A 72,089-nucleotide genomic window follows, 5' to 3' on the forward strand; every position below is an offset into this window, starting at 1 on the left:
GCTTAATAACACATGGATTCCGTGTAATATATTTTGAACTCACCTATAACGAGAACAGCGTTGCACTCCGTGGGAGCAATGAAGTTGTGCTTTGGCCTGCAGGATGGCTGGCAGGTCGGGAGTCAGTCTGGTGGCTGAGATGTGAAGGATGTCATAGAGATGGTTGTCGGTCATTTTGGTTCTCTGCTTTTGTTCAGCATCATCAGAGAAAATGTTTCCTCACATATGTATGTCAAGCCGTACAGACTGATCATTCGTTTAGCGTGGCGTCTCGTAAGGGGAAACTTGGTTTCTTCCAAGCTCTGGTAGAAGTCAGGCAAGGAGATAAGCTGATGTTGATTTTTCGGAGATACATCACACTGCATTAAGTTCTAATTGCAGACTCTCTTTCACTTATTCTGCGTATGTCAAGAAGGGAGTCGCGAACAGCTTGATTTCTTTCTCAATGACAGAAAAATCTTGGCAGTGCTGGGAGATTTATGTCATGACAGATGTGATCACAGACACATATTTCCACTTTTTATGAGAGAAATCAGCCTTTGGAAAAGCAGATTTGATTTCAGAGAGTGAAGGGAAGTGCACAACATTAAAGGTACATAACTGTGTCTCAAAGAGTCGGAGCTTCACACAGAATGCTTTCATGTGCGTGTAACGCAGTGATACAAGTTGGTCAACTTTGCCTTGTAGGCTCTTATTCAGAGTGTTACGGTGGCTGCCAACCATAGAGGGTCACTCAGCTGGTGAAGAGGTCGGTCTGTCTCTTTCAAAAACTGGTTGATATCTGATCTCAGAGAACAAGGCCCTGTTTACACATACACGGTTATATTGACAGAGACATTTCCCTTCGTTTGTGCCCTTCGTATACATGCAAACGGAGAATTCGCCTCTGAAAACGATGCATTCCAAAAACTCCAGCCACAGTGGAGATTTTGGAAAACGTCGGTAGCACGTTTGCGTGTAAACTGAGAAAAACAGAGAAAAACTGAGTTTTAGGTAGCCAACGTCACATACGCCAGAACTTGCACCTGCGCCAAAAGTGCTATCTATGTTTACATTTTCGTTTCGCTATGGTAATCATGGATGCATTCAGAGTAGCAGTCACATTTATGTTGGTGCAAACCCTTTTTGTATGTTTGCATTTGCAAATACAGCTGCTCTATTATATCGAGGAGCAGAGACGAATGAGCGCTCGGAGGTCAGCAATTTTGCAACAACTTCTCAGATACAGTGCATTTTAACAGCCTCACCTGCTGTATCCTTGCGCACACCATAGAGACCATAGAAGTTTCATGTGTGGGCAATGTTCCAGTATATTTTTAGAATTAGCTGCAGGCCAATTAAAAATGTGCTATATGCAATAAAAAGCTGATATACAGCCCCAACATTACATACATTTTTACATGTACATAGACCTTAATGTAGATGTTGATGTGTGGGAAACTGCTCGAAACACCTTTGGCTGCTGTTGGGACCGGGAAGGAGTCTCACGTTTTTCCCTTGTATGTTTAGGTTTATGAGATTTCCTCTGATGGAAAAGGAAGGTTTGTCTGTGAGACGAAGTCCAAGTGAAAATGAAAACAGAAGGCAGCTTCACCTCCAAATCTGTTGACATGCCAAATGATAATGTGATGGAGTGAGAGCGACCAGAGCAAGTGGGATAGAGAGAGAGGGGCTGATCAGATCGGGTGGGAATAGGGAATAGATATGCAAGGTAACTCAATTAAGAGAGGCAATTTCCACCCTCCCCTCTTTCCCTGAAAGAACTAGAGCAAGTGAAGCCACTTAAAATGGATTCAGAGGACAAATGGAACATTTAAAGAGAGGACACAGAAATACAGCAGAACCTACAAGAAACCAGCTTTTTGAATGTCAAAGATTGAAATAGGATCAAGAATTGTTGTAGAATGAAAAACCTATAACACTTGAGATCACATCTATGGGGGCATTTATAATGACTACACTCATAAACACACATGAATGCACTGATGAATCATATCAACAGTCATGAAACATTACAGATGTAAATCACAAAGTGTTTTATGTGTGGGTCCATGCAGTACCATAAGTTAAATTGCATGGTGTTAAATAAAGTGGAGAACATATTGATAATAATGCACACCTCATCGTAATACTTAATACATAATACATAATACATTGTTGGTGGTAAGTAAAGTGGAATGCATTTTCATGCATTTAAAAGAATGCATGAAAATACACAAATCATCCTGAGGCATTTCTTGTCTTCATTAGTCACTCATTTTGTATTTTTACTTCTTCTCACTCACACATACACACTCATCCCGTCCATCTCTTCTCCTTTCTCCGCATTTTCTCCTCTGACAAAAAACAACTGCAGCAAATGTAAATCTCAGCTACCACGTATGAATGAATTTCTCCAGCTTGCCTCACAGATGGAGCCTTTAAGAAGGTCATTCTATTTATGTTCCAGTCCAATCCAGCCATGAGTCACACAAATCATTACTTAAATTCATTCGGAATTATTGCAGTATGCCTGTCTGCTCAAACTGGAGTATATACAGTACCTGAGGTTTCAAAAGGAATTTCAAACAATTTAAATGGACAACCACATTGTGCAATCACATACCTGTACAAAGAAAAAAATAATAGCTTCAGTATATTGTAATGCACAGCGATGAGCTGTTAGACAGCTGAAGACAGTCTATAAACAGTGTGTTCCACCTCAAAGCACCTTTTTTCAAATTCAGTATCTTTACAATATTGGCATTTTCACAGCCATGCATTTAGAATAACAAAAATGAACCCAAATACAGCACAAAGACTCAGGAAGTCATTTTCAAAAACTTAAAGCATTCTTATGATGAATAAAGGCACAAGGAGGTCTGGGAGAGACAGCCAGGTGAAGAGATGATGGTTTGCTGGGCAGAGTGCAGTCCTTGGGTTCAGGATGAGTAGAATGAACTGGTGGCTGGCTGGCAGGGAGAGAAGAGAGAATGGTGGCTGAGAATAGGCAGGTAGGTAGAATATTGAGGTGAGCAGGTTGGCAGATGGAGATCTGGAACACAGGAAAACACAACATTAGCACAAGGGAATAATCACAAGGAACAAGAAAGAACAGTAGCGTTTAAGGTCTGGCTGAAGTGTGGTTACCACTGTGAGTAAATGAATGATCTGACATTGGAAAGCCAATGTAGATATAACGGCGCAGTTGATGAGATGATTACTTGGAGGTGTGACTCTGCAGGAGTAAAGAAAACCGCGATCACACCCACGAGTGCAAACAAACACAGAAACGGACACACATGGAAGACACAGAGGCAAAAGAGCAGGAGAAAAAACAGAGACATAAAGGAAAAACACTCAAGTGGTTGCATGGGCCAAGTAGGATTCAGGTAGCTTTCCTGGTAATTTATATTAGTTATCATTGTACACAAATTAACTGTTGGGACCTGGGAACATGGTGACATCGCTAAAAAGAAGTGTGTCGTGTCAACAAATATGAGAGATACACATTATGACAACGTCATAGAAACTTGTTTGGTGAGTTCCCTGGATAATTAACTTGTAAATGTTCTTGATTTTCCTTGTACTTGTGTATTTCATTAATATCTTATTTTTATTGTTAAATATAAATAAATAATTTGTGTATTTACTTTTCTCAGTTATCTACTCCATATTTGATTATGTTTATTTGCGCAACAATATAATATGTATTTAGCTGAAAAATATCTATCTGCTTGTCAATATTGTTTGAGTATTATTGTTGACAAACACACAGTCAGATTATTTGACAATTTCAGACATGCCAAAAGTTTATCCAAAATATCTATAGCACTTTGTTTGGAGGTCAAACAGAAAAAGAGCAAAGATGAAACATCACCAATAATCCATTATTGTACAAGAATCCTGCATGAACACAGCAGCAGTAAGTGGTCGGTAAGGAAACTGTAAAAGAAGTAGGGGTCGTAGGGATGTAACGATACCAAAGAGTCACCATACGATAATACTTTGATATTGCCACAATATGATATTTATTGTGATATTTAAAAAGAAAAAAAAAGAAAGAAAGAAAATGACAGTAAATTTATTAATAAATTAGTGTATGCACATTTTGTGTCACGGCGGGAGGAAGGAAGGCCAGGACCCAGGAGCAGAGGAGTAAAGAACCAAGGTTTATTAACAAATGATATAACAAAAAATCACCTGAACCAGGCACAACGCTAATCAGCGAGTAAAACAGAAAATCACTGTGAAAACGGGAAAAAGAGACAAAAATCAAAAGAGCAAAAGTAGCAAAATAATCTAACAAAAAATCACCGGAACTGCCGGGAGACCGTCAAAACAATGAACTAAAGGCGACTGCAAAAAGGCTACAGTGACAATCACAGGCACACAGGAGGAGCGAGATGAGAGACGAGCGATCACACAGGAGAGCTTGTGCAGCATGGAACCAAGAGAATAGTCCGGCACAGGAGTGGCGCATAAGGTGGCTTAAGTAGCTGTGTTAATGGCTGATGAGATGCAGGTGTGGATCCTGAGTCTGCTCCGATGAGATCGGTCCGCCTCTCTCCCGCTCCCTCCTGCTGCGTGAAAAATGAGAGAACAGAATGCAGTATCAGACATAGGGAGAGCAAAACTGACCCGAGACCACAGCCGTCACATTTTGTTTTCATGTTAAAGTTGTTTTTAACTTAAAGAGCTTCTGCTTTCCTTCTTTTATAAGATAAAATAAAAGTTGACAGCCATGACCTAAGCATGTGCAAAAAATGTGCATGAATTGTCTATGGCAATGAGTGACTGAACCATGTACAATTTCAAAACAAAAACAATGCAACAGTCAGTAGTAGTCCTTATATGAAATAACTGAAAGAGCTGTTCCGTTGGGTGACCACATCCATGATCAGTTTATGTACTGGCAGGTTTAACAGTCTCTGTTTGGTCAGCTCAGCAGAACTGTAGTGAAAAAGGCTACATGCCTCACTCGACCAAGCAGATGGTTGGCGCGGCATATGTGTACAAACCAGCTGATGAAGCAAGGTTTGAAATGTGTCCAAAACACTTTATGTGTTGTGACAGTCCAACCACTCTCACCGCTACATCCATATTTGTTGCACTGTCTTTAACGACAGCAACACCGTGATTGTTGTTATTCTTCATGTCGTGCTCCCACTCCAAAACAGCTAATTTCAAAACTTCAGCTATGTTGAGTCCAGCGTGTGCTCTGTGTCACTTTAGCTTTTGTCTCATGGTACACAGCTGCTATCAGTGTGCAAATAAAGTGTGGCCTTGATGGAATTGTACACGTTGGCTCCAGCGTGTTCACTAACCTTCGAAATCCATTGCCGTCGACCACAGAAAACGCCCTCTTTGGCGGTATATTCACGAATCCATCTTGTTAATTCTTCAGCTCTGGGACTGTTATGGAGAAGGCTTTCAGGCTCCTTTGGCCTGGCTGAAGCTTTGTTGTTGTGATTTGAGCTTTTCTTGGTGGTGTCATGACCTGGCTCAAAACCATGACAAAAACGAGACGTACGGTTTTAAAGTAAAAACGAAATGATTTTATTACTAACAATGTAAACTTAGATAATGGGCAACATAATCAAACACTAACTGAATTAACAAATAAATTAAACCAAAACATATTGCGCCGAGGGTTCGAGGCTGCAATGGTGCAGCCACACCAGGTAGGTCACCCAGCAGAGCAGAGCAGGGCAGAGCAGAGCAGAGAGAGAGAGTGTGAGAAATAATGCCAGCTCTTATACACCTGTGGACTGGCCAGGTCCACCCAGGTGTGGCAAGCCCCACCTATGACCTGCAGGGGAAGACAAGACAACACAAAAGGGAACACAGAACACAACAGCAGGCCCTAGAGGCAGGAGGTCGTCACACCCCCCTCCATAAAAAGCCGGGTTCCTAACCCAGAACCTCAAACAATTTAGCGCTAACTTAAATGTAATATAAATTTTTCAATTCAATCAAATGCATCCTTTATTTTTTTTTTTATTTTAAATTTCATATTTATCATTACACTAAACTATTTACAAACTTACCCAAACAGTCACTTTTTACCATATGAACAAAACACTACCTGTGCCTATTATTAAGCCTCCTTCCTTCACCTGCATCACCCTCCCGCCCACCTCAGCAACCTGGTACCTGGGAGCAATTTAAGAGGGGTAAGGGGAGAAAAACAAGTGGAACAAGGAAACGACAACAACATAGGAAAACACTTGGCTTACTCTACGGGCGCTCTGGACAATGCGTCTGCCACCACATTGTCAGACCCTTTTATGTGTCGAATATCAAGCCAGTGGGACTGAAGGAATAGTGACCATCTCACTAATCTTTGATTGGGACACTGTAACGAGTTTAAGAAAACAAGGGGGTTATGATCGGTGAAGACCACTACAGGTACGACACCAGATCCAAGATACACATCAAAGTGTTTAAGTGCCCACACTAATGCCAATGCTTCTTTCTCAATGGTAGAGTAATTAAGTTGGTATGAGTTAAACTTTTTAGAAAAGAAGCTCACTGGTTTTTCAATACCAAACTCATCACTCTGCAACAGCACCGCCCCCGCCCCCACGTGACTGGCATCTACTTGGAGAGCGAAGGGACGATCAAACCTAGGAGCAGAGAGAACAGGTACATTACACAACAAGGATTTAACTTTGTCAACTGCCTGCTGGCAAGCAGGACTCCACACGAAAGTCGCGTTTGCCTTAAGCAAATCCGGTAAGGGTGCGACTACATCAGAGAAGTTTCTGCAAAAGCTCCTGTAATAACCAACAAGACCTAGGAAACGCATGAGCTCTTTCTTGGTTGTAGGGACAGGAAAACACGCCACTGCCTTCACTTTCTCCTCAATGGGACGGACAGTACCCTGCCCCACCACACGACCGAGATACGTCACCGTTGCTTTGGCGAACTCACACTTCGCAAGATTAACGGTCAGACGCGCTTCAGCCAGACGGGCAAACAATGCACGTATGCGCTCAACATGGGAAACCCACGTGTCAGAAAAGACAACCACATCGTCTAAATAGACGGTACACCCCTCCAAGTCCCCCAGAACTTTTGTCATAAGTCTCTGGAATGTGGCAGGGGCATTACGCAACCCGAAAGGCATGACGTTGTAAGAATACAAACCAGTCGGAGTAATAAACGCGTATAACTCACGCGCACGCTTGGACAAAGGGACCTGCCAATAACCTTTTAGGAGGTCGAACTTGCTGACATATTTGGCGTGGCCCACTTGGTCGACGCAATCCTCCATACGAGGAAGCGGGAAAGAATCTGGTTTTGTTACAGCATTTAGCTTTCGAAAGTCGGTACAAAATCTGGGAGTGTTATCAGACTTAGGCACTAAAAGACAAGGGGAAGCCCAACTGGAGGAGGAAGGTTCGGCGATGTCATTGTCAAGCATGTATTTTATTTCAGCATCCAGATATTTACGTTTTTCAGGGTTCACCCGGTAAAATCTCTGCCTAATTGGCTGGGCATCTCCAACATCAATATCGTGCTCTATTAAATGCGTGGGAGTGTCACTGAACAAACAAGGAAAAGATTTTATGACATTACATAAATCTGCCTGTTTGGACTCGGCTAAGTGACCTAAGAGAACCTGCAGGTTACTCAGGGACTCCGAATTTTTAAGGCGGCCTTGAAGAATGGCGGGATCAACACAAGGTAAACTATCCTCTACCTCAGTGGACACTGGCTGTGGAGAATAAACTGTGGACACTCTCCCCACCGAACAAGCAGAGTGCGGAGATCCTGAGGCACTCTCACCGTCGGTGTCATCTGAAACACGAGCATAATAAGGTTTTAACAAGTTGACATGACACAGCTGCTTTTTCTTTCTACGCTCTGGAGTAGAAATCATATAGTTGTGGTCAGAGACTACTTTTGTCACTTCATATGGACCAGAATACTTAGCCTGAAAGGGAGAAGTCACAATAGGTAATAACACTAAGACTTGATCCCCCACACTAAATATGTGGCGCTCAGCATGCCGGTCGTACAGTTTTTTCATTTTAGTCTGAGCAAGTGTCAGGTTTTTCTTTGCCAACTCTCCGGCAGCAAACAGTCTATGGCGGAAACCATTCACATAATCAATAAGATTTGTAGGTGGTTCGGCATCCTTCCACTGATCACTCAGAACATTCAAAGGACCAGGCACAGTGTGACCAAACATTTGGGCTGAAACGCATGCTCTCCTGTGTCACATCTCTGGCTGCCAGCATTAACCAGGGTAACCCCTCCTCCCAATCCCTGTCCATCTGCACACAGTAGGAGCGCAGCAATGATTTTAAGGACTGGTGGAAACGTTCCAAAGCACCCTGACTTTGGGCATGGTACGCAGAGGCTTTGTTATGCTTGATGTGAAGCTGTTTCAACACCTGAGAGAAGAGTTTGGAGGTAAAATTTGAGCCTTGGTCAGACTGGATTACCTTTGGAATGCCGAAAATAGAAATAAACTGAAACAGCGCGCGCACAACAGAGCGCGCAGTAATCGTGCGTAATGGGTACACCGCAGGAAAACGGACGAGCCCCCATTTTGTCATGACCTGGCTCAAAACCATGACAAAAACGAGACGTACGGTTTTAAAGTAAAAACGAAATGATTTTATTACTAACAATGTAAACTTAGATAATGGGCAACATAATCAAACACTAACTGAATTAACAAATAAACTAAACCAAAACATAATGCGCCGAGGGTTCGAGGCTGCAATGGTGCAGCCACACCAGGTAGGTCACCCAGCAGAGCAGAGCAGGGCAGAGCAGAGCAGAGAGAGAGAGTGTGAGAAATAATGCCAGCTCTTATACACCTGTGGACTGGCCAGGTCCACCCAGGTGTGGCAAGCCCCACCTACGACCTGCAGGGGAAGACAAGACAACACAAAAGGGAACACAGAACACAACAGCAGGCCCTAGAGGCAGGAGGTCGTCACAGTGGTGATGTGCCAAATAGCTTCTAATGTTTGATGTGTTTCCCGTGGTTGACTGTTGTCCGGCAGTATTTGCAAGTTGTTTTGTGTTTCTTAGTTTCCTTTTCACCATTGTCAGTTCTTGAAACGAGAAAACTGAAATGTTGCCACACATCAGCTCTAAAATTCCATGGAGCATCCTCAATCTCTTTCGTTATTGTTCATCCATAATTTTCTCATTGGGTTTATTTTAAGCAGAGCTTGGCTTGCAAGCAAAGGATGAGGGGAGTCTGTCTTCTGGGCTATTATGATTGCACCCTCTGCTGTTCAAACAGAAACAATACAATTTTCAACAAGTAGAGACAGTAAATAACCATATAAGGTTACAGTAGATAGCGTCATAGTCCCATGATGGCATTGAACCATATTTTTATCACTATATCGCAAGATTCGATATATTGTTACATCCCCTATCATTGCAGGAGGACCCAAGACCTCTAACTGACCTTTTGTTCTTGCATTCCTTCAGGAGAGCTGGAGTGTTAAAACATCCCAGCTACAAATAGTTACTTATCATTTGAACTGCTTACAGGAAGGTGCTAATGTAGGGAGACAAGATGTCTGGCCCTGAAGCTTCCCCCCCCCCCATTCCTTCAGGAGGACTGAAGGAGAAAGACGCTCGACTACAAAGGGTTACCTATCACTTAAACTGTTGCCAGAAAGATGCTAATGTTTTCTTTACAGCTCCACACCAGATGAAAGCGTGAAAACCATCTGAATGGACAATTAACTGGTCTCAAGAGGCCCCCAGACTCAGATAACAACGACAAGTTGTAAATCGAACATTCCCGTAGCAAACTGTTTTGTGTATCTGTGTGCTTTCTTTTGGACCACACCAGGATAATGCAAACAGTGTGTTTGATTCAACTTTGGATGTTCCTACAGCACTAAACTCACAATTTGTATGGTATTAATGTTTTTCCTGTGTTTCTAGTTTGTGAAATGACAAAACTATGATCTTAACTCTCATAAGCACATTTGTCTGCCATCTAGAGACTAGTAGTGGTGAGGTTTTAGATACTTGACATGAGACAATTATAATTAGTAGTGCTTAATTCGGCAAATATAATCTGCCTTTCCTTGTTTCTTTGTTCTATTAGTTAGTTACACTATTAGTTATCATATATGTTAGTTAGTTAGTATTGAAGAATGTTGTCATTAATCAACCAAATGTGTCTAATGCATGTATATCAGTATCAACATACATGTTGTGAACAATGTTGATGCGCGATTGAAAATTGGTCATTTAAACTATGTGATTGACCATAGTGAGAGGCAGATGAGTCCATCACACGCAATCATTAGTTAATGTTTTTCCTCTATAGGATGAAACCACAGCATTACCCCGTAAATGATTGTCACAGACAGGCCTCTGCCTTCTCTCAGTCAGTTAGTTATTTTTTTTTCCTCTTCAGTTGCTTTGCACTTTGCTTTTTACTTTGTTTACTTCACGTGTAGTTGTTTTACTTGTCTCTTCAGGTAAATGTTTTTCTCTAGTTCTTTTTGCAATCTTCATATAACTTCAATTTTGCTTGACACACTAAGCCACATAACTTTTTCAAAGTTAAAGCCGAATAGATATTTTCGACCGGTCATCGAAAGTATTCTCAACTTTATTATTAACCGAGAAGTTTTGCCACACGGTCATCAACCTCTTTGGACTGAAGTCCTGCAGCCAGCCTCAACCCATCTGTCTGGGTCAAATAGCCATCGAAAGAGCTACTCCTCATCTGTTACCGACGTCGAAGGCCCCGGCCCAGAGGCATCTCTGTCCAACACTGGTTCTCCACCAAGGTTCGACTGCTACCCCCGTTGGACCGCAGCGCAGATTGGAGCTGACGGTCTGGGCCCCCCTCCCTTTGTGGCAGTTCGGGACAGGCCGTCATCGGAGAGCCACTGGCACAGAAGTACGCATTTTCCATGCTGCTTTGAATCAAGAGCTGGTGTCATAGGCTATAACAATATCAACTTACTCGACTCGTTTAGTCATTCATGCAAGAAATTAACACTACATTGAGAGTGAATCAATAAAATCCTTCTGAGCTGACGAAGGTTAGTGCCCCTTGTTATATTAACTAGTGCAAACATTAAACCCAAATCTTTAACGACCTGATTCCCCTACATCATTAAGTCACTATGTAGCATTTGGCACTGGAAGTCTGAGGTGTACAAGGTGAAGAGAAAAGGAGACATAACAGTCCCCTGTGGCACTCCTGTACTACTTTCCACAGCCTCAGACAGAACATTGCCCAGTCGAACAAACTGTGGTCTATCTGTCAGGTAGTCAGAAATTCAGAAGATTGCGGGCGTGTCGACTCCTATCACTCGTAGCTTCTCGGGGGAATGCAGGGCCACTCCTGGCTGTGATCTAAACCTGTTGAAGAAGTGGTTTAGCTTATTGGCACTCTCAAGGCTGCCGGCTGCTGGTCTGTCTCTTGCCTTGAGCCCAGTGATCTCCTTCATTCCTGTCCACACATCCTTCACTCTGTTCTGCTGGAGTTTAGCCTCCAGCTTCCTCCTGTAGGCATCTCTGCTCTGCCTCAGCTTTTCCCTCAGCTCATGTTGAACCGTCCTCAGTTCTTTTTTGTCCCCTGACCTGACTGAAAGCTTGTTTCTTCCTGTTTAGCAGACTTTTCAGTTCACTGGTGATCCAGGGCTCGTTGTTGGGAAAGCAGGCTGTTGTGTATTCAATCATATATTTTTGATGTGATTTGTTGTGATCCTACTGTTCGTATGTTTAAGCATCCAAAGTTGCACAGCTGAGAAAGTTTGTTTATACACCTTTTAATGTTTTATTCAAAATATGTTCTCAGGACCTGATGATTCAGGGTTTATCTGCTAAAACATGGATCTCCAACCTGTAAATCAAGAGCTGCCAGTAGTGCTGTAATTGTTTTTGAGTAGCTCACCAGGCATTATTTCACTAGAGCTGGTAGCTCTCAGAGAGAACAGTTGTAACCCTCTGTTTAATTCAATTTAATATTCAATTCAATATTCCTTTATTTGTCCCGTGAGGGGAAATTCCAGATTACAGCAGCATCAGTGGAGATTAATAGATAATATTAATAAATTAATAAAAGTGCATGCAAATTAGAAACAAAATCAGTAAGAGTGAGAATTTTAAATAAAAATAAAAAGAAAGAAAGTGTAAAAAATTGTAAGAAATTGTAGATAGTATTTACAGACTGTTATGTACATGTTTTATTGGACAGCTTATTGCCCAGACTAGTGCACAGATTACTTTGAGCAGTTTTTATTGTATAGTCTGACAGCTGCAGGGAGGAATGACCTGCGATACCGCTCTTTCACACACTTTGGATGTAGCATCCTGTCACTGATGGAGCTCCTCAGTGCAGTGAGTGTGTGTTGGAGGGGGTGGGAGTCATTGTCTGTCATGGAGGACAGCTTGGCTGTCACTTATAAGATGTCACCATCTCAATGTCCCTTCCCTGGATGTTCACTGGTGATGGTGAAGAGTGCAGGCGCCAACGAAAGTCCACAACCAGCTCCTTGGTTTAACCCGTGTTAATCAGGAGGTGATTCTGCTGGCACCAGTCCACAAAATCCTGGATGAGTCCTCTGTATGACCTGTTGTCCCCATCTGTGATGAGGCCGACCATGGAGTCATCAAAGAACTTCTGCAGGTGGGTGACAGGTGGGAAAAGTCCGCTGTATAGAGGGTGAAGAGGAACGGTGCCAGCACCGTTCCCTGGGTGGCCTCCACGCTGCAGAGGACAGTCCCTGACACACAGTCCCGTGTCCTCACATACTGTGGGCGGTTGGAAAAGTAGTCCACTATCCAGCATGTGAGGTGTTGGTCCACTCCTGAAAGTTCCAGCTTGTTTCTCGGGATGGCTGGCCTGATGAGGTTAAAAGCACTGCTAAGGTCCAGGAAAAGGACCCAAAGAGAGCTCCCAGGCGATTTCAGGTGAGATAGAGCTCGATGGAGGAGGAAGATGAGGGCATCGTCCACTCCGATGCCAGGCTGATACGCGAACTGCAGCGGGTCCATGGACGAGCTCACCAGGGGGCGCAGGTGGGCAAGGACCAGCCGCTCCATGGCCTTCATGAGGTGGGATGTTAGGGCCACCGGCCTGTAGCAGCTAGGGTCCTTGGGATGTGGGGTCTTTGGCACAGGTACCAAGCAGGACGTCTTCCAGAGGTGTGGCACCTTCCCAGTCTCAGGCTCTGATCAGAGCAGGATCTGAGGAGCCTGGGACTGAGGCCATCCGGTCCTGCAGCCTTCCTGGTCTTTAACCTCCTGAGCTGATTCCTCACCTGGAGAGGTGTGAGGGACAAGTTGGAGCAGGGGGGCTGAGTGTCTTGTGAAGTGGATGGGGGGCTGTGGGGGGAGGGGGTGTCAGTTGGGCACTCGGGCAGAGTGCTGGCAGATCAAAAGAGGTCTGCTGCAGTGCTGGTGCAGCTGGGGGAGAGGCAGATGTTTCTTCAAAGGTGTTCAGCTCATCTGCTCACTTTGGATCCCCACCAGGAGCCAAGCTGGGAGTTTGGCTCCTGGTGACCTGAGATGTATTTCAGGCCTCTCCAGACTCCCCTGGAGTTGTTCTCCTGCAGCGGTTCCTCCATTCTCTTTCCGTATCTGTCCTTCCCCTCCCTGATATCCCTTCTTAGCTCCTCTGAACAGTTTTCAGCTCCTCTTTGTTTCCTGACTTGAAGGCCCTCTTCAACTCCTTTAAGAGAGCCTTAATGTCAGGATTGATCCAGGGTTTGTTGTTTGAATGACGTCGTACAGTCCTGGTGGGTACAGTGTTCTCCACGCAGAAGTTTATGTAGTCCGTGATGCTGTCTGTCAGACTGTCAATGTCCTCCTCATGAGAGTCACTGAATATATCCCACGCTGTTGTATCGAAGCAGTCCTTCAGAGCCTCTTCAGCCTCATCAGACCACCTCTTCACTGTGTGGGACACAGCTGGTTGCCTGTTAACAAGGGACTAGTATACAGGCAGGAGATGAACCAGGTTGTGATCAGCTCTTCCCAGAGGGGGAAGGGGTGATGATTGGTATACCTCCTTGGTGTTGGCATAGAATAAGTCCAGTGTTTTACTGTCTTTGGTGGCACATGTGACATACTGGATGAATTTGGGCAGAGTGGAGGACAGAGAGGCATGATTAAAATCCCAGAGATCAGTAAGAGGGCCTGTGGTTTCTGAGTCTGCAGCCTGCTGATCACGGAGTTGATGACGTCACAGGCTGCATTGGCGTTCGCAGAGGGAGGAATATACACAGCCACCACTATCACATGCAAGAACTCCCGCGGCAGATAGTACGGCCTCAAGCTAACAGCCAACAGTTCAATGTCTGGGCAGCAGTGCTGCTCTTTGATAGTGATGTGCCTGGAGTTATATCATCTATCATTCACAAACACTGCCAGCCCTCCTCCTTTGACCTGATGTCCCCCTTAACTCGCGGGGGACATCAGGTCGCTCCTCCGGCTGCACAGCTGTGTTACGCAGGGCCAGCAGCTGATCCCTACTGTAAACAATGGGGGCCATTGTCTCACAGACCCAGAGATGTGGAGAAAGTTGCACGAGTTCTAAAAAGTGATGAAAAGTTGCACGAGTTGTAAAAAGTATAATTTAGTTTAAGTAGTTCAAATAGTTTAAATATTAGGAATTATAACTTCAAGAAAGTTTTAAGGCAAGGCTTTATGTACCTTGTGTCGTGGACGAGGTAGTAATTAGGACTCAGATGCAGACTCAGATGTGGAGTGACTGGTTAAGGATTTATTGTGCACGGTGCACTTGCAGACACTTGAGTGAATGTTATGATTGTGAGTTCACAGAGTGGTGAAGACGGCACAGGATCAGGAGGAGATGATTGGATCCTGAGGACGTAGTGGAATGCAGAGTGGCAATCAAGAGTCTCCGTAGGGCGAGATGACACGTGGTGGTGAGGCACAGGTAAGAAACACAGATGGTGGTGTGGGCTAGAGGCAAGTGGCTGAGCGGGGTCCAGCGGCAAGGTGGCGGGGATGCTGTTGTGGGGAGCAGGACGCTGGTAGCAGGAACAGGTGGACCCTCTGCGGGGGGGGGGGAGTATTTTCTTAAGTTTACTAGAGAACAAGTAGGGGGCCGACTATACCACTGAGAGGCGGAAATAATCTGGCAATGAGCCCTGTTCGCCTTCTTTATCCTGTCCAGGATTGAGATGGGAGCCAGCTGTGTCAGTGCCAGCTCCCAAAACTCTGCCCAACCTCAGTCGAAAGAGGACAAAATGAAAAACAAGCCTCACACAACTATAAAGGAAACTAAAAGACACATATATCGCACCAATCATAACACCTCGACTTAAATGTCATAATTTTAAGCTGAAACTTCTTTGAAATAAAGCAGAAAAATAATGTTATTTTGTTATTTTCATAACGGTGGCGCAGCAGGTAGTGCGTGTGCCTCGCAGCAAGAAGGTCACCTGTTCGATCCCCAGGTCGGGCAGGGGCCTTTCTGTGTGAAGTTTGCATGTTCTTCCTTGTGCAAGCGTGGGTTCTCTCCGGGCACTCCGGCTTCCTCCCACAGACCAAAGACATGTTCCTCAGGTTAACTGGTGACTCTAAATTGTCCTTAGGTGTGAGTGTGAGTGGTTGTCTGTCTGTATATGTGGCCCTGCAATCGACTGGTTCAGGGTGTACCCCGCCTCCCGCCCGTTGACAGCTGGGATAGGCTCCAGCCCCCCGCAACCCCAAAAGGGATAGGCGGGTATAGAAGATGAATGAATGTTATTTTCATTTCCTGTTTATTAAAATGTTCAACCGTAACAAATTAAAAACAAAAATAAAAATTGTACACATTTTGAAGATATTAACTGGACAAAGAAATTAATGTTACAAGTAATTTTGAATCAAATCAACTTGGAATTAAATGCAATGAACTTCAAATGTTAATTGTAATAATTAAAACAAAAACAATTGATATTGCAAACTATTTTAATTTAAATCAACTTGGAATTTAGTGTGTTGTACTTAAAATAGTAATTCTAACCCCTTGAAACATTTATGTTAAATGCACTCAAGTTTTCATCACACATTACTTGCATTTTTAGGGCAACCAGTTTCCTCAAATTTTTTAAAGCAAATTCAACTTATCCGGTCGTAGAGTGTACACTCTGTCAGGCTGTTGATGTCCTCCCCATGTGGCTCACACAACACATCCCAGTCTGTTGTCTCAAAGCAGTCCTGCAGCGACTCATTAGCCTCCTGAGTCCACCTCACTTTTCTCGTGGATGCAGGCTGCCTGTGGACAAGAGGGACATACTGAGGTGTTAACAACACCAGGTATGATAGCATTTAAAAGAATGTCTTTGTTGTTTCATAGGTAGGGTTTAATTTATACCCAATCAATGCACCATTATAATCAGCAGAGGTTTAAGAGCATTTCATTTGAATACTTCATATTAACATAGCATTAGCTATTATTAGCCTTCTCAATTGTAGTTAAGTTTTGTTAACAATATTTATTTATCCTAAACTCAGTATTTTCAAGGGACGCAACTTTTTTTATTTGCTGTGGTGAGCATTTTACTTTGACCGAGCCCTGTAAAGTATGCCAGCAATCATTTTCAGATACTATTTGGAGATCAACTGCAAATAAACAAATGGACTTATTTGGAAAAATCAGTCAGTATTCTTTGAAGTTTGTTCTTTCATTTGTTAGAGGTATTTCTTCATCAAAGGTCGTATGACATAGATGTGTTTGGGTTTAGTATGCTTCTCCATGCACCTCTCTTAGACTTGATAGAAGCTGAGCATTAGAACTATGGTATTATGACATACTTCCATAGTTTCCTTGGTAGTCTGTAAAAGCTGAAGCAGGAAGTGGGTTTGCTTAAAACCTGTTTGACAAAATAATCCAAACTCAGTGTTAATTTACCCACTTTTTTTTCCAGAGCTTTGTACTTGATTTCATTGCTTTTAAGTTTGCTTAATTTACTCTTTTTCTGATGAAGATCATGATATGCATTGAAACCTCCAGAAAAAGATGGACCTTGGATTAGATTGATTATTTTGTCAAATTACGCAAACCATCGTTCTAAACTTCCATTGCAGTTTATAGATCCACTGTCTGCTTCAACTTTGACCTGCTGTACTCACTGGAAATCTGGTTTAACTGCTGCTTTGTTTGAAACCTGTCTGATCATCTGTCTGCTTGTGTTTCCTGCCCCATCACATCACTGTGGTATTGTTACTGTGTTCTCATATCTCAGCAATTAACTTTGTGAGTACAATTTTATTACTGCTAATAGAATTTTCGTATTTTTGTCTCTGTTCAGTCTGTCAAAGCCCACGCTCTTTGTGCAAGCTCATAAATTGGTTAAATCCTCTTGTGCCTAAAAAAATATATTAAGGCTCACATGCACTGCCAAGGATGGATTACCATCCAGGCTGAGTGTGTGGCAATTAATTTACTATTAAAAGATAAATATATAAATAAATTCAAAACAACTAGTAAAACTACTAAATAAAATCAATGACATGAACAAGTTTAAGGCTTAACCTTCACAATGCAGCATAATCGAGATGAAAAGAACACTTATTAATTCCAGGTGTAATTCCAGATGATGTCTCCAATTACAGATCACATGCTAATGCCATGTGGATATGGGTTCTAAATGTGTGAACTGAACTGCTCACATCACACATTGTGTCTGAGAAGATCTTGTCTGCAGTTTAAACTCTCTGAAAATCATTAAGTTAAAGTGTATGATGTGAGGCAGGCTGGTTCCGCCACTCTGATTCTGCTGACGTCCATCTGCATCCATGTTGCTCCTTCTCCATCTTTCTACTCTTCTCTCCCCATCTGTCCACTACTGTCTGTCTGCCTCTCTTCCACTTGCCTCTGTCTGTCTTCTCAGCCCTCTCTCTCTCTCTCTCTCTCTCTCTCTCTCTCTTTCTCTCTCTCTCTCTTTCTTTGTTGCTGTGTGGAGGCTAGTGTTGGCTTCACACTGTCTGCTTCTTGCCAGCTGACTGATTGAAGCTCCCGCTGCTTGAATGATGCCACCATGACAGCGGCATTCCGGTCATTGTGTGTGTATCTGTGTGTGTGCCGAAATGCATGGAGGTTTTTGCAAAGTTAGCACGTATGTGGCTGGAGCAGCAGATGAGTCTTTGACAGTGACTACTGTTTTCATTGAAAAACAGACTCTGTGTTGGTTTTAATAAAAAATTAAAACACATGGATGAGGTGTCACATGCAGTCTGTGAGATGAAATTGAGAGCGGGACTACGTGAGCGAAGGTTACAGATGAAATCTGGGGAAGTAGACAATCTTTTACAGCTTTCACATTGCTGTCAGTCTGTGGCACTGTGTTTCAGCTCACAGCATCAGTTCAATAAAGACATGTTCCACCTCTTTTAAAAGCTTTCACTGTATTTGTTTACCTGTATCAATTCATGGAGTGTCATGGAGTGTGATAGGTGGGGTGGAGTGCTGGCCCTGGTATCTGTTTAAACTTTCAGACTTTGAAGATGAGCATGAGGCCACACTCCATTTTGTTTTCTAGGGTGGAGTTCAGCCTGGATACCAAGTCAGTCAAGTCTTAAGTCAGAAACAGTTCTAAAGTCATCAACTGCTGTTTAAGACTTTGAACTTGTTCTTGACTTGAGACCCAAATCAACAGCAGCAAATCAACAGACAATAAGTCCCAACTCAAGAACAAGTCCAAAGTCACAAGCAACATGTCGCAAACCAACAGCAACAAGTCCCAAGTCAAGACCCACAAGTCTCATGAAAAGTTTGAAGCCAAGATCAAGTTAAGTTACAAACTTTGTCTTCAGTCCCAAACAAGTCATTATGACCCTGCCAATTTTCATACAATCAAAAAATGTACCAGTTAGTATCGTAGTTTGACAGAAATAATGCTTGCTTTAAAGTTTATGTTATTTTCAAATATTTTTAAAGACATTTAAAAAATTGAAAAGCAAAATGTTCATTTTAAATTCCACTTTTTTTCCTCTACAGTCTCCATTGTATGTTATCACCCCCTCTTAAGAAAATCTTAAAAAAAAAAAAACAAAAAAAAAAAAACAATGCATGTTGTTGACAGCTTGTTGTTGACCACAGCCGAGTCTTTGAGTCGTTGCATCCAAATGTGATAATCTGTTGTTCACCCTGGAGATCAACTGCAAATAAACAAATGCATCACCTTCTCAGTCTGCCGGTCTGCATTCACAAACACACCTTTAATTCCTGTCCTGTGTGGGCAATGTGATGTGTGCATGGGTGCAATTGGGTTAGGGGTCAGGTGAGGGGGTTATGCAATTTTAAGTCAAAAGACTGAAGTCCAATAGCAGTCTTGAATTACTGGTAAAGGCACATTAATGTTGTCAAGCCAAGTCTGTAGTCATCAATTTATGATTCAAGTCTGACTTGAGCACACAACTCTGACTTACAGATACTGCCCCTATAGTGTCAGAATCCTGTCATATTCAAAAGCTGCTTCCTCTTTCTGACAAGGACCTAGTCAAAACTCAGATTTTTACAAGCTCTGTACAGTGTGTAGGACAGAGGAATGGCAGTTTCCAGTTTGTATATTTGCTATAGAAGTACTGAAATGCTTCTGTTAGACTGTGCTGTTCTTTGCAGCAAAATTTTGTCTTCTCGAACATCTGAATTTACTTTAAGTGTGACAGCACAAGAGTGACTCCACTTGTGTGCTAATAGTGTGTTTGTTATAGCTAACAGAATGAGAGACAGTGCTTGGTTTCAGATTAGATGATGCTCTGTGGTCCCTGTATCTTCATAACATTTGATGGTTACATGCTGTTTCTCTTGCTCTAATTATTTTATGGGTGGGATTGCTTGAGGGCACCCTTTTTAGATGCTAGACTTTTTTCCCCTAGTTGCACATCACAATGTGTGGGAAAGTTTTTATGTATGAGACAGCCATTACATTTACCAACCAAAAGACAGTAATTACTGGTCTGTATGCTGTATTTTTAGCCCTACAAATGACTCAGTAATAAAATGTTACGACCATATCAGGATAAGAGGGCTGTTTGCTGCTCTTTCTGTGTGTCTGTGTGTGTATGTTTGAGAGTGTCAAAGAGATGTGCATGGGGAGTGGTGAGAGAACTATAACCATATTTGTCTTGCATTTGTGTAATCATATTGAGTTATTGTTCATCACTGTGAATATCGTTTCTGTATCAGTGCTCACCCTGGATTACCATGTGCATTTGCACATGCAGAAAGCCCTTATATCCCCTCCCCTCTCCAGGCTCAGTTTGGCTATCTGAGTAGACAGAGATGCATGTCTGACTGCACCAGTGGCTTGATGGGACTTGATTTAAAAAATCTCTTCTTTCATCCAATTCATGTTTCTCCTCCAGTGGCCTGTTCTGTGTAGATCTGACAGTCTGCACACAAGATGAATCATGCACTTATGCCACTGTGTGTGTGTGTGTGTGTGTGTGTGTGTGTGTGTGTGTGTGTGTGTGTAATTGTGGACATTCTGGACTCTAACACAGCAGACACAGTCAGGGTTGAGAGTGAGACCACACTGTACCGGGTGCAGCACTCTGCACAGTGTAGTACTATAGTGTTTCACTAGGGGGAGCACTCGATCTGACTTGAGCAGCTCTCCTCCACTGTGCTGAACTCACTAACACTCACTCAGTGTTGATCTGACATGCACAGATTGGCTATGACCAAGGTTAAGTCTAAGTTCACAGAAGTGAGATGAGGAGACAATTTATCGAGAAAAATTAACAAGAACGAGAAAATTAAATGAAAGTGAAGAATAAAACTCTTCTGCACACAGTCTAGCTGACTGCTGGCATGATGTTTTGGTCTACCAACCTTCATCAGGCATATGACCAAGCATCACAACAATCAACAATTCAACATGGTTCCTAGAGAAATCATCCAGACAACCACAAAATTTAGATCAACCTGTGAATTAAAAACCTTGTGAGAAAAAAAAACAAAAAACAAAAAACGCTGTAATTGTCATATGGAAGTGGCCATGGTTTTGTGTAAACTGCCAACCTCTATATTGTATCATTTTCTATCTTCCAAAGCTGTCTACACAATAAACGTAATTTAAACAGCAAGTCTGTCAAAGCTAGGAATGTTTCTGAAGATACATTATTTTTACTAAGCTGTTATTCAGGTTTCAATTTCATATTTTGTTAAGCTCTAAAAATATCACCAGGTAAGAGAAACTTGTACTTTAAAAATATTTATCCTTTTTATGACTTGAGACTCTGAGGTTAATAGGCAAAACATCATTTTAATCTAAGACATTAGGGATTAAATACCTAAGACCTAATACCTTTCCTTTAAGTCTACCTTAATACAACACTCAAATGACATACTTGGGTTGAAGGAGTTGTCGGTGTGTGTGATCATTCTTCCTGTTCATGAGCTGTTTCTAAAATGACTACAGTGTAAGAGATAGGAGACAAAATCTAAAGTTCGCGTTTTGAGCAAAAATGAGATGTTCAGCTCAATATAATACAAGACTTAAGCAGTTTGAGTTCGACAAAATACTGCTTATCTTCATCCTCATAGTCATCTGTCGGTTTATTGTCAGTGTTTTGCCCCAGCAACAGCCACCAGGTTGTTTCCATTCACCACAGTTCAGTGAGGAAACCCTGTCAAAAAGAAAGTCATTTGAATGTATCACCAAGTTAAACTTTTTAGCACTAAATATCTAACTCAGACTGATAAGGCCTCATATTATCTTCATCTGAATGGCGTTTGTGGATTTAGTCCACCATGTCTTCACAGACTGTATGTGCAGGAGGAATGATTACACACACCAGCAAGTCTTTCACCCTGCCTATGGCATGTAAGTATGTTTCCTGTTACATTTGGGAAAGATTTTACTGAAACTGTCTCCTTTCAGACTCTGTCCCCTAAATTTACAAGTGCATATTTCTGGCTATTTTTGACTTTGTTGCAGTATGTATATACTATATTGTAGAACAGACATACATATGACATTTTGTTTCATATGTATAGTGCATATATGGATCTTATTTGATCTCACCTTGTTTTATTTTGTGAATGTGCATTCCGCTGGTCACAGACCATGAAGCCATCATTCAGGGATCAATTGAGGACACCACAGGAAGAATACATTAGGACTGAAACAACTAATAGATTAAAATCAATTATAGAAAGTTGGCATGGAATTTCATCATCGATTAGTTGGGTCTGTTATGATGCACAGTGTGCGCTGTGGCATCTAGTAAGTTAAATAAATATTAGTTAAATTCCCCTTTTATTCTCAGTGCATGGCTGCATTCCCAATGTCCATTTATTTGACATTGACATTTTTTTTTTATTGTAGTGGACTTCTCTGTACGTGTTTTGCCAAGCTGTTTAAAAGAATGTTGTGCAAAGACAAGGAATACTTTTTTTAATACTGCAAACAATAAAAATAAAAAGTAATAATTTACAGATTAAACAATTATCAAAATTGTTATTAGTTCCAGCCCTACAATATATGTCATTAAAGACCAGGATGTCAGGGTCTAAAACAGAGGACATCGGGACTGTGTTTGAAGGCAACATGGTGTTGCAAGATTTGGATAACTGCATTTTATTTGCCACTATAATTTTTGTTTGAACCTAAACTACCATTGTGAACTCAAAGTACTCAAAGTACACTTTGAAAGTAATTGTCAAGGAATTAGGAAGTAACAAACTCTCATGTATCCAGTGTGCTGATAGCAATATGTAATGTGGAGGCAGACAGGATGTAGTTTTTTATTTTTGCCATCTTAGATTATGAACATTAGTGCTCCCTCCATTACACTGATCATGGACTCATTGTTTTAGGCATTCTAAAGGCTTTTGACAGGCACTTTAGTTCATCTCACATGGACTCTCTGTTATATGTTAGCTCCCTCCTGCTTTTTAAATTTAGTTTGTTGTGGATATTGTGTAGCGTTCCTCTTAGCTTCTACCTTTGTTGAATGTTAATTTTACTGTCCTGATATTGTCCTGCTTGAGTTTTTTTATTAAGCACTCTTACAGAGACATTTAGCAGTCCAGTGACATGCATGATAAAATGATTTGAAGTAAACCAGAACTTGTATTTGCACTACAACATACTGAAACATATTCGTATTCGACAGTATGTATGCAGTATGTACAGTTTAAACTTTGAACAGCACTGTTACGACAGTGTTTACAATTTATTATTGTGCAAAAAATGTCTTTTTGCCATTGCAATTTTTGCTTTGAAAAAAGCATAGTTGCAAATGTTCCAGATGCTGTCCACATGCCAAAGTATGCAGGGAAGTTTTTTTTCTCTCCTGAAGAGGACAGTCCTGATTTACTGCATCCAGCCATCCTCCAGCTTTACCTTTGCCTCCTGTCATTCCAACCATCCACACATAATAGTCCCTGTCTTGTAAAAGCCAGAAACTGCTAAATATCATTTTACTTGCATTTACACCGCTAGGGGTCGTATGAGGTCCGCAGATCTGTCGCTCTCCCTGCCTCTCTTGTCATGCTGCTGTGTGGCTGGAGGAGAGTTAATAACGTTATTACTACTGGGTGTAATTATAATGCACATCCTTAAGAGCACCACATGAATGGCGAAAGATTCCCTGCATACATATCACAACATTTGCATGCATTAACCCGGTTCGCCCAGCCTGTCCTTAGGCTCACACAGACCCTGCCACCACGTCAACAAGTCCCCCACTCGGTCTAATCACACATGGGTTCGTGAGATGACACGCTGGACATCACGGTAAGGTGGGGAGTGTGATCACGATTTGGCAGCTGAGGGATTAAAGTCACAAATGTCCAACCGTGTCGTTCCCTGGACCGCTTTTCTTTTGCGTCAGATGTACCAAAGTGAGTCCAGGCCGACCTTCGGGGAGGTAGAGAGAGAGGCGAGCGGTGAGTGAGACATGGGCAGAGCGGACGTTGATGGGCAACCCCGCCAACCAATCAGAAGAGAGCTCTCAACGTGATTTACTGCCGCGGGGGCTGCGAGGGGGAGGCGCGATGCAGGGAAAAAAGCAAATAGCTGAGTGAACAGCGTCAGTAGAGAGCGGAGTGGAGGTGACCGCAGTGAGGGAGCTGGGTGCCAAGAAGAGACACAGAGCCAGAAAAACAAAGAGGACAAGTCTGAAATTTATTGCCTCGTTAGGCATCATCACAGAAGAGAACATGTATGTCTTCTTTTACCTTCTATGGATTATGAGTTCTTTTTACCCAGTTCCCTTCCAGACTGGTTTCTTCACTCCAGCAGCAGTGCGCTTCATTGGAATGTGTGCTGTAGCGTCTCCGGGACGCGTCTGAAAAACAAGACAGAGGAGCGAGAATAGAGACCAAAAAAAAAAAGAAAAAAAAAAGAAGCCTCTACAGTCAGTAAAACTCCCTTAAAAATTCAACATGTATGTCTTTTAGTTGCGCAGGTTTCTCCCGACACCTCATACATTTTTGTTTACATTTTGAGACTTTTACGCATTTGGGAGAGTTTTGCCTCCCGACTCATATTCGTGATGGGAATTGAGATTTTGGACCATTAACAGAGGATAATACGCGTTACTTTTTTTTTCTTTTTTCTTTTTTCTTTTTTTAACCGAAGTGCACTTTTTTCCGGCGATGATTGTGCTTTTGATTGTCCTGTGCTTCACGGATAGAGTGCTCTCTCAGATACGCTACTCTGTGCCGGAGGAAGCGAATCATGGCACCTTGGTGGGGAATATTGCTGAGGACCTGGGGCTGGACCTTACCAAACTGGCCTCCCGCCGCTTCCAGGTGGTGCCCAGTTCTCGGACACCATACCTGGAGGTGAACCTGGAGAATGGCGTCCTTTTCGTCAATGAAAAAATCGATCGGGAGCAGATTTGCAAACAGAGTGCCAGCTGCCAGCTCAACATGGAGGTGTTCTTGGAGAACCCGCTGGAGCTGTTTCGGGTAGAAATCGAGGTGGTGGACATTAATGACAACCCTCCCAGCTTCCCGGAGACAGACATCACAGTGGAGATCTCAGAGAGCGCCACTCCGGGCACCCGTTTCCCCCTGGAGAGCGCATTCGACCCGGACGTGGGCTCTAACGCTTTACGCACGTATGATATCACCACTAACAACTACTTTTATCTGGACGTGCAGACCCAAACGGACGGAAACAAGTTCGCAGAGCTGGTGCTGGAAAAGCCGCTGGACCGGGAGCAGCAGGCGGCGCACAGGTATGTGCTGACCGCGGTGGACGGCGGTCAGCCTCCCCGGACTGGCACCGCGCTGCTCGTGGTCAAAGTACTGGATTCTAATGATAACGTACCGGTGTTTGACCAGCCCGTCTACACGGTGATCCTCTCGGAGAACGCACCGGTAGGCACGCTGGTCATACAGCTGAACGCCACCGACATGGACGACGGTTTAAACGGGGAGATAGTTTATTCTTTCAGCAACCACATCTCCAATCGCGTAAAGGATCTCTTCAGCATAGACCCGCGCACCGGCCGCATCGAAGTGCGCGGAGAGGTGGATTTCGAAGAGAGCAGTCTTTACCAGATCTTCGTCCAGGCCAAGGATTTGGGGCCAAACGCCGTGCCAGCGCACTGCAAAGTGCTTGTCAAAGTGACCGACATGAACGACAATGCACCGGAGATCACCTTCAGCACTGTCACCGAGTCGGTGAGCGAAAAGGCGGCTCCCGGTACTGTCATCGCGCTGCTGAGTGTAACGGACAGGGACGCAGAGGAGAACGGACAGATCCACGTGGAAATTCTCGGCGACGTTCCGTTCAAATTAAAATCCTCCTTTAGGAATTATTTCACCATAGTGACCGACGGGCCGTTGAACCGGGAGCAGGCGGACTCCTACTCTGTGACGGTGGTCGCGAGGGATAAAGGAGCGCCCTCTCTTGCCACCAGTAAGTCCATTCGAGTCCATGTGTCAGATGAGAACGACAACGCGCCCACATTTACGCAGCCCATATATGATGTGTATGTGACAGAGAATAACGTGCCAGGCGCGTACATTCATGCTGTGACCGCTCTGGACCCGGACATAGGTCAGAATGCGCTCATTAGTTACTCCATATTAGAGTGTGACATCCAGGGTATGTCAGTCAAAACTTATGTGTCCATCAACGAGGAGACAGGCTATCTGTATGCACTCAGGTCCTTTGATTATGAGCAGCTGAAGGATTTCACATTCATGGTCCAGGCGAGAGACGCAGGCACCCCAGAGCTTTCCTCCAACGCCACAGTCAAAGTCATAATCGTGGATCAGAATGACAATCCCCCCCTGGTGCTGGCCCCCCTGGGGAAGAATGGCACAGCCAAGGAACCCCTTCCTCGCTCAGCTGAGCCGGGCTACCTTGTGACCCGCATTGTGGCTATGGACGCGGATGACGGCGAGAATGCACGCCTATCCTACAGCATTCAGAGGGGGAACGAGAATGGCATGTTTAGGATGGACTGGAGGACAGGTGAGCTCCGGACAGCGAGGCGGGTGTCAGCTAAGCGAGACCCCCACCAGCTGTACGACCTGCTCATTGAGGTGAGAGACCATGGCCAGCCGCCGCTGTCTTCCAGCGCCAGTGTTCTTGTGATGCTGGTGGACAGTGTGACTGAAGGCCGTGGCAGCGGGGACCGGGGAGGCACTGCCAAGGCCAAAGACGGCACCCTGGACCTCACCCTCATCCTCATCATCGCTCTGGGTTCTGTCTCCTTCATCTTCCTCCTGGTCATGATTGTACTGGCTGTGCGCTGCCAGAAGGACAAAAAGCTCAACATTTACACCTGTCTGACCAGTGACTGCTGCCTGGGCTGCAATACCTGCTGTTCACGGCAGGGCCGGGCCCGCAAGAAAAAGCTCAGCAAGTCCGACATCATGCTGGTGCAAAGCACTGGTAACGTCAGTGGGGCCGGTACGGCTCAAGTCCCCGTGGAGGAATCAGGGAGCTTCGGCTCCCTCCACCAAAACCAGAACTATTGCTACCAGGTATGTCTGACTCCAGAGTCTGCCAAAACCGACCTCATGTTCCTAAAGCCGTGTAGTCCGTCTAGGAGCACAGACACCGATCACAACCCGTGCGGGGCCATAGTGACAGGGTACACAGACCAGCAGCCTGACATCATATCAAATGGCAGCATTTTAACAAACGAGGTAAGAGTCCCTCTCATACCTGCAGTTTAACCCCCCATTGTATTGAGAGTCCATTAGCATGTCTACAACCCGATTCATAGAAAGGACCTCCCATCAGACAAAAGAAGCCTGCCTGTTTGATAAAATTGAAATACATCTCTTCATGACGGATACCAAATATGTTTTATACCATCTCCCTTTTTTTCACTGCAGTTCAGTGGCATGTCATGTCTACAAGTGATGTTAATGACTGCTAACACACACAATATGCCACAACATCATCTGATTAATTTCCAGGAAAGGCATTAAAACAAACAGAATGATTAGACTCCCAGTTGCTGACATGTTGTCTTTTCTGAAGCAGAGAAGTGTGTAACAACGTAAGTGTGGTGCCTCAGAGGCTGCTGGTTGCTGTGGGTGCACCTTGTGTGTTTGCGTTTGTGACCCAGTCCCTGGGAGTATTCACATTGAGCCAAATATGTGAGACATATGTAGTGGTTGAACATAGCTCATGCTAGCTAATATCAACATGGAACTGTGTGGGTTGGATTCTGGCTTGAGGGGGGTGATTCTTTTTCCTGTTTTTCTATGCTAATAATGTTACACAAGGTGCTTGAGCGACACACTGAAAACTGACCCTTCTCTCTTTCAGATGAAACATCAGCGAGCTGAACTCAGCTACCTGGTTGACAGGCCACGGCGTGTCAACAGGTAAATAAGGAAATAAATTGTCGCTGCAGGCTTTCTGCTGCATGCTCTGTGTCATCCACCTGTCATAAAACTGTTTATTGCTTCTACTTCATTCATTGATAACACTCATTAATGCGATGATGCTCTAGATGATGAGATGGGATCAGAAAGATTAGAAAGGCACTGCAATAATCACAACTGCTGTTAGATGAAAACATCAAAATGCTAAATGAGGCTTTGATTTAATGTTCTCTTTAATTTCAGTTCGGCATTCCAGGAGGCAGACCTGGTCAGCTCCAAAGACAGCGGTCACGGAGACAGCGAGCAGGGAGACAGCGACCACGACGCCACCAACCGAGGCCATTCCTCTGGTTAGTACTGGCTTTGCTGCAACTGTACATGAACCGACTCTTTTTCACTATGAGTTTATTTGGTTTTTAAAGTTGCATATTTAGAGCAAAATCGATCGCTCTCTGGTTTCCGTAAGACTGGAATAGGCATTGCTGATTAGTATGTGGTTACTGTGTGACGTGGCTCCAGGAGCAGATTGTTGGCCGTCTCTACGGTGCTGAAATCTGGACTCTACTTACTCAGTTCCAGCCTCCACATTGTGTAGGTTGGAAAAATTAAAACTCATTTTAATAACATCACACACGGCCAGAGTCAGCATCACCTGATGCATTCAGTGTGTCCGACAACCAGCTCTGATTTTTCTCTCGTGACATGTTATTTCCTGTCATCCCTGAAAAAAAAATTGAGAAAAAGAAAATAAAAAGCTTGGGATGGCTGGTAACACAATCCTCTCCATAAGAGCTACCTCCAACTGCTCACGCTTGATGTGAGTGTGGCTCTTACTATTTGTTTCAGTCTTTTCTGACACATGATGATTTCGTATCGGCAGGCAGAATGCAAACCCTGGCGCTGTTTTTTGTAAATATGTGGCAGTGTTAATGATGAGCCCGCTCCCTGTGAGCTCGTCACTTGGTGCTGGAGACCACTTGATGAGACGTGATGGGCTTTTTGATGAGGCCTCACTCATGCTAGGAAGTGGACCAAATAGATTGTGGCCGTAGCAGACAAAACAGGCGATTCATTCGTTCATTAAATTAATTAAATCTCAGACTGCACTCCCTGCCTACTTTTTTTTTTCTCCCCTCCTCCCTGACCACATTCTTCCATGCTCGTCCCTTTTTTTTTCTTTTTTAATATTCCTTTCATAACGGATCCCATCAGAGCTCATACAATAGGGCCCCACTGACTTATGAATGCTGGTTTTATGTCTTCATTCAGTGGCAAGATTTTCTTTGGTGCGGGCTCTCTGTGGACAGAGCCTGTCATCATGTCTGGTCAGCCACAGCAGGGCCCCCTCGCCGTGCTAAATGGATCTTGCCTGCCACTTCCACTGTCACTCCACTAAGCCTAGATGGGTTACACAGATCTCAGTAAACAGAAACACACAGAGCTGAACACCCCTCCCTGCCTCCACAGCCCCTGTTTTAGCTCTAATAAGCTCAGTGGTAGACCTTCACAACTACCTCAGCTTTTTCTTCCTCACCACAGTTGAACGTTTTAACCCCTTATAAGGACTGAGTCAGCTGGCTGCTTTATATGGAGTTGTCCGATTTCAAGTACCTTAGTATTTCATGTGAACGCTGCCAGCCAGAGCTCATATCCTATTAGCAATAGTCACAATCTTTTATACAAGTAGGGCTGAGTATGATTTGAAATTTATATCTAAGTGATGTCAACACCAAATGGATAATTTTTTTGGTCCTTTACTTTGAGGAACATAAACTCTTCGCCATTTAACAAAGTAAAGCTGACAAATGTTAGGTGTTGTCTAAACATAAACAGCTGTACAAGAACTAAATAAAATTAATCTGGTAAAAGAAAACCATATAGAACCTGGCCAATGGCTGCATAGCAGGTCCCATGTCCCTCAACTTGATTTGGTTACAAGTCGATTAAATGTAAATTTCTACAAGAAATTGCACCTTGTGAGCATAATATCAATTAATATAAAAATATTAAGGTATTAACTATATGTCTGTATCGGAGACAATGATAATGTTAGCTAATGATGCTTGAGTTGTCCTTAAATCCTTTTCTATTTCAAGCTATATTAATCAAGTTGCCACCTACTAGTTGCCATAGTCAGGCTTTTGCTCAAGCCAGCTGCCCATGGAAATCAAACCTTGAAACAAGATTCTGACTCTGTGATTCCAGCTTCCCATATTGACAGTTCTTGATACTCGGCATTGCAAAGATGTTTTTATTTCCAATCAGGACAGAGCCAACTAGGTGCTTTATGTGCAATTTCGAGTGTGTTGGCAGTTCCATCCCTGCCTGTTAATGTTGTATGTCCAGTTGTGATGCAGTGGCAGGCCCAGCAGAACTTCACTGCTGACTTTTAGTAACCTTGGCGTAGCAAATTGGATACAGTTGCTTTGTTGCAGAGTTATCGGCCAGCTTAGTGCCTTTAAACAGATTATTTGCTGTGCATTAAGTCTTTGTTTGATTAGGATAATTGATAGCGTGGCTTAGTGTCTCGCAATTCTGCTCTCACAATGCTGATAGAAGAACACAGGCGTGAGTGCTAATTGAGTTTGTCAGCAGCGAGCACACTCAAAACGTGTCAGTGTTTCATAAATGCTAATGTTAAATAAACATGTTTCCATGTCATCCATCACAGTGGCGTGTTAGCCTTTTCTCTTGGCTTTGACAGGGGTCTTCATTTCTGCTGCTGGCTGTGTTGTTGTGCCAACATTTTCTGCTGCTTCAGGCTGTGTGCTCGGTTGTTCCCTCATCAAAACCACTCAATTTTTCCTCAAGGAAGCACAGTCAAATAGAGTCCATACATCACCGTTACAGGGTAAAATCTATCTATCTATCTATCTATCTAGCTATCTATCTATATATATATATATCTATATATATATAATATATATATATATATAGATATATATAGATATATATAGATATATATATATGCCATGTGTATTACCATGCCACAATGTCTTTTTTTACATCAATTCATACCTAGTTGGAATAAAATTTGGGCCTAATATAGGAAGCAAACACCTTATTTTCAGTGCAGGGTCTTTGGTGGAGAGAGAGAGAGAGAGAGAGAGAGAGAGTGGGACAGAGAGAGGAGGATTTGCAATAAAGGTCAAAAGCAGGATTCAAATGAACAAATACTGCGCATTATGTGACATTATACACTACTGTATGGAGATATGTGTGTAGTGATAGCAGAGATTATGTGAAGGCACCATAATTTCAGTGTAACTGCATGTTTTAGTTATGTTAAAAAAGATGAGAAATACATAAATATTATATTTAGCATTAATGCTACGCTTTTATTTTTATCACACCTACCAATATTACCAGTACTACTATTTAACATATAGTAGTAAAATGTTCAGAATGTACTACCTCCTCCTCCGTTTTACATAACTTAACAGTGTCTCAGGTCTGCATTGCTACTGTACAAAATACTGTTAAAAATAATGTTAAAGACAATGACAAATATGCCTCACAAAGTGCCACAGCCCAAATTATATACGCATCCCATATAAGCAACATTTTAGTAATTTTAATGCCAGTCGAAGTGGAATTGATTTTAACCTTCATCTGTAACTGAGCACCATGTTTTATAAAAACCTTCATATGTTTCATACAATATATAACATCTCAGTATCGTCAAACAATTATAGTGGAATAAGAAGTGCAATCTGAAATGTAGTGGAATAAAAGCATAACTGGCATATAATTGATGTATTAGAGTAAAGTAGTTCCAAAATGCACCTGCTTTAAGTATAGTACTTCATTAAGTGAAAGAAAAAGAAGCTGTTCTTCACATAACAGGAACTGCAACCAGCTTAATTTACTTGAAAAATTATTTCAGTGATTGATCAGCTCTGAAAACTGTCAGTTTATTTTGTGATTATCAAAACATTGACTAAAATTGACTAATTTCAACTCAACATATGGGCATCCTTTTTGTAAAAACTTTTGAGTGTCAAACTCTTGACCTTTGAAATAGTAATTTGACAAAACAAATCCTAACTCAAGGTCCACCTATAAGCTTTTCTGGCGCTTTCTATATAGCCAATGTCACGCACTTGGAGAAGATTGAGTCGAGGCACTTATCCACTTTTCTTTCCTCCCCTCCACCCGCTACCCCAACTCCACTCCCACTTCTATGATGAATTCCTTCTTAGGCCTGCAGTTCACGTTATCACCGTGGTAACAGCTCGCTGATCAGTAATTCATTTTTCAGACCTCTGCATACCAATTACCAAATGAAGGTTATTATCGAGACTTTATGTTTGCCCTGTGCGAGCGCTGTGCAGAATGATAAAATGAGATGAAGCGTCAGTAGTAACGAGGGTCAGCGCTCTTCAAGATCGCATTACCCTCCCCTCCCTCTGTCTACTTGTTGGCCTCTCTGCGTGTTTTTGGCTAAGTACGAGACATGTTGACACAGTTCTTTTTCATCCCATGTTGAAATGGAGAGCAGATACTGTACTCTGCAGCCGGTCGAAGCTGACTGTTTGCTCTGAGAAAATTGTTGGTGAACTATGTAGTGGAGCGATAAGGGCATTACCCACAACCTTTGTTCACATTTTAAGCACAGTTCAGACTGTGTGTGTGTGTGTGTGTGTGTGTGTGTGTGTGTGTGTGTGTGTGGCAAAGGGCTCAGTTGTAGAGCTGAAGTGTTTTTGTCCTCAGGATTTGATGGACTGTCTAATGTGCCAGGGGAACATCTAATTTTGCCAAAATGTCAAAAAATATCAAGATGTCTTGATCCAGCTTCGTGGCTTAAATTACTCTCCCCATCCCTCTGTCTTTCTTCCTCGCTCTCTGTGTATGTGTGCAAGAGTCTTATCTCTCTGACAGAGTCTAAATGCCACATTTCCCATTCCCATTTTAAGTATTAACACAGCATCCATTTTGTAATGGAAGCAGAGCTCTGTGTCCTCCTTCCATGTTTTTTTGCTGCCCACAATGCAGCGCTCCATGCATGTCCAGGTACACTGATACAGTACTGTATGTCAGCGAGCAGTATGCATTCTAGTTGCTCCTCCATCAAGCAGTACAGTATGTTGTTTCTTCCTGTGTAAGAGGCCATATTAAAATGTAATGTGATGGTGTATTTATGGCATGTTGGTTAATATTTAATAACCCTCTCGTTAGGAGACTGGGCACTTTTCCAAGCTGCTAGTGACGGCAAGCCAAATTAATCCGCTTTGTAACAAAGCAAATTCCCCCTTTGCTGACTGCTGCAGACACACACCAAAATGCGCGCACACACACACACACACACACACACACACACACACACACACACACACTGTGCTTACTGGGATGGCAGCAGTCTTAGCCTAATCAGTCTGTATTCAGAGGGATTAGCAGCAGATAGCCCTAGCTGGACAGTTCAGATTGTAGCCCCAAACAGCAACTCAGACACACATACATAACAAGGGGATTTAGGTTTCAAAATACAAGCAAACACAAGATCTAGGCCCAACTGCAAAAAACATATGGGGCAATGAAAACACAATTTAGCTTAAGGCTTACACTCAGCCTAAAAAGCTGCGCTGAACAGCAAACGTTCCTACTAACGCTGTTCCGCTTTGCTCTCTGACAAAAGGTGATTTCCTCACTGAGAATTCCAGCCATTAAAACCCTTCACAAATAATTACTGCACATGAAAGAGAACAAGCTCAGACTGGTTTTCAGTTGTACCTGCAACCAGCCTTTAATGGAGGACATTAGGTTTTGTAAAGGAAGTTAGACTAAGGGCCCGGGACAGGGTCAGTATGGGTAATCCAATACCACCGAGTTTGTGGGTGGGTTTATCTAATGCCCAGGCTAAAGGGAGCATGGGTAGTTCACTGGCAATAACTTTATAGACTGCACCCACACACAAACTCCGCTAAGTCATATACATTTTTTCCAGATGCATGATGGTGCAAATACAAAGCCATTGCAAACATCCAGTGATCTGCGATACTTTGCATCTGATTGAAGATATATTTGAAAGCACTGGCAATCTGTCTGTCCGTCTTGGGACCAAGGCCTTAACCGCCGTCAGGTCATGCCTTTAGTATTTTATCCACTGGGAATTTTAACATTCTACAATTAAAAACGTGAAAGGGAATTTAGATGTACACGTCTGGAAATAATTTACAAAAACTATAAATAAATGATTGAACAAACAAAATATGACAAAATCTAATGATGAATAAGTTTTACATCTTAATGACTCCAGTAAATCTAAAATCATTTACCTTTCATAATCCCCTTTACTGAGTGGCTCCTCTTTAATTATACATGTCTATTTTTTTTGTTTTTTAGTGCTTTCAAATCATTTAGAACAGGGAGATGTTGAAGCATTTTGATGGGACATCACCCCTGTCCCCACACCTGTCCCTATTACCCCTTTCTACAGAAGAGAGTTCATATTATGTACTGATGCAGCAATCGTGATATTGAATGCTGAATGACTCTAAATGTCTTGTTTTTCGTAATGACGTTGTTTTAAAATCCTTTGTTTCCTATTTACTAAAAGACGATGCTCCACATTTAAAAATGACACTTTCATTGCTTTGAAAAGTAGTTTAAAAAAAGGTGCATACCAAGTGACTGTGAAAATACCAATACTACATTGTAAAAATACTCCATTACAAAGTAAAAATCTTGAGATAAAAATTTCATGTACTTTCAACAAAATGTGTAGCACCTTAAATAGTAAATGAAAGTACCTGAAAATGTTCAATCAAATAAAGAACATTCACTTTAATAAATCCAACTCTGTAATCTCCGATTCGGAAGAGCTAAATGACATCTCAAAATTAAAAATACTCATTAGAGAAAGAGACACATCAGGGCACATTCTGCCCAGTATATATCAAGATGCCTAACCTGGGGGACAGTGACCGACCTAGACACACACTGGCGCATTCAGGAGCACACACACACACACACACACACACACACAAACAGACACATGTATAGTCAGATAAAAAAATTTTGCAAAGATTTTTAGTTCAAAATTATTTGTGATTTTTAACTGCAAATCAACTTGAAATGTAAACTTGCAAGTTGTGTATATATATATATACACACTGTATATAGCTCAGTGGTTAGCACTACTGACAAGAAGGTCTGCATCATCGTATTTATCTATATGTATATACATATACATTTATGATGATGACATTATATATATACATATGTATATATATATATAACGCCCATTTATATACTAGACTCAGAGATGAACTGATTCGCATTTGGTGGTCAAAGGTCAACGGTCACTGTGACCCCACAAAGCACATTTATAACTCAAGTATTCATACACTAATTAAGTCAAAATTTATATGTGTGTGTGAAATTTTTGTCTTAATGAGTATATGAAGTATATATATGTGTGTGTGTGTGTGTGTGTGTGTGTGTGTGTGTGTATATATATATATATATATTTTTTTTTTTGTATTATTATTTTTTTACAAGGAGTTAAGGCAGAGTCACAAGTTCCAAGAGTCTTTCTTTCACAGTTTTTAACTGTGCATGTGTGTATGTGCCCGTGTGTGTGATTGCATAGTTGTCTTTGATCTTAACGATATCGAAAGACAAAGCACAGAAATGAGGAATCAAAGACCAGGTTGCATAAATACATACTGCTAAAGTCTTGTGCAAATGTGTCAGTTGGAGTTTGTGTGTGTGCATGTGGTGCAGGTATCATGTTTCCTGTTTGTCTTGCTGAAGACTTTTTCCCCACCCTCCCAAACCTTCTCTCCTCGACAGGCGCAGATCTGTTCTCTAACTGCACGGAGGAGTGTAAGGCCCTCGGACACTCTGATCGCTGCTGGATGCCAAGCTTTGTGCCCTCCGAGGGGCGCCAGGGCCCAGACTACCGCAGCAACCTCCATGTGCCTGGCATGGACTCAGTCCCGGACACAGAGGTATTTGAAAGCCCTGAGCAAACAGCTGACAAGTCATTCTCCACCTTTGGCAAGGAGATGCCTCTCAGTCATCAACACTTCCACCATCACCAAAACCATCACCACCACTTTCTCAAAAATCATCACCTCAGCTATCACCAGGGCTCCCTAGAGAGGAAAGAGTTGGAATCATTTCTGCCCTGCTTCAGTGCACCTTATAACCCATCTTGTGTAAGTGAGTATTGTGTTTTACTCTGGCCTAAGTGCCCACCCTGCACTCTGATCTGGTGATTGAATTAAATGAAAAAGAAAACATTCCAAATTAAATTTTCTCCCTGGATTGGCTGGCAGAAGAAAGCGTGAAATTCATTTCAGGTCTGACCCCTATTCTGTCAGCCCTCTTGTCAGAGTGTTTAACTCTTTCCTCTTCCTCAAGCATCTCCACTATCTCTGACTGTGATGATCATATCTTCCCTCACCTACCATTTCAGTTCACCCTTCTATATTTGTGAGGACCCTCACTGACATAATGCATTCCCCAGCCCCTTACCCTAGCATTAACCATCACAACTAAATGCCTAACTCTTACCCTAACCCCAACCTAAGCCTAATTTTAACCCCTTAAAACCAAGTCTCAACCCTCAAACGTTTTGAAGTTGTGAGGACTGGCCAAAACGTCCTCACTTTCCACAAATACCCTCAGTCTGTTGGTTAAAGGCTTGCTCTGGTCCTCACTATGTAGCAAGTACAAGTACACAAGCACACAGACACACAAACACAGACACACACACACACACACATATGCAAACCTCCAGCACTAACTGGCTTGTGGGCCTTTCCAAATTAAACATGCCAAAAGCAATTGTGATCTAAAAGGTTTCTTTGATGTGGGTGGAGATGGTAGCATTAAGGAAGCACTGTCTCATTATGGAAAATGGCTGCTGTAATATAAGAGAAAGTGGCCCTCTCATGAAGCTCTGCAATGAAAACTGCTTTCAACCAGTGAAGAAGAGCAGTGAGCTCATTCTCATTCGGTGGATGTCAGTGTGTTGGAGCGAGGATCAAAAAAACAGTTTTAGATAATTGCAGAGTAAAAAAAACAAGGGAAAAGGCAAATTTCCCAAGGAATTACTGTTTCTATACTCTTATTCAAAGGCCACAAAGAGATACATCCTCAATCACTGCAATTTGGTGATAATGCTTAATTGTAATTTTGTCAAGCAGTGCCTGAAGAGGTTCCCTCTCTCATCATCCAACACAGCAAGCTGCAATTGTCAAACTGTCAGAGCACCGTTGCTTCCTCACTACCATCATTTAAAACTACGGCATGCTGTTAGGAACAGCAGGATTTTTTTTCCAATTAATGTTTAATTCATTTGCTGTATTTTTTTTTATTTTTTAATTCTGGATCAAAATGTTATATTGAGCAGCCTACCAAGTGCTCACATTGGAATTTCTGACTCTTTAAAAAAAGGTTGTTCTCGCACACAGTGTGCTGGCAGTGTCCTCACAGAGAATGCTTATCAAGTTTAAGTTAACTTTGAGTGAAATGCAGGGCATTCCAAGGTTATAAGATTGTATTGATTACAATGAAGAATTACATCTATTATGTATTTCAACAGAATAAGATCAGTACTTGTAGAATAAAGAACCAGCAATTAAAACAGTAAAGAATAAAAATAAAAACATCAGTCAAGTATAACAGTTGTGTGAAAAGAAGATGGTGTCGCTTAATAGGAATAATATGCCAAAATCATCTAACTGAATTTAAAATTAACAGAAAGTGGAACTGAAAAGTTTTTATGAGTTTAAGGGGTTCAGATATGATACTTGAAATCAACTTTGTGTAACTTACGGAATAGGAGCATGATATTGATTAAGGGCTTGAGGTTAATAGAGCGGAAATGTAATCCAACAGTGTAAGATGAGGAAATATAAAATAAAGCATCAGTAATTACAACAGAAAAAATGAAAAGAAAAATCAATGACATATAACAGTTGTTGTTATAAAAGGCTATGTTGTTCATTGACAAGAATATATCAACACTATCTAATGGAATATAAAAATGGAAGGGTTTAAACATGATATAAGAAATACATATCATGTAAATTTGAACTTCTCATGCAACCAAACATCAAGCAGCAACCATTAAACAAGTTTCAGATTATCATCATTTCTGTGTTTTCCCCTTTACGCTTGTCAACCTTCAATTTGTATGCTGCTCCGGTTCTAATAGTTACCATGGATGTGCTTATTATGTGCTTATGATGCAGCACTTGATGTGGAGGGCTCCTGATATCACTGCTTTTCCCACGAACACAGCCACTCATTCCTCTTTCAAAGTAGATCACTGTGGGCCTTATGCTAATGAGTGTGGGGGCAGCAATGAGGGGTGGATAATGGCAAAGTGGGAACAACAGTCAGAGAGAAGGCTGGGTGGGGAAGTGGGGAGAGGAGTGGTAAGAGGAGGAAAGGATAGAATGATGATTCCAAGAGGCTGAAGCTCCCTAATCTGATCTAGTCAGCCAGTGATACACAGAGACTCTTTTGTCCCAGGAGGTGCAGGCCTGGGCCCGGGGATGAGCGGGGGATGATAGCCAGAGCCCAGTGATTATCATCATCTCAACTCAAACAACATGGAGGTGGGGGACAAAGGCGGCGGCGGCAGCGGGGGGTCGGGGGGTGGGATGAATGAGAGGTTCAGCTCTAGTCTTGTTGTTGTCCTAAATAAATTGGCCATGCAATATTTACCAGCTCACCCCCTCCACTGTTCCCATAACCCCCCCACTGCACACACACACACACACACACACACACACACACACACACACACAGACCAACACATAGTCACACATATATTATCATATTATCCATGAGTGAATTGAAATGGCACAGCTGAGGGATGTGAGACTTCCTACCCCATATTGTGCATGTGTGAACCCTCTAATTCTGTGTGAATGAGGCCATTTGAGTGCCATTTTTAATTCTTTTCTGTTTTCTGTCATCCCTCTCAGACAAATTGACACACTCTACACACACACACACACACACATACACACACACACACACACACACACACACACACTCACACTCACAGCTAACCAGGCTTTTTTTCTCTGCTTCTTGCAGCGAGGAAAAGGGTTTGCTAGCTCCTTTCGCGTGGATATACCGGAGACCGCGTGACTTTGCACAATCACTCCTCGACGGCCAAGGCTATAAAAACAAACATCAAGTTGTCAACCTATATAGCCCTCCCTACCCTCATCCCTACTCACCCCCCCAAAAAAGTAAGAAAGAAAACACACTCAACTCCACACAAAATGAGGGATCACCCAATTAAGGAACTAACAGTTTCTTTCTTTCTGGAATTCCTTGGAGCACTGCCGGGCTTTGGAGGCACTCCACTCTTGGGATTAGGAGAGGACTGGTATGGGGGAGGGGGGTTGGGATGGATGGGTGCAAGCAGGTAGATAGCCTTATCAGAAGGACCCAATTGTCTCAGCAGGACTGAGAATCTAACAGAGGAGGGAGGACATTGATGACAGAGAGATAAAAATGGACACTGATCTCTCTGTCTTTTTCCAATCTGTGTGTGCCTGTTTACAGCACTGGTGTATACATCTTTGAGGAAAATAAAACCAGATGAGGACTGTATGTGTGTACTGAAAGACAAATCGAGACAAGAGCCACCCAGAGAAACCACCACTGAGCCCTTTAGGCGTTTGTACTTGCAGACAGATGCCAAATTGTACAGGAGAATCTTTGTGCATTTCAAAATGCAATACCACGGTTTTAGATTTTTCTATTCTGTTTGTGTGGTCAGGTGTCTCTATTCCTATCTACTTTAAAATTTGTAAGAAAAGACTGTGGGCAAGATATTTTTTTATTTATGTTTTTATTTTTTAATTCTAAGTTCTTTTTATTTTTTGTTCTTTTGTTTTGGGTTTGGTCTGTTCACCTTATTGTGGGCTTGGACAGTGTTTGGCCTACACTTTTCTGATTCTGAGACATCAAGTAGTTTCTATCATGTGTGAGAAGTGTTTACTGTACTCATTTAAAAAGTTTCAAGCTGAATATAAAACTATATATAAATCTATCTATCTACTTGTTCTGAAGGCGTGCTATCCATTTGCTGGGTTCCACATTCTGATTCAGAGGTTTGACTCTTGTTTAAGTGCCCCTGTGGAAGGCTTTTTGTTTTTCTCAGTGGGAGACATTAATAGAGACAGAACAGCCTTAGCAGATGTAAAACTTATGTTCCCATTGTTTAACATTATTTAATTATTTTTTTCCACATTTGGATATTGATAAAGATCATGTCTATTAATAAAAATGAGATCATTTAGATTGAAATCCATGGTAATTTTGTGTCATTGTAACCAAAACCTTAAAGGTCCATTTATAAAGAAACAGAGCAAAAACATGGCCAAATGCAAAGGGTGTTGTACACAATGTAGTGGGATCCAGAATACACACATTACACACCAATATGCCAACAATAAACTGAAAAATGGTGAAAATGAAGGTCTTGTGTGCTTTTATTTTTACTTATTTTCCAAAAGTGCAAGAAAAAGTCAGACTTGAAGTGACCTGATTTAAGGAATTCACTGCTTCCTTTGTTTATGTCTCCTCAGCCAGGGCTTTATATCCCAGAGCAAAACGAGAAACTGCCCTAGAGCACCAGTCCTCCACAGACTCCAAAAGCATCTAGTTCACCGTGTGACAGCTACTTTTAGATCATTTGATTAATTGCAAACTTGTCAGGAAAGTTGCATGAAGCACAACTGATATACAGTATAATAAAGCAGGTCTTACATTACTGACTATCATCACCAGTTTTTAAATTCGCAATGCACATTTTTACAGTTTATAACAAATCAGATTCAGGCTCCTGCTGTGATGACATAGTTTTCAAAAGAGCACACAAGATCACAAAATGTAATGCATTGTTGATGGACTGTATTTAGTAGTCCATAGATCAACTGAGCCACAGCTGATTTAAAAAAAAAAAAAAAAGAACGAAAAGAAAAAAGAAAGAAAGAAACAGTGGCTGAAGAGGTATGCAGACATACTGTATTCATGGAAATGTTTCAGCATTCAATATTTTGCATAAGTAAAAGTGCAAAATGTAAAGCTGTAACTTATTACTAATGCAGTAACATGTAAGCAGTATGTTAATACTGTGTTTAGGTATTTATTGTATTGAGTCATTATCATAAATATATTTCCATTTCACTACCTCATCACTGATTCAGGGTTTAGAACTCAGAATCTCAGTATCATGAGAAACAATTCTGTAATGTGAAAAACACATAACTGCCACATGAGGTCATGCTTTTTTTTTTTTTTTTTTTTATCTTTTATGTCACTGAGCAGTTATGGTGTATTCATCCTCCTGTAACAATGAATGTCCTCAGTAAAGTACACGGTCACTCTTATTAACTCTGCATAATGGAATTTGTACAACAATGTGTACAGTTTGGTACATGCAAGGCAGATTATGCGCATGAGAAATTAGTTTTGCTGCTGGGTGAAGCTCTGGCCCTTTGCGAGATGATATATTTTATCAGACCACAAGGCCAGACTCGTCATTTGGGTTATACGACAGAGGTTTTCAACGCTGTAAACCTTTTACAAATTGATATTTTATTTGGAGCTGTCAAGTCATGCAAATAAAAACACTTAATTCTCTTCATGAGTGCCACCAGAGTGTACTGATTGAGATAAGTGATTAAAGCTTTCCAGCAGACTAATCTGAGCTTGAAATGAACACTTGTGATTACTTCCCCAAAACATGATAATGGGCGAACATGACCTCAATATGTTCAGTATGTTGAATTACAAATCAAGAAAGAAATCATCTGTATCGTCCTTCACTGTCTCCTCTGTTGTGTCAACACACATTCACTAATCCACTGTCCCTTTTTACTGCAGCCAAGTAGATTTAGGAGATCTTGTATTTTTGTTTATTTCTTTTTTTCTGTCTGAGGTAGATGTTGCAGCTGTAATCCAAGGTAGATTATGGTATCTACAGATGGTGACAAACCAGTAATGCAGTAGAGTTCAGATGCACAGGCTAAACCATCTGTAGTCCTGTTTAATCTTCTAGAACATGTTGAATATTCATCAATTTGTTGATCTGATGCTGACAAAAGCCTGTGTTGGTACACACTATAAATATTAGAGCAAACATGGAGGAGGAGTAAATAGCACTGATGAAATTTCTCATCGTGTCTTTTTTTTGGCTTCAGATTCCCATTCTGATGTTAAATATAGGATGACAAATAGTGAAGAACTGCAGTGCGAACTGCTAGCCCAGGCCCCTTTGTTGCTGCGTAATGAGTGCAGAGCTATCAAAGCAGCACCATTTAGAGTGAGGACAAAAGTTTAACGGAGAGCAAGTCCAGTATAATCATATCTATTTTCTTGTTAAATGGAAGCTATTCTATTTGACCTCCACTCGACGTTAATCTCTGTCACAAACCGAAAAGTTTTAATTTCCATGTGCGTTACTGCACACCAGGCTCCAAATGAGAAAAACCAATAGAGTATAATGAAAGATAATTTAAGAACAAAAAAAGAGAGACTTACAATTCCCCAAACAAACGGGAGGATTTGAAGAGAGGCAGACGGTGAAATAGAGAGAGTGACTTCTCTTTCTATTTCCGGTGACTTGGGGAAAGGGGGGCGTAATTCTGATAGTGAGTTTCAAAGTCACTCACTTCACAAAGGCAAAGCGAATTATAGGAGGCTGAACTTTTTCATGTCAGAGCTCTCCTCTTTTGCAGATGCCGTTGGACACAAAAAAAGTCATCACGGTGAATCGGTGCTGGAATTCCTCGCTGATCAGTATGGGTGGAAATAAAACCGCAGGCAAATGTGGCTGGTCTGCATGAAGGTTGATTATGGGCTCTTCGGATGTGGATGAATGAGTGACGGGCCTTGAACAAATATCAGCAGGAAAGACAGGACAGGAAACTACAGCAAACTATGTTACACTGCCATTTTGGGTTTCTTGAAGGCACTGGAAACTTATTTTCTCAATCACCTTCTTACTCTGGTAAGTAAGATCATGTCCTTTGCAAACATCGGGCCAGTTTTGCTCATTACAAAAAAGATTTCTATATTGTGTGTTTTTATCTTTTGTTTTGCTGCTTCTTTACTCGTTTTACAAAGATGCGTCCTGATCCCCAGAATTATACAGTATTTTCTTATTTGAACAAGCAAGCGAAAGAGTACTTAGCACAAAGCTACTTTACACAAGAGAAACAGGAATTCAGCATACACAATATAGTTTCCTAATATTCATTGTTATTCACTTGGGGAAACACACACACACACACACACACACACACACACACACAAACACAAGAAAACTGCAATGAACCAGCATGGTAATACTCTTTTATTCATTTTGCACAGGCATAAACAGGATGGTCTGAGTGCAACATTTTCCGAAGAGCATCTTTCAGAGAAATGGAACTAGCAAAGTAAAAATGACCTTACATCGTCTCACAAAAGGAACCAGTGCCCTATAACCATCCCACCCTACCCTCCTACTACAGCCCCTTCACAGGTATCACATACATCTGTGCTACTACTGACAAACAGAGGCAGAGTGCTATTTGTTTAAGTGTCATGTATGATACCATGCATGATATTATGTATTTAAAAACATGAAATGGAGAGAGAGGTTGGTGAGAGGAACAAACCTGTGCAGACCACCTCCCAACTCACCAATGATGGTTTGAAATACAACTGTGAATCATAGTGAGGCTGAAAGCTTAATCATGAACAAGGAGGACATTCTGATATCTGAGGTGCAGGTGGGGGCATTGGAATGAGGGAGTGTACCTTTACATGGGGGGAGGCCTCTCATCACAACTCTGTTCCTCACTGTGTGTGCGCGCACACGAGTGTGTTCGTGTGTGTCTCTGCATAAGAGGGAGTGTCAGTTTAAATTATAAGCAAATGAGGCTAAAATAGAAGTAGTTACAGTGAAAAATGTGTTTTACTTCCCTCTTTCTATTCCATATTTTTTTAATGTATTGCAGATTGTTAGGCCAATGTTTTCTACAACTGTTTCTACAAAGGTTTTGGACAGTCATACCATTTTCAGACATGGAGTACGTAACTTTGCTGGCTTATGTTAATGTTCCATATGGCTTCATTCAGACACGACACGACATTTAGGGAAAGAGCTGCTATGCTTTTGTGGTATTTGTCACCAGGTACATCAGGGAGAGAGAGAGAAGAGCAGTGAGTTTAAAATACTCTGACAATGAGTAAGAAGAGTGTTTTAGCTCCCTCACAGGCTGCTGATGGATATTAAAATTTATTTTGCAATTGAAGCCTTAATTAAGGACCCCCATGAGCTTGAGAGATGCTTGACACCACTTCTGAATCCGCTGATCTTGGCTGATGACTGATATTCATCATTTCATCATTTCACATTATTAGATATAGCCTGTTATACTGTTTAATATGAGACATTGAATGACACAATGTTAAGTTGGAATCCTCATTTAATTCCTATTAGCTCACATGCTGTATGTAAAACATTTTGCCAGATCCAAGGAGGGTTGGCTGAACTTGGTTGTACAACCTTAAAAAAGGGTTCTGGCTCCTTCAGTTCTAACTGACCGGTGGGGAGTCCCAGGTATTTCACCTCTGTGGTGTCATCATCAAGGGCATTGATATCACTTGAGTCATTTGTGATCTGGCTGTGTTTACTTGTTGGATTCACCTGAGCCAGAATGTGGAAGACAGTCATTGGAGTTGTCACAAGGCCAACTGTAAATAGTTGTTCAGTCTCTTGGGAAGGCGAGAAAGGACAGTGTTGTAGGTTGGGGATAAATGGTGTTGTGGACCTCCTCCTTTGTTGAGGGATGGTTTCTCTATTTTTACATAAACAGTCTCCTTCACCCCTCTTTCAAACCATCTGTCCTCCCTGTCCAAAACATGTACATTGTTGTCTTCCAATGCGTGTCCCTATCTTTCAGGTGTAAGTAAACTGCTTAATCTTGACCTGAGGAGTTGGCCCTCATGTGTGAGCCATGCCTGTAAACTTAAGATTATAAACACATAAACACACAGTGATCAGAGATGACCACAGCAGTTGTAGCCCACAGTGCTGATATTCTCTGTGGATCATTCTCACCCCTCCTCCCCCACTCCCCAACTTAGAAGAAAACAAACACAAATACTCCACACACCTCCAGACACTCCGTGGTGCCCCAACTTGCCCCGGTCTGGACTGGCTCCAGCCAACATGCCCTTAAGGGGGAGAATGTGGGAGAGCAAGGGGTCGGGTGAGCAGCCACCCACGATGGAGGCTGTTTAGTGTCATAGTGATCACACACGCACACACACACACACACACACACACACACACACACACACACACACCAGTGATAAAGGCTGACATGTCTTAATGGTGTTGTCCAGCTGGGTCCTGCTGTGGACGTTCATGTGGCCTGAGGCAAGAAGATGCAGTGGCACACAGATTGTGTTCAGTTCACTGGCAGCAGTTAGTTTGCTGTTTTTGTTTGATGTTGTAGCTGAGTTCAGCTTCAATTGAGTTAATTTCCTCTGGGCTTTAGTGTTGTTTATTTTTATATTTTGTTTCATTCAGATAAGGGATGTTGATTTCAGAGGATGTATATTCACAGATGATCTGTAGTGAGCCACTTTCTGTTTTTTAATATGACTTTATCCTTTTTTATATATTAAATACAAGGTTGTTTAGAGATTTTTAAGGGTTCTTACTAGAATTATCCAGATTTTTCTTTTCTTTCGTGGTGAAAGAGGACAATGTACACCTAACGTTAGTGTCCTCCAGTGAAACAGGCAGGCCCCCAACAGCCATAGACCCTGAATGCCCTGTTCACCCGAATATGATGTGTTTGAAGACTGGCTGTGTTTGCCTTTTATACTTCTTTTTTCTTTTTTTTGCTTGATTCGTGAATGACATGAACATGTCCAATTTAGTTCCAGTGTAAAATTTTAAACCCACATCTCAACAGGACTTTGGATCTATCAGCTTGTTTCACATGCAGGGCAAATATTTGAAATGTACAACCTTTACCAACCTGAATCACCCTCCTTTGTGCATATCCATAGAGATGTTTGAGAGTATATTTGCAGAAATGCAATGTGGGCATCTCTCAAACGAAGAGAACCAATCTTTGTAGTCTTAAACTGTCACAGTGCATTCTTACCGCTGCCATTTCCTTGTCATCTGCTTACCTGCTCAGCCATTACTTTTCCACTCTTACACCCCTTGCCAGCCACACACACACCTACTCATTCACCTGATCCTGAAATGATTCTCATTACCAATCAACCCAGTATGTAAGCTCCTCTGCCACTCTCACTCTTTGCTAGATTATTCTTTGCTCTTATGCAAGATGTTCCAGCATTTACCTTTGGCCTGATCTCTCATTAGGGGATCTGCCTGCCTTTGACTTTGCCTGATCTTCTGTTCCCAGTAAATACCTCTGTCTTCAGTATCTGACTCAGTGTTTTGCCCTGCACTTCCTGGATCTCTGCCTGTTTGTGACAGTTGAATGTTTGGCTCGTCAAACATTTCAAGAGACTCTCAATAGTTCTGAACAGAATATTGATCTGTACTATGGCTTATTCGTCTCTGTCATGCCTGAGATCAAAGTCAGTGAAAGCGATTTCCGTGTACTGGTGGTGCTGCAATTGGGTCCTTAACCAACCCGTTACATAAGCTTGATGACAATGCATTTTTGAGAAGATCCAGAAGAGAAGAGAAGAGATTTGACAAATGCTGAACTTGGATATGCCATAATGTGTATCTTTTTATGTGATTTTTACCATGTGAAGTTCTTTTTGTTTGTCTGATTTGGGTTACTACAGTAAAAATGTTTTTGCCAAGAAATCTGCTCCTTGCGTATTGAGGATTCTTATACCACTTTCATATACAAACCTGTGTTTGGCACCACATACACATAATAAATGTGCGCTAAACCTGTGTTTGATTTGTTCCTACCCGGCTGCAGCCTCGGGTTAATCCCTGCTCAGTGATGTTCACACACTGCAGCTGGACTTTATAGCAGTTCTTTATTTGGTTTTCTTATGAAAAGTAAATGCAACAGCCAACATTCTACGGTCATATTCAATTAAGTATCTCAAAAGAGAGTAAGACCAGTGTGAATACAAAAGATTGCATATACATATACAGTAGGGTTACAGTACATACTTTTTTGTAAAGATTAAATAGCAGTAATGTCAGTAATGTGACCATGTAAAAATGTTGAAATTTATGTAATATATCAACACATTCTCACTCCCAACTTGTCACATATGGATAATTTGTCAGGACCCCTTGGCGTCACTTTTCAAGGCATTTGGTACTAATTTCGTACTATTCTGTCAATGTGCAGGTCTCTGCAGTCCATTTAGAAGTGATAAATATGCTGCGTTTCATAGAAAGTAACGATTCCCACATTAGCTGGCGTTAAAAGGTCTTTACTTGCTGCTGTCACACAATTCACGTTTGGTGAACTTTAGGTAGCAACAAGCTGCGACATCACGAGTTAGTTCACTGTTCAAAAAAACTAAACTAGCTGAGCGCAGCTCAGTTATCCATGGCTCCACTTACCTCGCCATCTGGCTGTTAAAGCTGTGTCGACCTCAGCAGGAAAATCGCTGAGCTGGAGCAGAGGATTTCCACTCTCTACAAAATTCAGGAAGCTGAGAGACACCTGGACGCTATCCTCTTCGGCCCTGCACAAGTCTCTGCCACCAGTAAAGAGCTTGAGGCCACGGCTCCTTACTCGGCTGATGCTTCCACTCCCCCGGTTATTGACTCCATGCAGAGCACTGCTACCACCCCGGCCGCTGTTTCCGCTCCACCCGCCTTTCCTGAGGACCCCTAGTTCTGGCTTGGGGCTAAACCCAAAGCCCCAGTCAGCTCCACTCCTTCGCATCTGGACACCTGGGTGTTTGTCGGCGATTGCAAAAGGAGGGAGAGGCTGTCACGTCGTACTCCCACAACCTGTGACATCCAGCTACAAAATCGCTTTGACATCTTGGACTCACACGAATTTCCTCTGCTGGCTGGGAACCTGGGGCCTTCTTCTTCACCTTCCAGGATTTTAAATGAATGCAGTGAATCTCCACCATTCCCGGCTGTCCTGGCGATCGCACCTGGACGAACCACCTGCCCCACACCTTGCCGTACACAGCCGAATTTTAGCCCGGCTCCACAGGGCTTTTCTTCTGTCCGTCCTCCATCATCCGCTCCTATACTGGGTGCACAGTCTCATCCTCCACCGCAAGCTGCGTCTCCTGTCACCCTGGTTATCGTTAACTTGATTATGAGGCACGTCAGGAAACGATCGGCGGAGACATTGTTTTTTCCTGGTGCTAAAGTGGCTGACATCCAGGTGAAAATTCCCAACCTCTTGGCGAAGTATCCCAGCGCCAGGAATGTTGTTATCCATGTCGGATGCAATGATGTCTCCAACCAGACCTCTGAATTTTTAAAACATGATTTTAGCAGGCTGTTACGGCCACTGACATTCCTCCCCCCTTTTTTTTGGTCTAACCCGCCGTGCATCGAAGGAATGTGTGTGCGGAACAGGCGGAGCGGACCTCAGCGCGGGATTGGCTCGTTCTGGAAGTGTGACCTCCCTCTGCCTCCCACCTCCCACCTTCGGCTGTCCGCTCGCTGGATTGGTGCAGTGTCCGGGCCCGTTCACCAATCACCAGGTGCCAATCGAGGACGGGATGCGGAAAGGCTCGAGCGGACTGGCACTCTGGGCGACTGAAGAGCAGCGCGCCAGACGTTTCGTTTTGTGGCCGTATTATGAGACTGAGAGGCATTTTGAATTTTGTGAAGGACTGGGCCAGGGCCAGCTTCAACCACTGATGTAACTAGTGACACAGAGGTAGTGGAGATTTTGTTTAGTACACCCTAGGAAGAAGGGGTGCTGATCTGCAGTTTATGTTAGACTTTAGTTAAGCAGAGAGGGTTTTGTTTTGGGATTTTTTGGTTATTTAGTGTAGTTTCAGAGAGTCCTCTTTTGGTTTTGATTGTTTTTTGATTTATCAGCACTCGTAGGCCCATTTCCTTTAGAGTTGCCTCTGTTTTTTGTTTGTACATATCATTTTCCTTACCTTTAAAATAAGTAACTTTGCTTTAACCAATTACAACTGGTTTATGTTGCTTCCCTTTTTCCACCACGAGCTAGGGGTTGTAACACAGGCTCCTTTACGTGCTGAAAGACTGTGGAAAGCATGTTTTCATTTCCGGACCTCTGCCTCCACTGAGCCAACGCGTCGGCCGTTTCAGCCGGATCCTCAGCCTCCATACATGGCTCCAGTCTGCCAGTGTAGCACACAGGATGGTTTTTATTGACAATTTTAACCTCTTTTGGAATCGTTCCTCCTTTTCCTGGAGAGATGGTATCTATCCCAGCGGGCTGGGTGCACGTATTTTAACGGATAACATATTTTACTCAGTTTTAAATGCTCCGACAGTTTGACTGTGGCCTGCTACCTGCTCAAATAACCAGGTGTGCTCATCACAGGTCATTACCGGTCACCAACCGCTGACTGACCTCTTCTCCGCACCACTTTCAACATCCCAGTCAGGTACTGTCTCACCAGCTCCCCCTTGTGCTCAGGTGGTTTCAAGACCAATACAAGCTCCTCCACCCAGTGCTTCTCTAAAGGCCGAATCTGCTCCTTGCCCAACCCTTACTCCTTCAGATTTTAAGAGTAGGAGAGGGCTGGGTTTAATTCAATTAAATATTAGGAGCATTACTCAGCATGAGAAGCTGGATCAGGTGAAAATTTTAATAACACATACTCATCCTGATATTATGGTTTTATCTGAAACTTGGTTAAGATGCACTGTTAGTGATCCTGAGGTGGCCTTGGATGATTATAACCTGTTCAGAATAGACAGAAATACCAGAGGAGGAGGTGTGGCCATTTATTCAAGAGCTCATCTTACTTGTACAGTTCTGAAAGCGGTCTCAGTTTACAAATCTTTTGAGTTCTTGGCACTGAAAGTGTCTATAGCACAAAATAATTCTATTGTTGTGTTAGGTATTTACAGACCACCTGCTGCTCCCTCTTCTGCTATTAATGAGATAGCTGATCTTTTAGCACCCTTTACAGATTCAGAGCTGATTGTACTCAGCGATTTTAACTTAAATTGGTTGAGCTCTGCCTCTGAGTATTTAAAAGAAGTCCATGATAATATTCATCTCTCACAGTTAATTACTGACCCTACCAGACCAAACTTAAAGGACCCATCTAAGTCATCTCTTCTGGATGTAATTTTAACAAACAGAAAAGAAAAATTGCCAACTCAGGAGTTTTTGAACTTGGTTTTAGTGACCACTGTCCAATAGCTTGCACCAGGAATAGCAGAACAAGAAAACAATGTCCCTGTATGGTATCCAGAAGAAACTTCAAACATTTTGATGAACAAATTTTCCTGCATGATCTTCTGATAAGTGATATTCATGGCACTGCTAAAATCTCAGATGTTGATCAAGCTCTAGACCACTTCTGTAAATCATTTAGTTTAATAGTTAATAGACATGCACCTTTTAAAAAATATAGAATAGAGAATAGGTCAAGCCCCTGGTTTTCATCAGAAATTTCCTCTCTGATTAAAGAGAGAAATAAAGCCTGGGCTCTGGCCAGATGTACTGGGGACTCTGGTCACTTACTTTTTTTTCAGACAGCTTCGAAATAAATGTACATCTGCAATAAGAAAGGCTAAATCTGATTATTATTTAAATCTAATCCCAAAATATTCTTCTAATCCAGCAAATTTCTGGAAGGCAGTAAACTCTTTTAACCGTAAGTCTTCCGTCTCATTTCCTCCTCATCACAGCACAGGGGTATTCTATATGAGACCACAAGGAGATTTGTGTAGCTTTTAATGATCATTTTGCATCTGCTGGTAAATTGTTTGATGAATTTTAGACAGGACCACCACTGTCTACCATTGATCCCATTGCCCATATCGTTACAACTCCTTGCTTTTCATTGCGGCCTTTCTCTATCGATGAAGAAGCCAACTCACTCCTTTCCTTGGATTCAAGATTTCTGTGGGAGAGGATAAACTTGACCCCTTCTTTCTAAAAGTTGCTGCTCCAATTGTGGTCAACTATGTTACACACATTTTTAACCTCTCAGTTTTAAATGGCACTATCCCTAAGGTTTGGAAAGTCACTTATGTAACAACTTGGCATAAAGGTGGTGGAACAGCTAACCTAAATAATTATAGACCTATTTCTAAATTATCTTGCTTGTCAAAAGTATTGGTGTCTCTTGTCAATAATCAACTAAAATCTTTCATCTCAACACACTGCATTCTCTGCATGTGCAAATAGCAAAAGGTGTCCCGCAAGGCTCCATTTTGGGGCCTGTTTTGTTCTCACTTTATATCAATGATATTACCTCAGTTGTCACTGGGATTAATATTCATTTATATGCAGATGACACCATTTTGTACTGCATTGCAAACGATGCACACTCTGCCTTAAATTCCCTCCAACACTGCTTTTCTGATGTACAAGTTGCACTCAATAACCATAAACTGGTTCTCAATGCAGACAAAACAAAATTCATGTTGTTCACCAGATCAAAAAATATGAACCTTGACAGCTTCATCATCTCTACCAGGAATGGTACAAATATCGAAAGGGTGACGGAGTATAAGTACCTCGGTGTTTGGATTGATGAAAAGTTAACCTTTAAGTGTCATGTTTCCAAGCTGGTGTCTTCCTTGAGAATGAAAATTGGTTTCTTGTATAGAAACAGACTCTCCTTTCCGCTGCATTGTAGAAAGATGCTTGTTGAGGCAACTTTTTTTTTTTTATCAGTGTTAGATTATGGTGATATTTTATACATCATGCCTCTGCTGCTACTCTGAAGCCCTTGGACTCTGTTTATCACTCGGTCTTGAGATTCATCACTGGAGATACTTATGACACCCACCACTGTGACCTGTATACTAAGGTTGGGCGGCCCTCTCTCAGTGTAAGACGGGAAAGACACCGGGTTTTATTTATTTATAAAGCTCTTATTGGTCTTTTACCTTCTTACATTAGTGCAATGCTTTCTTCTGATGTGGGTTCTTATCAAACTTGGTCCAGTGATTGGATCACGCTGCAGGTGCCAGTTGTTTTTACTGAATTTGGAAAATCCAGTTTTTCATATTGCACACCTGCAACGTGGAATAACATGCAGAGCCATTTAAATCCTCCCTCATTTTTATCCATAGGGCAATTTAAATCTTTAACTGCATCACATTTTGCTTCTAGGTGTTCCTGTTTTACTTGATTAATGGTTTTTATATTTATTTTATTTTATTTCAAATGTTTTTTTTTTTATGGCTTTTATTGCTTTTTCTTGTTGTTGCGCTTTTATGTAAGTTTTATGTAATTTTCTCTTTGGCTTTTTCCATGTCTAAGTGCTTTTGTTTTTATTGTGTTTTATTGTTTTACTCTGCTACATTGTAAATGAGGTCTCTACCTCAATGTATTCCCGAGTTAAAATAAAGGTTGAATGAATGAATGCAACGCCCAGCTGACAAAATTCCAGTTCGACTTTCAAAATAAAGCTGGGTGAGAACAATGATAAACATGTGGTTATTGTTAGGCACCAAATCTACTTGGTTAGGTTTAGGCACCTGAAGAGATCCACTGCAGCAAAGTTGTTGGCCATGGTAGGGACAGGGAAAGCCACAGATGTGGTGCCCCTTCCTCATGATGACAGGCCAGATCTCCTAATATGGAGATGGGAGAACTGGGAGGACAACCTGAAATGGAGGCGTCTGCTCGGCCCTGGAGCTCTTCTGTAGACAGGAATTTGATGTCAACGAGAACATTGGGAAGAATGCTTGAAAATGAGCATTTATCAATGAAAAGCATACAGTCTCGACCGGAAAAAGGTGGCTTGCTCCCTCCAGGTCGGAGGAGAGATCCTGCCTCAAGCGGAGGAGTTTAAGTATCTTGGGATCTTGTTCACGAGTGAGGGAAGAATGGAGCGTGAGATCGACAGGTGGATTGGTGCAGCGGCAGCAGTAATGCGGTCGCTGTATTGGTCCATCGTGGTGAAGAAGGAGCTGAGCCGAAAGGCAAAGCTCTCGATTTACCGGTCAATCTATGTTCCTACCCTCACCTATGGTCATGAACTTTGGGTCATGACCGAAAGAACGAGGTCGGCTGAAATGAGTTTCCTTTGCAGGGTGGCGGGGCACTCCCTTAGAGATAGGGTGAGGAGCTCTGTCACCCGGGAGGAGCTCAGAGTAGAGCCGCTGCTCCTCCACATCGAGAGGAGTCAGCTGAGGTGGCTCGGGCATCTCTACCGGATGCCCCCTGGACGCCTCCCTAGGGAGGTGTTCTAGGCATGCCCCACCGGGAGGAGGCCCCAGGGAAGACCCAGGACACGCTGGAGCGACTATGTCGCTTGGCTGGCCTGGAAACGCCTCGGGGTCCCCCCGGATGAGCTGGAGGAAGTGTCCGGGGAGAGGGAAGTTTGGGCGTCCCTGCTTAGACTGCTGCCCCCACGACCCGGCCCCAGATAAAGCGGGTGGAAATGGATGGATGGATGGAGCATACAGTCTAAGATTTTGTCCGAACAAAACCACATATGTACCACAACAGACGCTAGATTATGAAACAACTGAAGCTTCCTTTGGGTGACTATCCACTGGATAGACAAAGAAACCTAAAGCATCTGCTCTGGGGTATTAGCCTGTTGTGGGATCATAGGGATAGAGATTTCAACATAAAATGCAAGGTGACCGTCACCACCACAGATAATGGTTCAAATATTGTGAAAGCTTTCAGTGTCCATTCAGAAGTTCAAGACAGAGAAGAGGATGAGGAATAAGAAGAGGGACACCCCGTCTTCGTAAATGGCACAGACATCTGTAAAGGAACAGAAAAGGACACCAGTTTCCCACCTCATCATCGATGTGCCTGCCACACCCTCAACCTGGTTGTTACAAGAGGCATTAAGGGGGCTGTGACCCAGTCAGAGTCCTTTAAAAACCTATTAAGATCAACAACTGGCAAATTCAAAGCACAACAGAACTAGCAACACAAGAGCACACATAGCTTCACATATCATTAAAGACAAGATGGCCAGCTGACAGTTCCCAATCCAACAAGGTGGAACTCCACCTACCATGACATGTAGTACTTGAATACCTATATCCTGACAAAAGAAGACCTCCAAGTCAGTTCAGGTGACTGGCTTCAAAGTGACAGAACTTACTTTCATACAGGATTATGTTAAGGTAATTACCTTAATTTTGATATGTACTTAAGTGAGTCTACTGAGTCAGACTTTCTAAGATTATCAGTCCTGCATAACAGTTCAGCCATGCCTGAACCTTCCAAAAACCAGGGTTTACAGTAGATTACATCTTCAGAGGAGGTTACGGCCCTCATCTCATCTTAAATGTCCATTGTATTGTTTACACAAAAGAACTTATCCATGACAGATCTCACCTCTAGAACCTCCGGTGGAAAGACAGCAGACAGATGGGATCAAATGCTGAACTCTATATTCAAATTAACAAAACTGACACACCGGATCATCAAACAAAGGAGGGGACTTGGCAAAGGCTGAACTGAAAACTGGACTATGAAGTGAATTTGGTAGGGAGTAGCTCAGAGGGGAATGAGGTGGATGAAACAAGTGAACAGGGAAGGAGCTGATTTGCTGGGGACAACACTGAGAACACAGCACAGTTAGCAAGGCTGATGCAGGGCAGGTGTGGGGAGAAAGTGTGCAGGGAAAAGCTAGCTGGTGGGAAGCACCGGACGAAATCAGTGCAAACAGACAACACAAAAGTGATGAAAAGCCAGTGGAGATGGATCTCTGAGTTCACACACAGCCAAGCCAACAGCCATTTCTTCCTTATCCCATCCAATCACATCTAACGGAGAAGACTGGCCACAGAGGATAAAATAATTGATTGATGAAATTGACTGGATATATTGAGACCATTCAGTGTTTGGTACCCACTTTTTAAGAATTTCATTATAACCAGACTAGCTGAGTCTGAATGGAATCTGAATCTGAATGTGGAGGCCTCCCAGATGGTGGTTCTAGGGCACAATCAGACAGGGACCTGGTTGGTTCCATGCTAGCCAACTGGTGAACTGGCTGGAGACCGAACAGCATTAAGCTTGGTTTAGGCTTCTGCGTCGCGGCGACGCCGTACCTACGCCGTCGACGCAGACCCCTACGCGGACCCTACGCCGTAGCCTGACGCGCACCTCCAAAAAATCCTGACTACGCGTCGCGTCGACGCGTAGTGACGTGAACGTCGAGGACTGTGATTGGTCCGTTCAGAACGTAATTTTCGGTTCAGTCGCAGCCCTATGGTCGCAGCACAACAACACCGCCATTTTCAAAGTTTCTGTGGTGAGAGCTACAAGAAAAACTGGACCAAGCCGAAGAAAGAATTATCGAGGAGGTACGCAAGTACGACCACCTCTACAACTCCTCTTCGCGGCAGCAAGAGCCCCCCGAAACCATACAAAGACACAGCCGCACCCCCCTAGCGGCTTGGCGGTGAATTGCGGAGCAACGCGTTCCCTCGACGCAGAACTACGAATGCTCAGTGACGGCGTAGGGTGTACGCCGTAGGTACGGCGTCGCCGCGACGCCGAAGCCTAAACCAAGCTTTAGGATGAGGCTAATCCATTTAATCCATTTTTAAACTAGGTAACTGAAAGATTGTGAGACACCTCATTTAAAGAGTTATGGTATTGATTGGGCTAGCATGTTCTCTGCCGGCTGGCCTTCTGTTATTTGTTGTTTTGGGTTTTTATTGGGTGGTTTGTAGTCACTTACTGCTTTTTTGACAACACTTGACTGGGCAACATGAGGCAAATAAGACGGACGAGCTCATCACGCTGGACTCAGTGGGGATACCTCAAGTGCAGCCTAATAGCCTTTACTGAGTTTTGGCTTCATTCAAATATCCCTGACCGGAGCATTGAGGTACCCAGCTTCAGCTGTGTACAGATGGACAAAGATGTGGCTCAGAACTGTAAGAAGAAGGGAGGGGGGATTGTGCTGTTTGTGAATGAGAAGTGGTGTAATCCCAGACATGTTACCGTTAAAGGTCCCATATTATGAAAAACTAATTTTTTTCTGGGATTTGGGGTGTTATTTTGTGTCTCTGGTGCTACCATATGCATACAAAGTCTGAAATAAGACCGTCTGTGGTTTTTGAGTGAGATTTCTGAAAGCACTCTGCCTGCAAACAACCCATTCGAAATCCGCGAGGACTGTGATGTAACAAGCCTGCACATTTGCATACTCCCACCCACCAGCCACCACCCCCTCCTCCTCTACCTGGTGTCTCTCCACCCACCAGATACAGCGCTACCTTCTCACAGATCCGTCATTTCGCTATCGAAGCACTGTGTTAGGAATCATCAGGTCAAGGCACCACACGCAGTGTTCTGTTGTTGGCTGTAAAGACGAGCGCATTTCGCTCCATCGGCTCCCAGCTGCACAGGACAGAAGAGTGGCGTGGAGTGAATTCATTTTTGAAGGCAACGTCCCCGCTACAGTTGGCAAAAACCTGTTGGTGTGTGCTAACCACTTCGAAGCTAACTGTTTCTCCAACCTTGGTCAGTACGAGGCAGGATTAGCTGGGAGACTTTCTCTAAAGGAGGGATCACTTCCAGCTTTGTGTGGAATACCTGCAGACGAGGGACATGTAAGTATACAAATAATTACCTGTGTGTTTCTTTTGTAGATTAGCACGAATTCTTGTGTGTTGTAGCGTGTGTTTTGCCACATAGCACAAGCTAATGCTAACCGCTAGCTTCTAGTTAGCAATCAGCATGGTCCCCTATATGCAAACCCAGTCGGACAAGTGATACATACACAGACGCTCCGCAGGGTCTAAGCTTTGGGAATTTGAAAAAATAATGCCTTTGGAAACGTTTTCTAAACTGGAATATGTTAGAAAAGCCCAGGGCAAAATGAGTGTATGGTTGAAACTGTGACATCACAGCACTTTTAACACTCCAAGCCAACCATTCTGTGCAATGAGTATCTTCTCTGGCATAGCTATACATCAGTGACATGTGGTGAGGTCGGTGAGGCACTTACTCCTCTGGAGTCGGATGTAAAAATATATGAACCCAAAATAGAAGCTTATATTTCAATGTTGACCTTAATTGAAACATTTAGTTGTTTTAAAAACTTTTAATTATGTTTTAATCAATTCCACACTGTTCAACAATACAATAGCAAGAAAAACAAAAGAATATTTGATATAAGGTCAAATTAGATTTTTTAAAATTTAAATGTTTTTTTTTTTTTGGACTGATCTCTCTTTTTTAATTAAAATTGAACACTCACTATCGCCCTCTGCATAGGAGAGTACGCAGTGATGTACATTGCGCTGATGGAGCTCAGCACTGCCACCTATCAGTGCGGCATGGCACTTTCTGCCTCACCCGGAGCATTTCCACTGTGCATTTACGGCCGCTATGGGAATGGGCATGTGCCAACTGCCTGCGTCAGTCAGTGTGTGTGGCATTGTCAGAAGTAAGGCACAGCTCATTGGTGCCTCACCTCACCCTTCTCTCACGTATTTGAACAGGAAATGCATAAATTTAGGAATTTTGACAATAGAAATGTTGAAATCATACAGAAAACAAATTTCTAGAAGTCATGAGCTTAAGTTCGAATTTCCTCCTCTTAAAGAATTTATAAACCACAGAAAGTTTTTATTTTAACAGGTGAGGCACTGCCTCAGGAATAGTGATGGGAATTCCGGCTCTTTTAAGAGAGCCGGTTCTCACGGCTCGGCTCTCATAAAAGAGTCGGCTCTTTTGGCTCCTAAGTGGCTCTTCAGATTTTTTGTTGCTTAAATTTATTTATTGCCAAAATAATGTAAAATTTTATGTAAAATTAATTACTAATGTGCAAAACATAGTTTATATCAAATTTTACTGCATTTCCTGCGGTCACTCATTTTCTCACCTTTCCAGCATTTTGTCTGTCGCAGCTCTGTGTGTGTGTGTGTGTGTGTGTGTTTGTGAGTGTGTGTGTGTGCGCGCGCTGTGTCTGTACCCCCCGCTCCTCCCCCTCCTGCTCAGTGCGTACACACAGAAGCCACCACACATCATGTAGTTGACCAATCACGTGCAGCTTGAATGGAAAAAAAAGTCCAGAAAAAACAAAAAAAAAACGCAAAGCGGCTCCTACTCCGGCTCCCAGGCAGGAGCCGGCTCCGATCGTTCACTTCTAAGAGCCGTTTCGTTCACGAACGACACATCACTACTCAGGAAAACTTGGCTATATGTTCAAGAAAAAATACGATCTGAATTTGTGGCATTGGCTGACTATATTTAGTTTATTATAGTGTATGAACAGTGAAGTTAAGCAGGCTATTATAGATGAGACTCACTGCTCTGTCCCCCATAGCTGTAAAGGACCATAGTCAGCCCTGTAAATGTTGTATGCGTTGTGCAGCGAGAACACATTTAGGCAAACAGGTTCTAAACCTGGATGGTCAATCATGCATGGAGGCCTTTCATCCAGCTGCTGCAGCCGTGTTGTAACCTATTATGCATAACATAAGGTGAGTATCTGTAGTGGCATGTTATCTGCAATCATACACTGCGATCATAAGTGTAGGTAAAGATAATGTGACCTGTGGCACCTCCTGGTAGCATATGTTCTCAGGCTCTGACTACATTGTTGCACACTTTCCACATGTGCACTGATACTAACCAATAAAAAAATCATGCATGTATAAAGCTAAAGACATAAGAAACCTTGCATACCAGCATTTTCAACCAATAATAGCACCCACATTTTACATTTGAATGTGTGTGCTGTCTGCTTTATATAAATAATAGATAGATAGATAGATAGATAGATAGATAGATAGATAGATAGATAGATAGATACTTTATTCATCCCCAAGGGAAATTCACAAATTCCAGCATATTCCACAAATTTAAAGGGAACTACTGGTCTAGACAGCCCAAAATGTGATGTCCACATTATGTGGATGCTAGGTCCTAGGAGGTTAAAACGGCTGTGTTGAAGCCCCTTCTGAAGAAGAGCACTTTTGACTCCAACGTTTTTAATAACTACCGACCTGTATCCAACTTAACCTTTTTAAGTAAAAATCTCGAAAAACTAGGTGAAGAACTTTTTAAACAGAAACAACATTTTAGAGAGAAATCAGTCTGGTTTTAGGATGAACCACAGTACCGAGACAGCACTTTAAAAGATTTTAAACGACATTAGGTGGAACCTAGATAACAGGAAATTCTTGGGTCTACTGGTTCCAAGTACTATCAACCAATCAATCAAACTTTATTTGTATAGCACCTTTCATACATAAAAAATGCAACACAAGGTGCTTGACAAAAGATAAAAACATGATAATAAAAAATAGAACACAACCACAAATACATACACCCACCCATGATAGTGCAAAATAGTACGCAACCACACAGCCACACACACACACACACACACACACACACACACACACACACACACACACACACACCCCAACGTAGCTGTCGGTATAATGACATGGCAGGGCACCGAGGAATCAAGAGAGGAAAAAACCATCCATGGGGAGCTCATCCACACTGCAAGGGGTCACAGCCCACAGGGAGCGCTGCCGTAGCAGAGACCCCCGACCCAGATAGACCGGGATGGACTCCACACACAGGGCAGATCCCCCCAGTCCTCCGGGCCCAAGGAGTCCGCAGGACGACGCCCCAGCGGGCAGGCCAGACACACCTCCCAGCGTGGAGGCCCCCCATGAGGAGACACTGGAGCTAAAACATAAAAGACAATGGAATAAAAAGACTTGAAACCTAAAAGACAATGGAATAAGAGACATAAGGCCTAAAGTAAAATCGCCTAAAGGCTAAAGACAATAGGCTAGGATAAAACAGGTCTGAATTAAAAGAGTAAAAGAAATCAATTGAAAGCCAAACTAAAAAGGTGAGTCTTGAGCCTCCTTTTAAAAACACCAATGGTCTCTGCGGTCCTGATGCCCTCCAGCAGGCTGTTCCAAAGCCTCGGACCATAATGGCTGAATGCCGCCTCCCCGTGGGTTTTGGTCCGGACCCTTGGAACAATTAAGAGGCCAGTGCCAGAGGACCTCAGGTTCCGCGAGGGCTGGTATGGTAAAAGCAGTTCAGACAAATAAGATGGCCCAAGACCGTTAAGACACTTAAAAACTAATAAAAGCACCTTAAAATCGATCCTGAAACACACGGGGAGCCAATGCAGCGATTCTAGAACTGATGTAATGTGCTCCCGCCCTCTGGTCCTCGTCAGCACACGTGCGGCTGAGTTCTGGAGTAATTGCAAGTTATTGATAGTCTTTTTGGGAAGACCAGAGAGCAGGGCATTACAATAATCTAGACGGCAAGAGATAAAAGCATGCATCAGTACCTCCGTGTTAGCCTGAGAGAGAAACGGGCGGACTCTGGCTATATTTTTAAGGTGGTAAAAACCTATCTTTGTTACATTTTTAATATGAGGAATAAAACTGAGCTCAGAGTCGAAAATGACGCCCAGGTTCTTAACGGATTGTGAGGGGGTAAAACCTCGTAGTTTTGGTAAAAGTGTCTCTCTCTGGGCTTCAGGACCAATAACTAAAACCTCTGTTTTATCCTGGTTGAGCTGTAGGAAGTTCTCTGCCATCCATGACTTGATGTCTAAAATACAGTTTAAAAGGGTATCAATGGGCCCCGTGTCATCAGGAGACACGGCAATGTAAAGCTGTGTATCATCAGCATAACTGTGGAAGCTGATGCCGTGTCTCCTGATAACTTCCCCAAGGGGAAGCATGTAAAGATTAAAAAGTACTGGACCTAAAATTGACCCTTGGGGCACCCCACACTTCATTTCACGGGTTCCAGAGGAACATGCATCCAAACTTACATAGAAACAGCGGTCTGTGAGATACGAGTAAAACCAATTAAAAACAGTACCAGAGAGGCCTACCAGGTTTCTGAGTCTGTTTAATAAAATGTGGTGATCTGCTGTATCAAAGGCAGCACTTAGATCCAGTAGCACCAGGACTGTGAGTTTTTGTGAGTCTGCATTACACCTGATATCATTTAAAATCTTTAAAAGGGCTGTCTCGGTACTGTGGTTCACTCTAAAACCAGACTGATATTTCTCTAAAATGTTATTAGTAGTTAAGAAATAACTTAGATGGTTAAAGACCAGCTTTTCTAAAATCTTACTTAAAAAGGGTAAGTTGGATACAGGTCTGTAGTTATTAAGAATGCTGGGGTCTAAATTGCTCTTCTTCAGAAGGGGCCTCACCACTGCCGTTTTGAAGGCAGCAGGGAAGACACCCGTCTGAAGAGAGCAATTCACTATATTTAAAATCTGTTCCTCGAAGAATCCATAAAATGTCTTTAAAAGTGATGTGGGAATTGGATCTAAAAGGCAGGTTGTTGGGTTTACCTGGGAGAAAACTCGACCAAGTGTCCTCGCATCGACCAGGGCAAAACTCTCCAGTGCTTCCTCGGATAAAATCGACTGTCCAGATGTGTTAAAAGTTATGTTCTGATGTGATACAAGACTGGATCTGATGTCTTCGATTTTACTTCTGAAGTGGTCTGCAAAGTCCTCGCAGAGGGCATCCGTTGGTGTCTCTGGGGATTTTTTAAAATTGGTGTTAGTTAAAAGATTGAAGGTGGAGAAAAGAAATTTTGGGTTGTTTTTGTTTTCTGAGATGAGATTTGAGAAATGGGATATTCTTGCCTGTTTGACTGTTTTATTGTAGGATTTGAGTTGTTCACGGAATATCTCATAGTGGACTGTGAGTTTATTGCAGAAAATTCACTGATAAAAGCAGTGGAATGATGGGGTGGTCTATAAACAGTGATGCAGAGAACAGGAGGACTGCTAAAAACAAAAGCATGATACTCAAAAGATGAGTAACTGTTAAAATAGACTTCCTTTGACATTAAGACGTTATTAAAAATTGATGCAGTCCCGCCTCCTCTCTTGCCACTCCTGGTGGAGAATAAAAAGTTAAAATTTGGTGGGGAAGCCTCGGTGAGAACAACTGGTGCCTCGGTGCCAAGCCATGTCTCTGTTAAAAGTAACCCATCTAACTTGTTGTCTAAAATCAGGTCATTTATAATAAAAGATTTGTTTAAAAGAGAGCGCACGTTCAGCACAGCCAGATTAATGTTCATGCTGAACGTGCGCTCATGACCACAGGGAGATAAAATGTCTGGGTGTACGAGATTGTCTCTGTTAAAAGCGCTTTGCATGTGAGTCCGGGGAAAACGTCTGCCTGTAATGGTTTGTATGGGAAAGATGTCCGGTTTAGGTGGTAGTGACAACTGTAGACTGTAGAGGGGGCTAGTGAGTGCAATAGTGCTATGAACAGCTGGTACAGACGGAGACGAAGAATCTGGGGAGGGGGTGTGACAGGTAAACAGTCAATCTCGTGGAGCATACTGGACGGCGTGGTGAATGTTAGCCGTTAGCATTCGGCTGCCAAGCCTGTTGGGGTGAACTCCGTCGGCCCTGTAAAATGAGGGACGATTCCAAAACAGGTTAAAATTGTCGATAAAACCAACATTAAAAGCTCTGCAGGCGGACTGTAGCCAAGTGTTCAGGTAGAGGAGCTTGCTGAAGCGCCATGCTCCATGATGAGACAGTGTGGGAAGAGGACCACTGATAAAAACAGACTTTCCACACTTGTTTAAAAAGCTAAAAAGGTTGTTAAAATCCCTTTTAATCAGCTCAGACGGCTTCTGAGCGGTGTCAACGCAGCCCACGTGTACTAAGACACGGGTTATGGAGGATGGGAGTGACCGCAGCAGACCGGGAAGTTTCTCCAGGATAACCGGGACTGTGGCTCCTGGGAAGCAGTGAGTGGCTGCGTTGAAGAAGCGAATTCCGCGAGTTATTGAATCGCCCACTACCAAAGTGGTTGGAGGGAAGAGGGGACGAGGTGGTGGAGGTTGTGAGGTCCCGTGGCTGGATAATCCATGGTCTGCGCTGTGCGTCCGGGCAGACGGATGCGGTGAGGAGGATGCTTTTTCGAGGCTGGGGGAGGGATTCCCCGCTGGCTCCGGACGAGGAAGACCACCAGAGCGCCGGAGCACGGCATCCTTCAGGATCCGAGTACTAAGTGGGGTTCCCCAAGTACTGGCACTTGGCTCTCGAACATTTCAACGTTTATATGAGCTCATCCAGTGCTCCCCTGATTGATTACATAGATTATCATCCTTTATAATCCATAGTTCTCCATAAAATGTGGGCCAAAAATAGACATTTGATGAGTTGGAGTTTGTGACTGCAGGCCTTCAGTGTGGAATTCAGACATACAGTGCTGTGAAAAAGTATTTGCCCCCTTCCTGATTTCTTACTATTTTGCATATTTGTCACACTTAAATGTTTCAGATCATCACACAAATTTTAATATTAGACAAACATAACCTGAGTGAGTTTTTGAATAATGATTTTGTTTATTAAGGAAAAAAAACGCAACAACTACTTATCCAGGAGGTCACAAAAGAACCCAGAACAACATCTAAAGAACTGTAGGTCTCACTTGCCTCTGCTAAGGACAGTGTTCATGATTCAGCAATAAGAAAGAGACTGAGCAAAAATGACATCCATGGGAGAGCTCCAAGGCGAAAACCACTACTGACCAAAAAGAAAACAAAGGCTCGTCTCACATTTGCCAAGAAACCTCTTGATGATCCCCAAGACCTCTGGAAAAATATTCTGTGGACTGACGAGACAACTTTTTGGAAGGTGTCTGGCATAAAAGGAACACAGCAGTTGATAAAAAGAACATCATACCAACAGTCAAACATGGTGGTGGTAGTGTGATAGCCTGGGGCTGCTTTGCTGCTTCAGGACCTGGACGACTTGCTGTGATTGATGTCTACCAGAAAATCTTGAAGGAGAACGTTCGGCCATGAGTTTGTGACCTCAAGCTCAAGCGCACTTGGGTTATGCAACAGACCCGAAAACGACCTGAAACACACCAGCAAGTGCACCTCTGAATGATTTAAAAAAAAAACTAAATTAAGGTTTTGGAGTGGCCGAGTCAAAGTCTGGACTTAAATCCAATTGAAATGCTGTGGTGTGACCTTAAACAGGCAGTTCATGCTCGAAAACCCTCCAATGTGGCTGAGTTAAAACAATTCTGTGAAGAAGAGTTGCCCAAAATTCCTCCACAGCGATGCGAAAGACTCATTGCCAGTTATCGCAAACGCTTGATTGCAGTTATTGCTGCTGTGGGTGGCACAACCAGTTATTAGGTTCAGGGGCAATTACTTTTTCACATAGGATCATGTAGGTTTGGGTAGCTTTTTTTTTTCTTAATAAATAAAATCATTATTTAAAAACGGCATTTTGTATTTACTTGGGTTATGTTTGTCTAATATTAAAATTTGTGTGATGATCTGACACATTTAAGTGTGACAAATATGCAAAATAGTAAGAAATCAAGAAGGGGCAAACACTTTTTCACAGCACTGTATCTGTGGAAGGGATAATGTCTTGACTGACACATTGTTGCACCTGTAAACAGCTGTTTCTTGAACAGTGCATTCTGACAAGAATGTCAGTATATTTTCTTGTGCTAACATTTGTTTTCCTCTGTCAGCATACACTGTTTAGTAATTTAGGGTGGGGGTGTTACGAGCTCCCCCGGCTGGTTGTCATTTTGCATATGATTTTGACTCATGATGTCTTGTGGTCTTCCCCCAGGTGTATCTGGTCTGTCCTGATTGATAGAAAACCAATAAAATATCTATCTATCTATCTATCTATCTATATATATATATATATATATACATATATATATACACACACATATATACACACACACACACACACACACATATATATATATACATATATACACATATATATAGAGGGAGATATTTTGGTAACACTTTATTTGACGCCTATCTCTATAACGCATTATAAATATATTTATAATGCGTTATAATGACGTTATAGCACTGTATAACTATAGTTATAAACACTCATAAATGATCATAATGCTTTATAACAATTATCATAACACACTATAAAGCATTCTATCATCACTTATAAGGTCAGGTATTATAATACATTATAACTGTTAGCAACTCGCTGACAATGCCCACATAGATAATGCATTATACATATAGTTATGAAAAAGATGAAGTCTGAGAATGAGCTGCTACCCTTCACCACTACACTGTGAATTAGTTTTGTTTTTGAAGGAGTCACTTTTGTTTATCAACTTTTCACTTCACTGTAATCGTTATAATTGAGATACAAGTTCCACTGTGAATGTGAAAGTTGAGATGTAAGAGGTTTATTTTGTTGTTGTTGTTTGTTTTGTTTTGTTTTTGAAGAACTTTTGTTTATCAACCTAGCCACTCACTGTGAATGTGATAATTTAAAGTTTTTTGAAGGAGTCACATTGTCAATAAAAATAGGTTTTGAAATGTTTTGTGTTGTTCTTGACTAGATTAAAAATGTGTGTTTTTCTTCAAGCAAACCACTTGTAGTGACTTATGACCAGCTTGTAATGTGTTGTATCAGCCTATACCTGAGCCGTATCATCACTTTACTTGAAGCACCCAATGACCATTTAGAGTAACTTATAATCACATTATAATGCATTATACCAGTGATTATAATGCATTATACCAGTGATTATAAGGCATTATAACAAGTTTTAATATATGACAACTATAATAATTATAATACCCTTTGATCCTGGCAACAAAAATCGGTTAGCAAGGGACCAGCAATCATGAAGTATTATAATACTTGACCTTATAAGCCATTATAAAATGCTCTATAATGTGTTATGCTTATTGTTATAAAGCCTTATGATAATTTATGAGTGTTTATAATGATAGTTATACACATTTATAAGCATATCACAACTTTATGTATAATGCGTTATCTATGTGGGCATTGTCAGTGAGTTGCTAACAGTTATAATGTATTATAATACCTGACCTTATAAGTGATGATAGAATGCTTTATAGTGTGTTATGATAATTGTTATAAAGCATTATGATCATTTCTGAGTGTTTATAACTATAGTTATACAGTGCTATAACGTCATTATAACGCATTATAAATATATTTAGAATGCGTTATAGAGATAGGCGTCAAATAAAGTGTTACCGATATTTTTTTTTTTTCTGATGGTAGTCCCATTTTCACAGTTAGGTTAGGTGTTAGGTGTAGTTTTTTTCTTTTCTTTTTTTTTTTTTAAATGCTATCTGTCTCTCTCTTCTGGTTGGTCACAACCTACACGGAGACACAAGTGTTCATTCATTCATTCATTCATCTTCTTTACCCGCGCATCCCATTTCGGGGTTGCGGGGGTCACTTATCCCAGCTAGCAATGGGCGAGAGGCGGGGTACACCCTGAACCGGTCGCCAGCCGATCGCAGGGCTACATACACACACACACAGACAGACAACTCACACACTCACACTCACACCTACGGACAATTTAGAGACCAATTAACCTAACGAGCATGTTTTTGGTCTGTGGGAGGAAGCCGGAGTGCCCGGAGAGAACCCACGCATGCACGGGAAGAACATGCAAACTTCACACAGAAAGGCCCTGCCCAACCCAAGGTTCGAACCAGCAACCTTCTTGCTGTGAGGCACGCGCACTACCTGCTGCGACACCGTGCCGCACACAAGTGTTTATTATTATTATTATTATTATTATTATTATTATTATTATTATTATTATTATTACTCTAATTCAATAAATACATGTTGAGAACATGAACCATAGCCTCAAAATAATTGAACATTGAACTCATAAATATAACAATAGTTAATCTTATGCCAATCCCAGCTTTCTATTGTAGGGTCCAATTAGAGCCCATAAACCTAGTGGATCCATAATGGATGTCAAAATGGATATAACTTGTCTCTTGTCTCCATGTTTAGAAGCTGCTTTTTGCATGACCTGCACATAGTCTTTTGTGCAGACTATAAGAAGTAACAACAGCCAAGAGAAGTTGAAATATCTATATGAATGATTTTCAGTGGATAGCTTGATGACTTTGAAACATCTTTTACCTGATATAAAGATTGCAAAACTCCTCCAACTTGGTTATCAGAATTAAAATTGAAGTAAAAGATGACTGAATTCAAAGTTAAAGACAAGTCAGCAGTCCTCTTTCTGGTTGGTGTTAAGCCAACTATTTCATGGAGAAGAAAAAAAAGTTCAAATGGTTTATTGCAATTCCACAGTACCATACAGGAGGAAATCCTGCGGCCCATATGCAAAGTGAAAGCAGTAACAATGATATCAAAACAAAAATGAACCATAAGGTTAATGATATGATCTGAAATTTAGCACAGCACGGTCAATTGCAATTCCCAGATGCAGTATCTCTGATCTGGTAATTCTTTCAGGCAAACACAAATGGCTGAATTTGATGGTGGGAAACCTATGATGTCATGTGTTCATCACTTGTAGAGTTGGAAACAGTAGTATGTAAAAATGAGTAGCACTACTTGTTCACAAGCTGTCTGAGTGAACACACACAAACATACACAGGTAGTGGAGTATTTTATGTGAACTAGATGAAACAGTAATGCTGGTTGTGAGTCTGTAGAACTCTGGGAGAGCAGCTGAGGAAGACTCTGATGTTAATTTGGTTGATGATTTCTGAGTTCCTCTTCAATTCATTCATACAATTCAAAGACCTCATCTTTATTACTGATTCATATCTTAACACAACTCATATTCTGCTTTTTTTAGCTACATAAAAGCACCATTACTACAGAGTCTGGCAAAAGTTAAAACTGTGTAACAGTAGGTATGTGTGTGTATGAGGGGGATACAGTATGAGGAGAGCTTAACGGTCATTCCCGTAACAACAACTTGTTTCCTCCTACACAAGATTCTGGCAGAGCAGCCCTTGTCCTGTTCCCTCTGGATTTCTGAAAATAATAACATTTGTACATGGTTTCCATGTCTCTCTTCAATCATTCTTCTGGCATAGTGAAATGATCGCTCTATTGCAAAATATAGCAATAGCAAAATTATGCTTTAGAACTAGTTTCAATTATGAATGAAGTGTAAAATTGAATATGATGTACAGGGAAATTATTTCATTCTCACAGTGAATTTGTGCTGGGTTGCATCCATAGATTTAACCCATGTATCATTACACTGTAAAATTTTAATTCAGTGGCATGAATAAGACCTACAAATAGTTAGGACAATGACACATCATTTATCAGCATTTAAAAAATAAAGTAAATTGTGCCAATAAACCAAGCTTGCTTCAACAACAGTCAGTGACTTATGATAGTTTATGAATCATTACATTCTGCAAAAGTTCTGTTAACTTTTCATCTATAAACAATGGTGCCATGTCTTCTTTATATCCTCTAAGCTGTACTCCTCTATGTTGCTAAATCTTGTACCTTTCATATTAAATCAGCTTGTCCGTTATCAAAGAATGAAATTGGTCAGTTTATCAATTTCAAGTAAGGCCAATTTAAATTGTCAACTTAGTCCAAACATTTGATCATTTCAGAAGTTATGAGTTTAGTGTTGCAACTTAAAATGATGAGTTTGACTAAATGACCTATTGAAGCAAGTCAAGTCAATGGTTTGTTTATTGTCATTCATCCATATACATAGTACACAGCTGAATGAAATGTTATTCCTCATGGCCAAAGGTGCTACTACACAAATAAGAATAATTAATAAATAAATAAATAAATAAATAAATAAATAAATAAATAAATAAAAATAGGATAGAAATTAAACAGAATAGAAATATATAAAAGAACTGTACATTGTAATACTGTAATAAAATAGAATAGAAATGCTGTGTTTACATACTGGTATCTAAACCTTTATAAACACTGTGACCAACTAAATGAAGTTACAGCCAATAGCTGGAGCCGGAGGGGCTGCTGCATCTGTGCGTGCCACCATGTGGCTTTAGATGATCATTCACTCAACTGTAAGCTGCAAACAAAGTTATGCTCAAACAAAGTGTGCAACAGGAAATTAACTACTTCCTTGTGCAATGCAGCTACATCAGACAACAATGAACCACAGTGTGTTGCTCACAAGGGAAACAAACAAACAAACAAACAAACAAACAAGAAAACGCCTGTCACTAAAGTTGCACTAGATTCATCTTTTTCTGCAATGCAACACTGTTTAAAACTTTTTGCCTTGACATTGTTTCAACTAAAGATAAAACAGTTGTCACTGTGATAACTTTTCAGAGTTGTAAAATCCTGTCTAAGAGTAATACAAACTGTTTTATAGTGTCTGATAAACCTTTAAACACATCAATCTGTTCCTCCAACTGGGCTTCCAGGATTATATTTCATTTTCTCACCATTACCTAAAAAGTATGCGCCCACCAACACTGTTCTGTTTAACATCTGACTATTTTCAGTTTGAATCCCCACTAATGAAAAGCTGCTATTGAGGGGCATTATGTAGTATCTAGCTTTATACTAGATATTAAAAGTTGGGATATATCAGCCTCTGCTGCTTAAATATTGGCCAAATTTTTAAATCTTTCTCATGCCAGTCTCCCAGTTCCATGTAATTGAAATACTAAATTGCTGGACTAATCCTTTAACTTGCTAGATTGTGATGCTTCATGTATAATTCAGTTAAACAATTAACCAAGCTGTAATGGTTCGGAAACATCCAGTGCTAGATGACTAATAGTGAAAGATGACACTTGCTGTCTTAATCACACATTAATTCTAGTATAAGCCTGACATCAGGCCACTACTTCTCCTTAGGTTTTATACATGCACATTCTCACACAAAGGTCGCTTTGCAAAACTTAGATTGATTCACTTCAGAGGAAACTATTATGGAAAGAACAATTGATGTGTCAGTCCCTGAGGAAAGCTTCATCCATCACTGTCCAGTGGCCTTATTAGTACTTCACTACAAAATCCTAATTCATCCCTGGGGTAAAGAGGCTGCCACTAACTGCTTTGTTTCATACTGAAGCTACTATTGATACTTTCCTAATTCACTCATTCAGTCATGCAGGACACAAACACAGGAAGTGCTATTACACACACACATGCAAACAGATGCTCACACACATATACCTGAGTAGAGACAATTGTAAGCCATCTGCAAGCGCTCTGCGAACTGGTGGAAAAAGGTAATCAACAGCTTGTCTGACTGCTCATTACTTCTTCATTATGGAGTGGAAACAAACTCAAACCACCTGAGCTTAGAGGCAGCTCTTCTCATCAACACACACACACACACACACACACAGTCTCTCACTGTCATACAGATGAAGAGGGACTGATAGACAGCTATTACAGCTCAGTCCCTCTCTGAAAAAGGCAGCAATAACCTGTTCCTGTTATGTGTGCTTACAGCGCCAAACTGGCACCAACAGCACAACAGCATCACCATGGTGCTCCTCGCCCACCTGCCTACTGCTGCCCAGTCTTTACTGATGAGAAGGCAGAAGATGTCAGTTTGGCACACTTAAGAGAAAATCTACGAAAACTAGACTATTTTTCTTTTTGCAATCAATTAATTATTGTATAATCTAAAACAAATTGGAATAGAGGTCAGCAGAATATTTCCTGTTGGTCTACATTAGTTCATGGTCATTCAATGTCCAATATACAATTTTATGCCCTTCCAAATTCATAACATCCACATATATTGTAACATCTTCAATATGGAACTGCAGAACTGATTAAATATATTGAGATTGTTTGTCAGACAAGACAGAAAAATCTCTATTACATCAATAAATATTATTTTTAATTAGATAATTAAAATGGATTGTAAAAAGAAATCTAAATTGTTATACAAAATTTAAACCAGTTACTAAAAAAAAGGAAAAAGCTATTGTGCATGTGCTAGTACTTGCACCATTCGTCAGGACCAGACCAGGTGTTTAACCAACAGGATGAGGACATTTTTGCCAGCCCATACAGCTTCAAAGGGGTGATTGAGGATTCAGACTCAGTTTTCTCAGTCTTGCAGCTTCCATCAATGATCTGAGGAGGGAAAGGCGGGAGTTCCACGGGCAAAGGAGGGCTTTCTCTCACCAGCTTGACCCAGGAGACATGGAATGTCAGGTGGACCCTCTTGGGGTGGTGAACATTCAACCTCAAAGCCATGTGACTGATAACTCTCTGGATGTTAAATGGTCCGAGAAACCTGGGAGCCATCTTCCTGGACTCCACCCTGAGTGGGAGGTCTCGAATAGACAACCACACCATCTTGCCTTCACAGCCTGTGGCAATGGTTGGCAGTGGTGGTGTAGTGACCCACTGATGAGAGAGGTTCTGGCTTGGGCCCAGGTGCGTTGGCAGTGGCAGATGAACCTCTGGACAGAGGGGCAGGAGACTACCCTCTCAAACACTGCAAAGAGTGGGGGCTGGAACTCATAGGCTCACTGGAAGTGTGACAGTCCTGTGGTGGAGCTAGTGAGCGTGTTGTGGACATACTCGATCCAGAGGATCTGTTAGGCCCTGGAGGAGGGATTCTGGGAAACCATACAACAATCCATCTCCTGGTTCTTCTCGGTCTGCCCATTGGTTTGTTGGTGGAAACCAGAGGATAGGCTCTTCATGGCTCCCAACAGGCTGCAGTATGCCTTCCAGAACACTGAGGAGAACTGGGGACCCCTGTCCGACACCACATTGACTGGGAGTCCATGGAGACGGAAAACGAGATGCAAAACCAGATCCACGATCTCTTTGGAGCTTGGCAATTGGAATGAAGTGAGCCATCTTGCTGAAACAGTCTGCCACTGTGAGAATGGCCGTGTTCTCTTGGGATGGCGGGAGCCCAACGACAAAATCCAGTGAGACGTGAGACCAGGGTCAATGTGGTACTGGGAGGGGCTGGAGGAGGCCTGCGAGGGCATAAGGAGATGGTGTTGACAGCGCACCGCACAGACACTGACTAACTCCCTGATGTCTTTGTCCAGTGAGGGCCACCAGAACCGTTGTTGAATGGTGATGCAGGTCTGCTCAATACCCAGGTCACAGCTGAGCTTGGAGGAGTGACCTCCACTGGAGGATGTCAGAACGCACCTCCAGATGGTTATGGGAGTAGGTATGAGGACCAGGCTGGTTCTCTGCAGCAGACTTAACTCTCTCTTTGATCTCCCAAGTGATGGGTGTTATGAGACAGGAGGCTTTTGTAGTCTTCTCCTCCCTCTCCTGAAACTGCTGAGACTGGGTGTCAGGCTTGACATTACGGGATCCAGACCAGTAGGATAAGGAGAAGTTGAACCTGGTGAAGAAGAGGGACCACCTGACCTGCCTAGAGTTAAGTCTTTGAGCCGTGGTCTGTGCATACCTGGAAGGGTGTCTT

The 72,089-nt window shown here is 42.2% G+C and overlaps 1 protein-coding gene across 2 annotated transcripts; it reads left to right on the forward strand.

The window, feature by feature from the left end:
• The first annotated feature begins 23,988 nt into the window (after positions 1–23,988).
• On the forward strand, positions 23,989–40,212 carry pcdh10b (protocadherin 10b). Of its 2 annotated transcripts, none has more exons than XM_076738991.1 (5): positions 23,989–27,070; positions 27,702–27,760; positions 28,004–28,110; positions 35,555–35,712; positions 38,822–40,212. In XM_076738991.1, exons 1-5 carry the CDS (start codon positions 24,557–24,559, stop codon positions 38,873–38,875), a joined length of 2,892 nt encoding a protein of 963 aa, XP_076595106.1. In that variant the 5' UTR covers positions 23,989–24,556; the 3' UTR covers positions 38,876–40,212. The 2 variants fall into 2 exon arrangements, with proteins under 2 accessions (XP_076595106.1, XP_076595107.1); XM_076738992.1 differs by having other exon boundaries at positions 23,992–26,905.
• The last annotated feature ends 31,877 nt before the right edge of the window (positions 40,213–72,089 follow it).

This window comes from Chaetodon auriga, chromosome 9 (assembly GCF_051107435.1).
Source record: "Chaetodon auriga isolate fChaAug3 chromosome 9, fChaAug3.hap1, whole genome shotgun sequence".
NCBI classification, from domain to species: domain Eukaryota; kingdom Metazoa; phylum Chordata; class Actinopteri; order Chaetodontiformes; family Chaetodontidae; genus Chaetodon; species Chaetodon auriga.

What these genes read in the sequence shown, in the direction of transcription:
- pcdh10b (XM_076738991.1), top strand. Translation starts at nt 24,557, where the DNA reads ATGATTGTGCTTTTGATTGTCCTGTGCTTCACGGATAGAGTGCTCTCT. An exon ending in GCAGCATTTTAACAAACGAG is followed by an intron (nt 27,071 to 27,701) that starts GTAAGAGTCCCT and finishes TCTCTCTTTCAG; the next exon opens with ATGAAACATCAGCGAGCTGA. An exon ending in ACTCAGTCCCGGACACAGAG is followed by an intron (nt 35,713 to 38,821) that starts GTATTTGAAAGC and finishes TGCTTCTTGCAG; the next exon opens with CGAGGAAAAGGGTTTGCTAG.